Source organism: Astyanax mexicanus, chromosome 14 (assembly GCF_023375975.1).
Source record: "Astyanax mexicanus isolate ESR-SI-001 chromosome 14, AstMex3_surface, whole genome shotgun sequence".
NCBI lineage: Eukaryota > Metazoa > Chordata > Actinopteri > Characiformes > Acestrorhamphidae > Astyanax > Astyanax mexicanus.
In genome coordinates this window covers 36,475,071-36,547,159 of record NC_064421.1, presented here as the reverse complement: position 1 = coordinate 36,547,159, position 72,089 = coordinate 36,475,071, and the positions used below count along the sequence as shown (strand labels likewise).

The 72,089-nt window shown below is 37.5% G+C and overlaps 2 protein-coding genes across 2 annotated transcripts; one reads left to right on the top strand and one right to left on the bottom strand.

Moving 5' to 3' along the window:
- Positions 1-31,700: 31,700 nt before the first annotated feature.
- Positions 31,701-33,259, bottom strand: LOC107197436 (uncharacterized). Its single transcript, XM_015604303.3, has 3 exons — positions 33,022-33,259; positions 32,793-32,938; positions 31,701-32,691 (listed from the first exon to the last, which is right to left on the bottom strand). Exons 1-3 carry the CDS (start codon positions 33,257-33,259, stop codon positions 31,966-31,968), a joined length of 1,110 nt encoding a protein of 369 aa, XP_015459789.2. The 3' UTR covers positions 31,701-31,965.
- Positions 33,260-38,986: 5,727 nt separating this feature from the next.
- Positions 38,987-48,414, top strand: LOC125781000 (uncharacterized). The gene is made up of 3 exons (XM_049463631.1): positions 38,987-39,100; positions 40,047-41,064; positions 42,491-48,414. The coding sequence occupies exons 1-3, from the start codon at positions 39,059-39,061 to the stop codon at positions 48,238-48,240; spliced, it is 6,810 nt and encodes a 2,269-aa protein (XP_049319588.1). The 5' UTR covers positions 38,987-39,058; the 3' UTR covers positions 48,241-48,414.
- Positions 48,415-72,089: the final 23,675 nt, after the last annotated feature.

Sequence of the window (72,089 nt, the reverse complement as noted above, 5' to 3'; positions counted from 1 at the left end):
CACCAAACATGTCATGATTGGTCAAGGAGGCAAAGACAAGATCTCAAAAGTAGGTTTTGCATATTATGCAAATTAAAAAAAAATTAAGTGGGTGGAGCATAAATAAGAATGACCCAGGTGGCTGACTAGCATGACCAAGAAGGATAAATATGTTCAATTAAGCAAGACAAAAATGATTAAATAAGTTCAGCAGAGCTTTAATTTAGAATAATTCAAATGTAGCTGTTTCACCAAATGACCACCAGAGCGCAGCAAGAGACCACATATAACCTGCTGGAAATCTATCACTCTATAAGTAAGACAGAACATTCCCTATCAGTGTGTTTCTATTTATTAAAAAGAGAAGAAAAGTCCGATTGGGCTCCAAATTGGTACTCATGATTAAGTGGTCTGCATATATATGTGTGTAAATTTGTGTGTTGATAGGGTCAAAGGTTCCTGACTTCTGTCCATTTAGGTTTGAAAAAAGCGATAATACAGGCTTATGGCCTACAAAATGGCTGTTGCTCTTTGGCCATATTAGAGGCAAAAAATATCTGTTTTGGCTCAAACTTTGCAATCAAGATCACAATATCAGTCTATATATGTATGTCAATTTCTGTGTCGATAGGGTGAAAGGTTCCTGACTTATGTCCATTTAGGTTTGAAAAAAGCGATAATACAGGCTTGAGGCCTACAAAATCGCTGTAGTTTTCCAGCCGTTGTAGAGGGAAAACATGTCCGATTTGGCTGAAAATTTGCAATCAAGATTATCAGTCTATATATGTGTATAAATTTGTGTGTTGATAGGGTGAAAGGTTCCTGTCTTCTGTCCATTTAGGTTGGAAAATAGCGATAAATAGAATAAATTGAAAATAGTTATTTTTTCACTGTAGAGCCTACTGAAGACTTATTTGGCTCATACTTGGCAAGTGTGCTTCAAATGTCATTGTTAATTAGTAGCTTCAACAGTTTTGGCATGTTTTAAACTTTGACAGAGTTTTGGCCAAATAACTCTGAAAAGGCTTTCACGTACATGTTTGATCAAGGTTTATGGGCCTCAAATAGTTAAAATGTCAAGATTTTTTTGATAATTATTTACCTACAGGGTCTCAAGATTGCATCAAGACCAAAGTTATTTTGATTGATTAAGGACTTAAAGACAAGTTCAAAAAGAGCAATTTTTACTCTTTTGGCCACTGATGAAAATCTTTGCATTTTTGGTAAATACATGTAATTACAAAGTTGTAAAGACTACAGCAAAGTATACAACTAAAAAAGAATAACAAGCCTAGGCCACTTGTACCTTTAGATATAACTGATTTTCTGCTATAGCGCCCCCTTGAGGCCAATCAACGCCATATTTTAAAGGATGATAGAAGGCCCTGAGATACATGTAGGGTATAAGTATCGTCCTGATTGGTCATTGTTTAGCCTGTCAAAAGCTTGCTGGAACCTGATTGGCTAATAACGATTGCAAAAATTTGCATATCAAATTTTCCTTTTGTAAAACATTAGGACATAGGCCATAGATGATACATGCCAAAGGAGAGCTTCATAGCTTGTACGGTTCCTGAGAAACAGATTTTTAGCTTTGGCTCCGCCCCCTGTGGGCGTATGTCTACACAGATTGACGGGCTTCCTCAGAATTATGTTGGCATTAACGGTCTAAAGTGGCATTAGTGTAGGTTTAAGCATTCAAAAGTTACAGCTGTTAGAGTAAATTTGGGTGTGCCACGGTAAGATTAATTTGCATATGGCGGCCATATTGTTTACAAATTTCACAATTTTTTTGATAATTATTGAGTTTGGGACTCTGCTGAGTTGTTTGACACCAAATATCACAGGATTGGTCAATGACCCTAGGACAAGTTCTCAAAAGTAGGTTTTGCATATTATGCTAAATAGCAAAAAATCTAAGTGGGCGGAGCTTAGTGGTTCTATTGACCTTTTTGATTTGCCATTAACCAAGAAATCATATAGTGCAAGAATTTTTGCTCTAGCTATCAGGGCGTAGGAGTTACAGGGCCAAACGCGTTGACCTTCGCCATAGCGCCCCCTTGAGGCCGATCGGGCTCATCTTTTGAATCTGAGTAGCGGTGAGAAGTACTACCATATGACCAAGTCTCAGCCCTGTAGGCCTTACGGTTTCTTCTGCCCAATCACTTCTATGGCAGAAAAAGAATAATAATAATAATAATAATAATAATAATAATAATAATAATAATAATCAGAACAATTACAATAGGGTTTCTAGCACTACGTGCTCGAACCCCTAATAATAATAAATATAGCCGCAAGCGGCGATTTACGGGGTTCGAGCGTTACAGGCAAAGAGACCCCTGGAGGCCAGTTAGGCTTAAAACATGTTGCCGGTTGACCGGCATCGCCAAACTGGATGAGGATGACCAGCATGACCGTGAAGACCAAGCTAGATTACCAGCATGACTAATCTGGATGACAAACTTGTTGACCATATTGACCAAGCTGGAAGACCATAGTGACCAAACTGGATGACCAGCATGGCAAAGGTGGTTGGCCAGTATGACCAAGCTGGAAGACCACCATTACTATGAGGACAAAGCTGAATGACCGGGAGGACCATAATGACCAATGAGAATGGCCAGCATGACCAAGCTGGATGGCCAGCATAACCAAGCTGGGTGACCAGCGTGACCATAAAGACCATAATGGCAATGCTAGATGAGTGGTGTGAGTAAACTAGTTGAAAAGCATTGATAAATTGAGCTGTAGTGTTCATCAGGTTTTATGTGGTGTCTTACTGCACTCTAGTGGGCATTTGGTGAAACAAATTCAGTTCTTAAATTGAAAAAACACAAGGCATAAAAAGGGCATATAAATAACCCGTATATAGTATATAAGTTTTGACCTGATTAACATTCCGCCTGTTAAAAGCTTGCTGGAATGTGATTGGCTAATAGTGACCTTGGCTAGGATGACCTTGATAGCTTGTATGGTTCTAGAGAAACAGCTATTGAGCATTGGCCCCGCCCCCTGGGGGTGTATGTCTACTTAAACTGACAGGGTAAATACATGTAATTACAAAGTTGTAAAGACTACAGCAAAGTATACAACTAAAAAAGAATAACAAGCCTAGGCCACTTGTACCTTTAGATATAACTGATTTTCTGCTATAGCGCCCCCTTGAGGCCAATCAACGCCATATTTTAAAGGATGATAGAAGGCCCTGAGATACATGTAGGGTATAAGTATCGTCCTGATTGGTCATTGTTTAGCCTGTCAAAAGCTTGCTGGAACCTGATTGGCTAATAACGATTGCAAAAATTTGCATATCAAATTTTCCTTTTGTAAAACATTAGGACATAGGCCATAGATGATACATGCCAAAGGAGAGCTTCATAGCTTGTACGGTTCCTGAGAAACAGATTTTTAGCTTTGGCTCCGCCCCCTGTGGGCGTATGTCTACACAGATTGACGGGCTTCCTCAGAATCATGTTGGCATTAACGGTCTAAAGTGGCATTAGTGTAGGTTTAAGCATTCAAAAGTTACAGCTGTTAGAGTAAATTTGGGTGTGCCACGGTAAGATTAATTTGCATATGGCGGCCATATTGTTTACAAATTTCACAATTTTTTTGATAATTATTGAGTTTGGGACTCTGCTGAGTTGTTTGACACCAAATATCACAGGATTGGTCAATGACCCTAGGACAAGTTCTCAAAAGTAGGTTTTGCATATTATGCTAAATAGCAAAAAATCTAAGTGGGCGGAGCTTAGTGGTTCTATTGACCTTTTTGATTTGCCATTAACCAAGAAATCATATAGTGCAAGAATTTTTGCTCTAGCTATCAGGGCGTAGGAGTTACAGGGCCAAACGCGTTGACCTTCGCCATAGCGCCCCCTTGAGGCCGATCGGGCTCATCTTTTGAATCTGAGTAGCGGTGAGAAGTACTACCATATGACCAAGTCTCAGCCCTGTAGGCCTTACGGTTTCTTCTGCCCAATCACTTCTATGGCAGAAAAAGAATAAGAATAATAATAATAATAATAAATATAGCCGCAAGCGGCGATTTACGGGGTTCGAGCGTTACAGGCAAAGAGACCCCTGGAGGCCAGTTAGGCTTAAAACATGTTGCCGGTTGACCGGCATCGCCAAACTGGATGAGGATGACCAGCATGACCGTGAAGACCAAGCTAGATTACCAGCATGACTAATCTGGATGACAAACTTGTTGACCATATTGACCAAGCTGGAAGACCATAATGACCAAACTGGATGACCAGCATGGCAAAGGTGGTTGGCCAGTATGACCAAGCTGGAAGACCACCATTACTATGAGGACATAGCTGAATGACCAGCAGGACCATAATGACCAATGTGAATGGCCAGCATGACCAAGCTGGATGGCCAGCATAACCAAGCTGGGTGACCAGCGTGACCATAAAGACCATAATGGCAATGCTAGATGAGTGGTGTGAGTAAACTAGTTGAAAAGCATTGATAAATTGAGCTGTAGTGTTCATCAGGTTTTATGTGGTGTCTTACTGCACTCTAGTGGGCATTTGGTGAAACAAATTCAGTTCTTAAATTGAAAAAACACAAGGCATAAAAAGGGCATATAAATAACCCGTATATAGTATATAAGTTTTGACCTGATTAACATTCCACCTGTTAAAAGCTTGCTGGAATGTGATTGGCTAATAGTGACCACAAAATTGTCCATATCAAATTTTCATTTGGTGTACCATTAGTGCATGGGCCATAGATGATAATTGGCTAGGATGACCTTGATAGCTTGTATGGTTCTAGAGAAACAGCTATCGAGCATTGGCCCCACCCCGTAGGGGTGTATGTCTACTTAAACTGACAGGGTATCTGAGAATCATGTAATGATCAAAGGACTGAAGTGGTATTAGTGTCAGGTTAAGCATTCAAAAGTTATAAGTGTTAAAGACATTTTACTGCACCATGGTAGAACTCATTTGCATATGGCGGCCATATTGTTTATAAATGTAAAGATTTTTTTAATAAGTATTGAGGAGTAAGCTCTGCTGAACTGTTTGACACCAAACATGTCATGATTGGTCAAGGATCCAAGGACAAGATCTCAAAAGTAGGTTTTGCATATTATGCAAATTTAAAAAAAAATTAAGTGGGTGGAGCATAAACAAGAATGACCCAGGTGGCTGACCATCATGAACAAGAAGGATAAAGATGTTCAATTAAGCAAGACAAGGAAGATTGAATAAGTTCAGCAGAGCTTTAATTTAGAATAATTCACCTGTAGCTGTTTCACCAAATGACCACCAGAGCGCAGCAAGAGACCACATATAACCTGCTGGAAATCTATCACTCTATCAGAAAGACAGAACATTCCCTATCAGTGTGTTTCTATTTATTAAAAAGAGAAGAAAAGTCCGATTGGGCTCCAAATTGGTACTCATGATCAAGTGGTCTGTATATACATGTATGTAAATTTGTGTGTTGATAGGGTCAAAGGTTCCTGACTTCTGACCATTTAGGTTTGAAAAAAGTGATAATACAGGCTTATGGCCTACAAAATGGCTGTTGCTCTTTGGCCATATTAGAGGCAAAAAATATCTGATTTGGCTCAAAATTTGCAATCAAGATCACAATATCAGTCTATATATGTATGTCAATTTCTGTGTCAATAGGGTCAAAGGTTCCTGACTTCTGTCAATTTAGATTTGACAAAAGCGATAATACAGGCTTGAGGCCTACAAAATCGCTGTAGTTTTCCAGCCGTTGTAGAGGCAAAACATGTCCGATTTGGCTGAAAATTTGCAATCAAGATCAGATTATCAGTCTATATACGTGTATAAATTTGTGTGTTGATAGGGTGAAAGGTTCCTGTCTTCTGTCCATTTAGGTTGGAAAATAGCGATAAATAGAATAAATTGAAAATAGTTATTTTTTCACTGTAGAGCCTACTGAAGACTTATTTGGCTCATACTTGGCACATGTACTTCAAATGTCATTGTTAATTAGTAGCTTCAACAGTTTTGGCATGTTTTAAACTTTGACAGAGTTTTGGCCAAATAACTCTGAAAAGGCTTTCACGTACATGTTTGATCAAGGTTTATGGGCCTCAAGTAGTTAAATTGTCAAGATTTTTTTGATAATTATTTACCTACAGGGTCTCAAGATTGCATCAAGACCAAATTTGTTTTGATTGATTAAGGACTTAAAGACAAGTTCGAAAAGAGCAATTTTTACTCTTTTGGCCACTGATGAAAATCTTTGCATTTTTGGTAAAAATATGTAATGACAAAGTTGTAAAGGCTACAGCAAAGTATACAACTAAAAAAGAATAACAAGCCTAGGCCACTTGTACCTTTAGATATAACTGATTTTCTGCTATAGCGCCCCCTTGAGGCCAATCAACGCCATATTTTAATGGATGATAGAAGGCCCTGAGATACATGTAGGGTATAAGTATCGTCCTGATTGGTCATTGTTTAGCATGTCAAAAGCTTGCTGGAAACTGATTGGCTAATAACGATCGCAAAAATTTGCATATCAAATTTTCCTTCTGTAAAACATTAGGACATAGGCCATAGATGATACATGCCAAAGGAGAGCTTCATAGCTTGTACGGTTCCTGAGAAACAGATTTTTAGCTTTGGCTCCGCCCCCTGGGGGCGTATGTCTACACAGATTGACGAGCTACCTCAGAATCATGTTGGCATCAAAGTTGTAAAGTGGCATTAGTGTAGGTTTAAGCATTCAAAAGTTACAGCTGTTAGACTAAATTTGGGTGTGCCACGGTAAGATTAATTTGCATATGGCGGCCATATTGTTTACAAATTTCACAATTTTTTCGATAATTATTGAGGTTGGGACTCTGCTGAGTTGTTTGACACCAAATATGACAGGATTGGTCAATGACCCTAGGACAAGTTCTCAAAAGTAGGTTTTGCATATTATGCTAAATAGCAAAAAATCTAAGTGGGCGGAGCTTAGTGGTTCTATTGACCTTTTTGATTTGCCATTAACCAAGGAATCATATAATGCAAGAATTTTTGCTCTAGCTATCAGGGCGTAGGAGTTACGAGGCCAAACGCGTTGACCTTTGCCATAGCGCCCCCTTGAGGCCGATCGGGCTCATCTTTTGAATCTGAGTAGCGGTGAGAAGTACTACCATATGACCAAGTCTCAGCCCTGTAGGCCTTACGGTTTCTTCTGCCCAATCACTTCTATGGCAGAAAAAGAATAAGAACTATAATAATAATAATCAGAACAATTACAATAGGGTTTCTAGCACTACGTGCTCGAACCCCTAAATATAGCCGCAAGCGGCGATTTACGGGGTTCGAGCGTTACAGGCAAAGAGACCCCTGGAGGCCAGTTAGGCTTAAAACATGTTGCCGGTTGACCGGCATCGCCAAACTGGATGAGGATGACCAGCATGACCGTGAAGACCAAGCTAGATTACCAGCATGACAAATCTGGATGACAAACTTGTTGACCATATTGACCAAGCTGGAAGACCATAATGACCAAACTGGATGACCAGCATGGCAAAGGTGGTTGGCCAGTATGACCAAGCTGGAAGACCACCATTACTATGAGGACAAAGCTGAATGACCAGCAGGACCATAATGACCAATGTGAATGGCCAGCATGACCAAGCTGGATGGCCAGCATAACCAAGCTGGGTGACCAGCGTGACCATAAAGACCATAATGGCAATGCTAGATGAGTGGTGTGAGTAAACTAGTTGAAAAGCATTGAGAAATTGAGCTGTAGTGTTCATCAGGTTTTATGTGGTGTCTTACTGCACTCTAGTGGGCATTTGGTGAAACAAATTCAGTTCTTAAATTGAAAAAACACAAGGCATAAAAAGGGCATATAAATAACCTGTATATAGTATATAAGTTTTGACCTGATTAACATTCCGCCTGTTAAAAGCTTCCTGGAATGTGATTGGCTAATAGTGACCACAAAAGTGTCCATGTCAAATTTTCATTTGGTGTACCATTAGTGCATTAGTACCATTAGTGCATGGATGATAATTGGCTAGGATGACCTTGATAGCTTGTATGGTTCTAGAGAAACAACTATCGAGCATTGGCCCCGCCCCGTAGGGGTGTATGTCTACTTAAACTGACAGGGTATCTGAGAATCATGTAATGATCAAAGGACTGAAGTGGTATTAGTGTCAGGTTAAGCATTCAAAAGTTATAAGTGTTAAAGACATTTTACTGCACCATGGTAGAACTCATTTGCATATGGCGGCCATATTGTTTATAAATGTAAAGATTTTTTAAATAATTATTGAGGAGTAAGCTCTGCTGAACTGTTTGACACCAAACATGTCATGATTGGTCAAGGATCCAAGGACAAGATCTCAAAAGTAGGTTTTGCATATTATGCAAATTAAAAAAAAAATTAAGTGCGTGGAGCATAAACAAGAATGACCCAGGCGGCTGACCAGCATGAACAAGAAGGATAAATATGTTCAATTAAGCAAGACAAGCAAGATTGAATAAGTTCAGCAGAGCTTTAATTTAGAATAATTCACCTGTAGCTGTTTCACCAAATGACCACCAGAGCGCAGCAAGAGACCACATATAACCTGCTGGAAATCTATCACTCTATCAGAAAGACAGAACATTCCCTATCAGTGTGTTTCTATTTATTAAAAAGAGAAGAAAAGTCCGATTGGGCTCCAAATTGGTATTCATGATCAAGTGGTCTGTATATACATGTGTGTAACTTTGTGTGTTGATAGGGTCAAAGGTTCCTGACTTCTGACCATTTAGGTTTGAAAAAAGTGATAATAGGCTTATGGCCTACAAAATGGCTGTTGCTCTTTGGCCATATTAGAGGCAAAAAATATCTGATTTGGCTCAAAATTTGCAATCAGGATCACAATATCAGTCTATATATGTTTGTCAATTTCTGTGTCAATAGGGTCAAAGGTTCCTGACTTCTGTCCATTTAGATTTGAAAAAAGCGATAATACAGGCTTGAGGCCTACAAAATCGCTGTAGTTTTCCAGCCGTTGTAGAGGCAAAACATGTCCGATTTGGCTGAAAATTTGCAATCAAGATCAGATTATCAGTCTATATATGTGTATAAATTTGTGTGTTGATAGGGTGAAAGGTTCCTGTCTTCTGTCCATTTAGGTTGGAAAATAGCGATAAATAGAATAAATTGAAAATAGTTATTTTTTCACTGTAGAGCCTACTGAAGACTTATTTGGCTCATACTTGGCACATGTACTTCAAATGTCATTGTTAATTAGTAGCTTCAACAGTTTTGGCATGTTTTAAACTTTGACAGAGTTTTGGCCAAATAACTCTGAAAAGGCTTTCACGTACATGTTTGATCAAGGTTTATGGGCCTCAAATAGTTAAAATGTCAAGATTTTTTTGATAATTATTTACCTACAGGGTCTCAAGATTGCATCAAGACCAAATTTGTTTTGATTGATTAAGGACTTAAAGACAAGTTCGAAAAGAGCAATTTTTACTCTTTTGGCCACTGATGAAAATCTTTGCATTTTTGGTAAACATATGTAATTACAAAGTTGTAAAGGCTACAGCAAAGTATACAACTAAAAAAGAATAACAAGCCTAGGCCACTTGTACCTTTAGATATAACTGATTTTCTGCTATAGCGCCCCCTTGAGGCCAATCAACACCATATTTTAATGGATGATAGAAGGCCCTGAGATACATGTAGGGTATAAGTATCGTCCTGATTGGTCATTGTTTAGCCTGTCAAAAGCTTGCTGGAATCTGATTGGCTAATAACGATTGCAAAAATTTGCATATCAAATTTTCCTTCTGTAAAACATTAGGACATAGGCCATAGATGATACATGCCAAAGGAGAGCTTCATAGCTTGTACAGTTCCTGAGAAACAGATTTTTAGCTTTGGCTCCGCCCCCTGGGGGCGTATGTCTACACAGATTGACGGGCTACCTCAGAATCATGTAAGTACCAAAGGTCTAAAGCGGCATTAGTGTCAGTTTAAGCATTCAAAAGTTACAGCTGTTAGAGTGAATTTTGGTGTGCCACGGTAAGATTAATTTGCATATGGCGGCCATATTGTTTACAAATTTCAAGATTTTTTCGATAATTATTGAGGATGGGACTCTGCTGAGTTGTTTGACACCAAACTTCTCAGGATTGGTCAAAAATCCACAGACTAGTTCGCAAAAGTAGGTTTTGCATTTTATGCTAAATAGCAAAAAATCTAAGTGGGCGGAGCTTAGTGGTTCTATTGACCTTTTTGATTTGCCATTAACCAAGGAATCATATAATGCAAGAATTTTTGCTCTAGCTATCAGGGCGTAGGAGTTACGAGGCCAAACGCGTTGACCTTCGCCATAGCGCCCCCTTGAGGCCGATCGGGCTCATCTTTTGAATCTGAGTAGCGGTGAGAAGTACTACCATATGACCAAGTCTCAGCCCTGTAGGCCTTACGGTTTCTTCTGCCCAATCACTTCTATGGCAGAAAAAGAATAAGAACTATAATAATAATAAATATAGCCGCAAGCGGCGATTTACGGGGTTCGAGCGTTACAGGCAAAGAGACCCCTGGAGGCCAGTTAGGCTTAAAACATGTTGCCGGTTGACCGGCATCGCCAAACTGGATGAGGATGACCAGCATGACCGTGAAGACCAAGCTAGATTACCAGCATGACTAATCTGGATGACAAACTTGTTGACCATATTGACCAAGCTGGAAGACCATAATGACCAAACTGGATGACCAGCATGGCAAAGGTGGTTGGCCAGTATGACCAAGCTGGAAGACCACCATTACTATGAGGACAAAGCTGAATGACCAGCAGGACCATAATGACCAATGTGAATGGCCAGCATGACCAAGCTGGGTGACCAGCGTGACCATAAAGACCATAATGGCAATGCTAGATGAGTGGTGTGAGTAAACTAGTTGAAAAGCATCGCATTGATAAATTGAGCTGTAGTGTTCATCAGGTTTTATGTGGTGTCTTACTGCACTCTACTGGGCATTTGGTGAAACAAATTCAGTTCTTAAATTGAAAAAACACAAGGCATAAAAAGGGCATATAAATAACCCGTATATAGTATATAAGTTTTGACCTGATTAACATTCCGCCTGTTAAAAGCTTGCTGGAATGTGATTGGCTAATAGTGACCACAAAAGTGTCCATATCAAATTTTCATTTGGTGTACCATTAGTGCATGGGCCATAGATGATAATTGGCTAGGATGACCTTGATAGCTTGTATGGTTCTAGAGAAACAGCTATCGAGCATTGGCCCTGCCCCCTGGGGGGGGTGTATGTCTACTTAAACTGACAGGGTATCTGAGAATCATGTAATGATCAAAGGACTGAAGTGGTATTAGTGTCAGGTTAAGCATTCAAAAGTTATAAGTGTTAAAGACATTTTACTGCACCATGGTAGAACTCATTTGCATATGGCGGCCATATTGTTTATAAATGTAAAGCTTTTTTTAATAATTATTGAGGAGTAAGCTCTGCTGAACTGTTTGACACCAAACATGTCATGATTGGTCAAGGATCCAAGGACAAGATCTCAAAAGTAGGTTTTGCATATTATGCAAATTTTAAAAAAAATGAAGTGGGTGGAGCATAAACAAGAATGACCCTGGCGGCTGACCAGCATGAACAAGAAGGATAAATATGTTCAATTAAGCAAGACAAGCAAGATTGAATAAGTTCAGCAGAGCTTTAATTTAGAATAATTCACCTGTAGCTGTTTCACCAAATGACCACCAGAGCGCAGCAAGAGACCACATATAACCTGCTGGAAATCTATCACTCTATCAGAAAGACAGAACATTCCCTATCAGTGTGTTTCTATTTATTAAAAAGAGAAGAAAAGTCCGATTGGGCTCCAAATTGGTACTCATGATCAAGTGGTCTGTATATACATGTATGTAAATTTGTGTGTTGATAGGGTCAAAGGTTCCTGACTTCTGACCATTTAGGTTTGAAAAAAGTGATAATACAGGCTTATGGCCTACAAAATGGCTGTTGCTCTTTGGCCATATTAGAGGCAAAAAATATCTGATTTGGCTCAAAATTTGCAGTCAGGATCACAATATCAGTCTATATATGTATGTCAATTTCTGTGTCAATAGGGTCAAAGGTTCCTGACTTCTGTCCATTTAGATTTGAAAAAAGCGATAATACAGGCTTGAGGCCTACAAAATCGCTGTAGTTTTCCAGCCGTTGTAGAGGCAAAACATGTCCGATTTGGCTGAAAATTTGCAATCAAGCTCAGATTATCAGTCTATATATGTGTATAAATTTGTCTGTTGATAGGGTGAAAGGTTCCTGTCTTCTGTCCATTTAGGTTGGAAAATAGCGATAAATAGAATAAATTGAAAATAGTTATTTTTTCACTGTAGAGCCTACTGAAGACTTATTTGGCTCATACTTGGCACATGTACTTCAAATGTCATTGTTAATTAGTAGCTTCAACAGTTTTGGCATGTTTTAAACTTTGACAGAGTTTTGGCCAAATAACTCTGAAAAGGCTTTCACGTACATGTTTGATCAAGGTTTATGGGCCTCAAATAGTTAAAATGTCAAGATTTTTTTGATAATTATTTACCTACAGGGTCTCAAGATTGCATCAAGACCAAATTTGTTTTGATTGATTGAGGACTTAAAGACAAGTTCGAAAAGAGCAATTTTTACTCTTTTGGCCACTGATGAAAATCTTTGCATTTTTGGTAAACACATGTAATTACAAAGTTGTAAAGGATACAGCAAAGTATACAATTAAAAAAGACTAACAAGCCTAGGCCACTGGTACCTTTAGATATAACTGATTTTCTGCTATAGCGCCCCCTTGAGGCCAATCAACGCCATATTTTAATGGATGATAGAAGGCCCTGAGATACATGTAGGGTATAAGTATCGTCCTGATTGGTCATTGTTTAGCATGTCAAAAGCTTGCTGGAATCTGATTGGCTAATAACGATCGCAAAAATTTGCATATCAAATTTTCCTTCTGTTAAACATTAGGACATAGGCCATACATGATACATGTCAAAGGAGAGCTTCATAGCTTGTACGGTTCCTGAGAAACAGATTTTTAGCTTTGGCTCCGCCCCCTGGAGGCGTATGTCTACACAGATTGACGGGGTACCTCAGAATCATGTTGGCATCAAAGTTGTAAAGTGGCATTAGTGTAGGTTTAAGCATTCAAAAGTTACAGCTGTTAGAGTAAATTTGGGTGTGCCACGGTAAGATTAATTTGCATATGGCGGCCATATTGTTTACAAATTTCACAATTTTTTCGATAATTATTGAGGTTGGGTCTCTGCTGAGTTGTTTGACACCAAATATGACAGGATTGGTCAATGACCCTAGGACAAGTTCTCAAAAGTAGGTTTTGCATATTATGCTAAATAGCAAAAAATCTAAGTGGGCGGAGCTTAGTGGTTCTATTGACCTTTTTGATTTGCCATTAACCAAGGAATCATATAATGCAAGAATTTTTGCTCTAGCTACCAGGGCATAGGAGTTACGAGGCCAAACGCGTTGACCTTCGCCATAGCGCCCCCTTGAGGCCGATCGGGCTCATGTTTTGAATCTGAGTAGCGGTGAGAAGTACTACCATATGACCAAGTCTCAGCCCTGTAGGCCTTACGGTTTCTTCTGCCCAATCACTTCTATGGCAGAAAAAGAATAAGAATAATAATAATAAATATAGCCGCAAGCGGCGATTTACGGGGTTCGAGCGTCACAGGCAAAGAGGCCCCTGGAGGCCAGTTAGGCTTAAAACCTGTTGCTGGTTGACCGTCATCACCAAACTGGATAACCAAGCTGGGTAACCAGCGTGACCATAAAGACCATAATGACAATGCTAGATGAGTGGTGTGAGTAAACTAGTTGAAAAGCATTGATAAATTGAGCTGTAGTGTTCATCAGGTTTTATGTGGTGTCTTGCTGCACTCTAGTGGGCATTTGGTGAAACAACTTCAGTTCTTAAATTGAAAAAACACAAGGCATAAAAAGGGCATATAAATAACCCATATATAGTGTATAAGTTTTGACCTGATAAGCATTCTGCCTGTCAAAAGCTTGCTGGAATGTGATTGGCTAATAGTGACCACAAAAGTGTCCATATAAAATTTTCATTTGGTGTACCATTAGTGCATGGGCCATAGATGATAATTGGCAAGGATGACCTTGATAGCTTGTATGGTTGTAGAGAAACAGCTATCGAGCATTGGCTCTGCCCCCTGGGGGTGTATGTCTACTTAAACTGACAGGGTATCTGAGAATCATGTAATGATCAAAGGACTGAAGTGGTATTAATGTCAGGTTAAGCATTCAAAAGTTATAAGTGTTAGAAGAAATTTTACTGCACCATGGTAAAACTAATTTGCATATGGCGGCCATATTGTTTATAAATGTAAAGATTTTTTTTAATAATTATTGAGGAGTAAGCTCTGCTGAACTGTTTGACACCAAACATGTCATGATTGGTCAAGGAGGCAAAGACAAGATCTCAAAAGTAGGTTTTGCATATTATGCAAATTTAAAAAAAATTAAGTGGGTGGAGCATAAATAAGAATGACCCAGGTGGCTGAGCAGCATGACCAAGAAGGATAAATATGTTCAATTAAGCAAGACAAAAAAGATTAAATAAGTTCAGCAGAGCTTTAATTTAGAATAATTCAAATGTAGCTGTTTCACCAAATGACCACCAGAGCGCAGCAAGAGACCACATATAACCTGCTGGAAATCTATCACTCTATAAGTAAGACAGAACATTCCCTATCAGTGTGTTTCTATTTATTAAAAAGAGAAGAAAAGTCCGATTGGGCTCCAAATTGGTAATCATGATCAAGTGGTCTGCATATATATGTGTGTAAATTTGTGTGTCGATAGGGTCAAAGGTTCCTGACTTCTGTCCATTTAGATTTGAAAAAAGCGATAATACAGGCTTGAGGCCTACAAAATCGCTGTAGTTTTCCAGCCGTTGTAGAGGCAAAACATGTCCGATTTGGCTGAAAATTTGCAATCAAGATCAAATTATCAGTCTATATATGTGTATAAATTTGTGTGTTGATAGGGTGAAAGGTTCCTGTCTTCTGTCCATTTAGGTTAGAAAATAGCGATAAATAGAATAAATTGAAAATAGTTATTTTTTCACTGTAGAGCCTACTGAAGACTTATTTGGCTCATACTTGGCACATGTACTTCAAATGTCATTGTTAATTAGTAGCTTCAACAGTTTTGGCATGTTTTAAACTTTGACAGAGTTTTGGCCAAATAACTCTGAAAAGGCTTTCACGTACATGTTTGATCAAGGTTTATGGGCCTCAAGTAGTTAAATTGTCAAGATTTTTTTGATAATTATTTACCTACAGGGTCTCAAGATTGCATCAAGACCAAATTTGTTTTGATTGATTAAGGACTTAAAGACAAGTTCGAAAAGAGCCATTTTTACTCTTTTGGCCACTGATGAAAATCTTTGCATTTTTGGTAAATACATGTAATTACAAAGTTGTAAAGGCTACAGCAAAGTATACAAGTAAAAAAGAATAACAAGCCTAGGCCACTTGTACCTTTAGATATAACTGATTTTCTGCTATAGCGCCCCCTTGAGGCCAATCAACGCCATATTTTAATGGATGATAGAAGGCCCTGAGATACATGTAGGGTATAAGTATCGTCCTGATTGGTCATTGTTTAGCATGTCAAAAGCTTGCTGGAAACTGATTGGCTAATAACGATCGCAAAAATTTGCATATCAAATTTTCCTTCTGTAAAACATTAGGACATAGGCCATAGATGATACTTGCCAAAGGAGAGCTTCATAGCTTGTACGGTTCCTGAGAAACAGATTTTTAGCTTTGGCTCCGCCCCCTGGAGGCGTATGTCTACACAGATTGACGGGCTACCTCAGAATCATGTTGGCATCAAAGGTCTAAAGTGGCATTAGTGTAGGTTTAAGCATTCAAAAGTTACAGCTGTTAGAGTAAATTTGGGTGTGCCACGGTAAGATTAATTTGCATATGGCGGCCATATTGTTTACAAATTTCACAATTTTTTTGATAATTATTGAGTATGGGCCTCTGCTGAGTTGTTTGACACCAAATATGACAAGATTGGTCAATGACCCTAGGACAAGTTCTCAAAAGTAGGTTTTGCATATTATGCTAAATAGCAAAAAATCTAAGTGGGCGGAGCTTAGTGGTTCTATTGACCTTTTTGATTTGCCATTAACCAAGGAATCATATAATGCAAGAATTTTTGATCTAGCTATCAGGGCGTAGGAGTTACGAGGCCAAACGCGTTGACCTTCGCCATAGCGCCCCCTTGAGGCCGATCGGGCTCATCTTTTGAATCTGAGTAGCGGTGAGAAGTACTACCATATGACCAAGTCTCAGCCCTGTAGGCCTTACGGTTTCTTCTGCCCAATCACTTCTATGGCAGAAAAAGAATAAGAACTATAATAATAATAATAATAATAATAATAATAATCAGAACAATTACAATAGGGTTTCTAGCACTACGTGCTCGAACCCCTAAATATAGCCGCAAGCGGCGATTTACGGGGTTCGAGCGTCACAGGCAAAGAGGCCCCTGGAGGCCAGTTAGGCTTAAAACCTGTTGCTGGTTGACCGTCATCACCAAACTGGATAACCAAGCTGGGTAACCAGCATGACCATAAAGACCAAAATGACAATGCTAGATGAGTGGTGTGAGTAAACTAGTTGAAAAGCATTGATAAATTGAGCTGTAGTGTTCATCAGGTTTTATGTGGTGTCTTGCTGCACTCTAGTGGGCATTTGGTGAAACAACTTCAGTTCTTAAATTAAAAAAACACAAGGCATAAAAAGGGCATATAAATAACCCATATATAGTGTATAAGTTTTGACCTGATAAACATTCTGCCTGTCAAAAGCTTGCTGGAATGTGATTGGCTAATAGTGACCACAAAAGTACCCATATCAAATTTTCATTTGGTGTACCATTAGTGCATGGGCCATAGATGATAATTGGCAAGGATGACCTTGATAGCTTGTATGGTTGTAGAGAAACAGCTATCGAGCATTGGCCCCGCCCCCTGGGGCGGTGTATGTCTACTTAAACCCACAGGGTATCTGAGAATCATGTAATGATCAAAGGACTGAAGTGGTATTAGTGTCAGGTTAAGCATTCAAAAGTTATAAGTGTTAAAGACATTTTACTGCACCATGGTAAAACTAATTTGCATATGGTGGCCATATTGTTTATAAATGGAAATATTTTTTTTTATAATTATTGAGGAGTAAGCTCTGCTGAACTGTTTGACACCAAACATGTCATGATTGGTCAAGGAGGCAAAGACAAGATCTCAAAAGTAGGTTTTGCATATTATGCAAATTAAAAAAAAATTAAGTGGGTGGAGCATAAATAAGAATGACCCAGGTGGCTGACTAGCATGACCAAGAAGGATAAATATGTTCAATTAAGCAAGACAAAAATGATTAAATAAGTTCAGCAGAGCTTTAATTTAGAATAATTCAAATGTAGCTGTTTCACCAAATGACCACCAGAGCGCAGCAAGAGACCACATATAACCTGCTGGAAATCTATCACTCTATAAGTAAGACAGAACATTCCCTATCAGTGTGTTTCTATTTATTAAAAACAGAAGAAAAGTCCGATTGGGCTCCAAATTGGTACTCATGATCAAGTGGTCTGCATATATATGTGTGTAAATTTGTGTGTTGATAGGGTCAAAGGTTCCTGACTTCTGTCCATTTAGGTTTGAAAAAAGCGATAATACAGGCTTATGGCCTACAAAATGGCTGTTGCTCTTTGGCCATATTAGAGGCAAAAAATATCTGATTTGGCTCAAAATTTGCAATCAAGATCACAATATCAGTCTATATATGTATGTCAATTTCTGTGTCGATAGGGTCAAAGGTTCCTGACTTATGTCCATTTAGGTTTGAAAAAAGCGATAATACAGGCTTGAGGCCTACAAAATCGCTGTAGTTTTCCAGCCGTTGTAGAGGGAAAACATGTCCGATTTGGCTGAAAATGTGCAATCAAGATCAGATTATCAGTCTATATATGTGTATAAATTTGTGTGTTGATAGGGTGAAAGGTTCCTGTCTTCTGTCCATTTAGGTTGGAAAATAGCGATAAATAGAATAAATTGAAAATAGTGATTTTTTCACTGTAGAGCCTACTGAAGACTTATTTGGCTCATACTTGGCAAATGTGCTTCAAATGTCATTGTTAATTAGTATCTTCAACAGTTTTGGCATGTTTTAAACTTTGACAGAGTTTTGGCCAAATAACTCTGAAAAGGCTTTCACGTACATGTTTGATCAAGGTTTATGGGCCTCAAATAGTTAAAATGTCAAGATTTTTTTGATAATTATTTACCTACAGGGTCTCAAGATTGCATCAAGACCAAAGTTATTTTGATTGATTAAGGACTTAAAGACAAGTTCGAAAAGAGCAATTTTTACTCTTTTGGCCACTGATGAAAATCTTTCCATTTTTGGTAAATATATGTAATTACAAAGTTGTAAAGGCTACAGCAAAGTATACAACTAAAAAAGAATAACAAGCCTAGGCCACTTGTACCTTTAGATATAACTGATTTTCTGCTATAGCGCCCCCTTGAGGCCAATCAACGCCATATTTTAATGGATGATAGAAGGCCCTGAGATACCTGTAGGGTATAAGTATCGTCCTGATTGGTCATTGTTTAGCATGTCAAAAGCTTGCTGGAAACTGATTGGCTAATAACGATCGCAAAAATTTGCATATCAAATTTTCCTTCTGTAAAACATTAGGACATAGGCCATAGATGATACATGCCAAAGGAGAGCTTCATAGCTTGTACGGTTCCTGAGAAACAGATTTTTAGCTTTGGCTCCGCCCCCTGGGGGCGTATGTCTACACAGATTGACGGGCTACCTCAGAATCATGTTGGCATCAACGGTCTAAAGTGGCATTAGTGTAGGTTTAAGCATTCAAAAGTTACAGCTGTTAGAGTAAATTTGGGTGTGCCACGGTAAGATTAATTTGCATATGGCGGCCATATTGTTTACAAATTTCACAATTTTTTTGATAATTATTGAGGTTGGGACTCTGCTGAGTTGTTTGACACCAAATATGACAGGATTGGTCAATGACCCTAGGACAAGTTCTCAAAAGTAGGTTTTGCATATTATGCTAAATAGCAAAAAATCTAAGTGGGCGGAGCTTAGTGGTTCTATTGACCTTTTTGATTTGCCATTAACCAAGGAATCATATAATGCAAGAATTTTTGCTCTAGCTATGAGGGCGTGGCAGTTACGAGGCCTAACGCGTTGACCTTCGCCATAGCGCCCCCTTGAGGCCGATCGGGCTCATCTTTTGAATCTGAGTAGCGGTGAGAAGTACTACCATATGACCAAGTCTCAGCCCTGTAGGCCTTACGGTTTCTTCTGCCCGATCACTTCTATGGCAGAAAAAGAATAAGAATAATAATAATAATAATAATAATAATAATAATCAGAACAATTACAATAGGGTTTCTAGCACTACGTGCTCGAACCCCTAATAATAATAATCAGAACAATTACAATAGGGTTTCTAGCACTACGTGCTCGAACCCCTAATAATAATAATAATAATAATAATCAGAACAATTACAATAGGGTTTCTAGCACTACGTGCTCGAACCCCTAATAATAATAAATATAGCCGCAAGCGGCGATTTACGGGGTTCGAGCGTTACAGGCAAAGAGACCCCTGGAGGCCAGTTAGGCTTAAAACATGTTGCCGGTTGACCGGCATCGCCAAACTGGATGAGGATGACCAGCATGACCGTGAAGACCAAGCTAGATTACCAGCATGACTAATCTGGATGACAAACTTGTTGACCATATTGACCAAGCTGGAAGACCATAGTGACCAAACTGGATGACCAGCATGGCAAAGGTGGTTGGCCAGTATGACCAAGCTGGAAGACCACCATTACTATGAGGACAAAGCTGAATGACCGGGAGGACCATAATGACCAATGAGAATGGCCAGCATGACCAAGCTGGATGGCCAGCATAACCAAGCTGGGTGACCAGCGTGACCATAAAGACCATAATGGCAATGCTAGATGAGTGGTGTGAGTAAACTAGTTGAAAAGCATTGATAAATTGAGCTGTAGTGTTCATCAGGTTTTATGTGGTGTCTTACTGCACTCTAGTGGGCATTTGGTGAAACAAATTCAGTTCTTAAATTGAAAAAACACAAGGCATAAAAAGGGCATATAAATAACCCGTATATAGTATATAAGTTTTGACCTGATTAACATTCCGCCTGTTAAAAGCTTGCTGGAATGTGATTGGCTAATAGTGACCTTGGCTAGGATGACCTTGATAGCTTGTATGGTTCTAGAGAAACAGCTATTGAGCATTGGCCCCGCCCCCTGGGGGTGTATGTCTACTTAAACTGACAGGGTATTTGAGAATCATGTAATAATCAAAGGGCTGAAGTGGTATTAGTGTCAGGTTAAGCATTCAAAAGTTATAAGTGTTAAAGACATTTTACTGCACCATGGTAGAACTCATTTGCATATGGCGGCCATATTGTTTATAAATGTAAAGATTTTTTAAATAATTATTGAGGAGTAAGCTCTGCTGAACTGTTTGACACCAAACATGTCATGATTGGTCAAGGATCCAAGGACAAGATCTCAAAAGTAGGTTTTGCATATTATGCAAATTTAAAAAAAAATTAAGTGGGTGGAGCATAAACAAGAATGACCCAGGCGGCTGACCAGCATGAACAAGAAGGATAAATATGTTCAATTAAGCAAGACAAGCAAGATTGAATAAGTTCAGCAGAGCTTTAATTTAGAATAATTCACCTGTAGCTGTTTCACCAAATGACCACCAGAGCGCAGCAAGAGACCACATATAACCTGCTGGAAATCTATCACTCTATCAGAAAGACAGAACATTCCCTATCAGTGTGTTTCTATTTATTAAAAAGAGAAGAAAAGTCCGATTGGGCTCCAAATTGGTACTCATGATCAAGTGGTCTGTATATACATGTATGTAAATTCGTGTGTTGATAGGGTCAAAGGTTCCTGACTTCTGACCATTTAGGTTTGAAAAAAGTGATAATACAGGCTTATGGCCTACAAAATGGCTGTTGCTCTTTGGCCATATTAGATGCAAAAAATATCTGATTTGGCTCAAAATTTGCAATCAAGATCACAATATCAGTCTATATATGTATGTCAATTTCTGTGTCAATAGGGTCAAAGGTTCCTGACTTCTGTCCATTTAGATTTGAAAAAAGCGATAATACAGGCTTGAGGCCTACAAAATCGCTGTAGTTTTCCAGCCGTTGTAGAGGCAAAACATGTCCGATTTGGCTGAAAATTTGCAATCAAGATCAGATTATCAGTCTATATATGTGTATAAATTTGTGTGTTGATAGGGTGAAAGGTTCCTGTCTTCTGTCCATTTAGGTTGGAAAATAGCGATAAATAGAATAAATTGAAAATAGTTATTTTTTCACTGTAGAGCCTACTGAAGACTTATTTGGCTCATACTTGGCACATGTACTTCAAATGTCATTGTTAATTAGTAGCTTCAACAGTTTTGGCACGTTTTAAACTTTAACAGAGTTTTGGCCAAATAACTCTGTAAAGGCTTTCACGTACATGTTTGATCAAGGTTTATGGGCCTCAAGTAGTTAAAATGTCAAGATTTTTTTGATAATTATTTACCTACAGGGTCTCAAGATTGCATCAAGACCAAATTTGTTTTGATTGATTAAGGACTTAAAGACAAGTTCGAAAAGAGCAATTTTTACTCTTTTGGCCACTGATGAAAATCTTTGCATTTTTGGTAAACACATGTAATTACAAAGTTGTAAAGGCTACAGCAAAGTATACAACTAAAAAAGAATAACAAGCCTAGGCCACTTGTACCTTTAGATATAACTGATTTTCTGCTATAGCGCCCCCTTGAGGCCAATCAACGCCATATTTTAATGGATGATAGAAGGCCCTGAGATACATGTAGGGTATATGTATCGTCCTGATTGGTCATTGTTTAGCCTGTCAAAAGCTTGCTGGAATCTGATTGGCTAATAACGATCGCAAAAATTTGCATATCAAATTTTCCTTCTGTAAAACATTAGGACATAGGCCATAGATGATATATGTCAAAGGAGAGCTTCATAGCTTGTACGATTCCTGAGAAACAGATTTTTAGCTTTGGCTCCGCCCCCTGGGGGCGTATGTCTACATAGATTGACGGGCTACCTCAGAATCATGTTGGCATCAAAGTTGTAAAGTGGCATTAGTGTAAGTTTAAGCATTCAAAAGTTACAGCTGTTAGAGTAAATTTGGGTGTGCCACGGTAAGATTAATTTGCATATGGCGGCCATATTGTTTACAAATTTCACAATTTTTTCGATAATTATTGAGGTTGGGACTCTGCTGAGTTGTTTGACACCAAATGTGACAGGATTGGTCAATGACCCTAGGACAAGTTCTCAAAAGTAGGTTTTGCATATTATGCTAAATAGCAAAAAATCTAAGTGGGCGGAGCTTAGTGGTTCTATTGACCTTTTTGATTTGCCATTAACCAAGGAATCATATAATGCAAGAATTTTTGCTCTAGTTATCAGGGCGTAGGAGTTACGAGGCCAAACGCGTTGACCTTCGCCATAGCGCCCCCTTGAGGCCGATCGGGCTCATCTTTTGAATCTGAGTAGCGGTGAGAAGTACTACCATATGACCAAGTCTCAGCCCTGTAGGCCTTACGGTTTCTTCTGCCCAATCACTTCTATGGCAGAAAAAGAATAAGAACTATAATAAATATAGCCGCAAGCGGCGATTTACGGGGTTCGAGCGTCACAGGCAAAGAGGCCCCTGGAGGCCAGTTAGGCTTAAAACCTGTTGCTGGTTGACCGTCATCACCAAACTGGATAACCAAGCTGGGTAACCAGCGTGACCATAAAGACCAAAATGACAATGCTAGATGAGTGGTGTGAGTAAACTAGTTGAAAAGCATTGATAAATTGAGCTGTAGTGTTCATCAGGTTTTATGTGGTGTCTTGCTGCACTCTAGTGGGCATTTGGTGAAACAACTTCAGTTCTTAAATTAAAAAAACACAAGGCATAAAAAGGGCATATAAATAACCCATATATAGTGTATAAGTTTTGACCTGATAAACATTCTGCCTGTCAAAAGCTTGCTGGAATGTGATTGGCTAATAGTGACCACAAAAGTGTCCATATCAAATTTTCATTTGGTGTACCATTAGTGCATGGGCCATAGATGATAATTGGCAAGGATGACCTTGATAGCTTGTATGGTTCTAGAGAAACAGCTATCGAGCATTGGCCCCGCCCCCTGGGGGTGTATGTCTACTTATACTGACAGGGTATCTGAGAATCATGTAATGATCAAAGGACTGAAGTGGTATTAGTGTCAGGTTAAGCATTCAAAAGTTATAAGTGTTAAAGACATTTTACTGCACCATGGTAAAACTAATTTGCATATGGCGGCCATATTGTTTATAAATGTAAAGATTTTTTTTTATAATTATTGAGGAGTAAGCTCTGCTGAACTGTTTGACACCAAACATGTCATGATTGGTCAAGGAGGCAAAGACAAGATCTCAAAAGTAGGTTTTGCATATTATGCAAATTTAAAAAAAAATAAGTGGGTGGAGCATAAATAAGAATGACCCAGGTGGCTGACTAGCATGACCAAGAAGGATAAATATGTTCAATTAAGCAAGACAAAAATGATTAAATAAGTTCAGCAGAGCTTTAATTTAGAATAATTCAAATGTAGCTGTTTCACCAAATGACCACCAGAGCGCAGCAAGAGACCACATATAACCTGCTGGAAATCTATCACTCTATAAGTAAGACAGAACATTCCCTACCAGTGTGTTTCTATTTATTAAAAAGAGAAGAAAAGTCCGATTGGGCTCCAAATTGGTACTCATGATCAAGTGGTCTGCATATATATGTGTGTAAATTTGTGTGTTGATAGGGTCAAAGGTTCCTGACTTCTGTCCATTTAGGTTTGAAAAAAGCGATAATACAGGCTTATGGCCTACAAAATGGCTGTTGCTCTTTGGCCATATTAGAGGCAAAAAATATCTGATTTGGCTTAAAATTTGCAATCAAGATCACAATATCAGTCTATATATGTATGTCAATTTCTGTGTCGATAGGGTCAAAGGTTCCTGACTTATATCCATTTAGGTTTGAAAAAAGCGATAATACAGGCTTGAGGCCTACAAAATCGCTGTAGTTTTCCAGCCGTTGTAGAGGGAAAACATGTCCGATTTGGCTGAAAATTTGCAATCAAGATCAGATTATCAGTCTATATATGTGTATAAATTTGTGTGTTGATAGGGTGAAAGGTTCCTGTCTTCTGTCCATTTAGGTTGGAAAATAGCGATAAATAGAATAAATTGAAAATAGTTATTTTTTCACTGTAGAGCCTACTGAAGACTTATTTGGCTCATACTTGGCACATGTACTTCAAATGTCATTGTTAATTAGTAGCTTCAACAGTTTTGGCATGTTTTAAACTTTGACAGAGTTTTGGCCAAATAAGTCTGAAAAGGCTTTCACGTACATGTTTGATCAAGGTTTATGGGCCTCAAATAGTTAAAATGTCAAGATTTTTTTGATAATTATTTACCTACAGGGTCTCAAGATTGCATCAAGACCAAATTTGTTTTGATTGATTAAGGACTTAAAGACAAGTTCGAAAAGAGCAATTTTTACTCTTTTGGCCACTGATGAAAATCTTTGCATTTTTGGTAAACACATGTAATTACAAAGTTGTAAAGGCTACAGCAAAGTATACAACTAAAAAAGAATAACAAGCCTAGGCCACTTGTACCTTTAGATATAACTGATTTTCTGCTATAGCGCCCCCTTGAGGCCAATCAACGCCATATTTTAAAGGATGATAGAAGGCCCTGAGATACATGTAGGGTATAAGTATCGTCCTGATTGGTCATTGTTTAGCCTGTCAAAAGCTTGCTGGAAACTGATTGGCTAATAACGATCGCAAAAATTTGCATATCAAATTTTCCTTCTGTTAAACATTAGGCCATAGGCCATAGATGATACATGCCAAAGGAGAGCTTCATAGCTTGTACGGTTCCTGAGAAACAGATTTTTAGCTTTGGCTCCGCCCCCTGGGGGCGTATGTCTACACAGATTGACGGGCTACCTCAGAATCATGTTGGCATCAAAGTTTTAAAGTGGCATTAGTGTAGGTTTAAGCATTCAAAAGTTACAGCTGTTAGAGTAAATTTGGGTGTGCCACGGTAAGATTAATTTGCATATGGCGGCCATATTGTTTAAAAATTTCTCATTTTTTTCGATAATTATTGAGGTTGGGACTCTGCTGAGTTGTTTGACACCAAATATGACAGGATTGGTCAATGACCCTAGGACAAGTTCTCAAAAGTAGGTTTTGCATATTATGCTAAATAGCAAAAAATCTAAGTGGGCGGAGCTTAGTGGTTCTATTGACCTTTTTGATTTGTCATTAACCAAGGAATCATATAATGCAAGAATTTTTGCTCTAGCTATCAGGGCGTAGGAGTTACGAGGCCAAACGCGTTGACCTTTGCCATAGCGCCCCCTTGAGGCCGATCGGGCTCATCTTTTGAATCTGAGTAGCGGTGAGAAGTACTACCATATGACCAAGTCTCAGCCCTGTAGGCCTTACGGTTTCTTCTGCCCAATCACTTCTATGGCAGAAAAAGAATAAGAACTATAATAATAATAATAAATATAGCCGCAAGCGGCGATTTACGGGGTCCGAGCAACACGGGAAAAGAGGCCCCCGAAGGTCAGTTAGGCTAAAAACACATTGCTGGTGGACCAGCGTGACCAAACGGGACGAACAGCTTGCTGGTTGCTAAGCTGTTGCTAAGTGGTTGCTAGGTGGTTGCTAAGCAGTGGCTAGGTGGTTGCTAAGGTGTTACTATGGTTTCCGTGGTGGTTGCTATGGTGTTGCTAAGTGGTTGCTAGGTGGTCACTAAGTGGTTGCTAAGGTGTTGCTATGGTATCCTTGGTGGTTGCTATGGTGTTGCTAAGTGGTTGCTAGGTGGTTGCTAAGCAGTTGCTAGGTGGTTGCTAAGGTGTTGCTATGGTATCTGTGGTGGTTGCTATGGTGTTGCTAAGTGGTGGCTAAGCTAGTGCTAAGTGGTTGCTAGGTGGTTGCTAAGGTGTTGCTAAGTGGTTGCTAGGTGGTTGCTAAGGTGTTGCTAAGTGCTTGCTAGGTGGTTGCTAGGGTGTAGATGATAATTGCCAAGGCTGAGCCTGATAGCTTGTATGGTTGTAGAGAAACAGCTATGTAACATTGGCTCCGCCCCCTGTGGTGTATGTCTACATAAACTGATATGGAATCTGAGAATCATGTGATGATCAAAGGACTGAAGTGGTATTAATGTCAGTTTGAGAATTCAAAAGTTATAAGTGTTAAAAGAAACTTCGCTGCACCATGGTAGATCTAATTTGCATGTGGCGGCCATATTGTTTAAGAAATTTCAAGATTTTAAAAATAATTATTGAGGCTTATGCTCTGCTGAGCTGTTTGACACCAAACATGTCATGATTGGTCAATAAGACAAGGGTAAGTTCTCAAAAGTAGGTTTTGCATATTATGCAAATTTACAAAAAAATTAAGTGGGTGGAGCAAGAACAAGAATGAACAATGAGGCTGATCAGCATGATCAAGAAGAATAAAGATGTTCATCCATCAAGACAAGCAAGATCAAATGAGCTATAGAGAACAGCAGAGCTTTAATTTACCATTATTAACCTGTAGCTGTTTCACCAAATGACCACCAGAGTGCAGCAAGAGACTTCATTTAACCTGCTGAAAATTTCTCACTATAACAATGCAGTGCAAAGAAAAGTCTGATTTGGCTCAGAATTGGTAGTCAGGATCATATGGTCTGTCTTTATAAGAATGTAAGTTTTTGTGATGATAGGGTCAAGGGTTCTTGTCTTGTGTCCATTTAGGTTTGAAAAAAGCGATAAAATTGGCTCTAGAACTGCAAAATCTCTTTTTGGCCATTGTAGAAGGAAAAAATATCCAATTTGGAATCAAGATCATATTGTCAGTCTATATATGTATGTACATTTATGTGCTGATAGGGTGAAAGGTTCCTGTCTTCTGTTCATTTAGGTTTGAAAATAGCAATAAATGGTATAAATGCACAATAGTTAATTTATCACTGTAGAGCCTCCTGAAGACTCATTTATATTAGCATATATTTAGCATTTAAGTACTTTCTATATACCTCTAGTGATTACCATGTGTGAAAGGGTAAATGTACTATTTTTATAATAATGAAGGTCTATTCTATTGTGTTTTTTATGTTAAGGTATTCCTTTTTGAGTAACTGCTTTTAAGGTTTGGTAGTCACCCAGAGGGTTTTTTGAACTGTTGATGCCTTATTGGTGGAAATGTATATTTCTGACACATCGCTCTTGTTATCGACTACACATTTACATTAAACCTGAAAAACAAACAGGCGTTATAGGGTCATGAAGTTATACAAATGATAAAGTATACAAATACACTAAAGTTTTGAAGTGTGCAATAATGGAGGTTATAAATGGTCATAAATGTTATGATTGTTTGATGTATGTTGAATGTAATGCTCATGTATTCTTAGGTAAAACACATGTAAGCTAATATAGTACTTTTTTACCTTTAGAAGTTTTGGGCTATTTTGGTTGTTTAATATTTCTGATTTTGTTTATACAACAGTACATAATGTTCAGCCTTGTAGGTTTTTTTTAAGTAAGCTTGCCTATATAGCCTGATAATTATTATTTTTTTTAAGTTAAAATATTTTATAAAGATATATATAAAATCAAACATATAAAACATATTAAAAAAACATATAAAACCCAAAAAATACAAAATGTATAAAATTGCATTTAAATTGGATTAATTTTTACTTTTACAGTTAAAATTCTCAAACATGCAGAATAGACCTTTTTGACAAGTGAACATAATAAAACAGGTTGCAATTATGTCTATGTAAAATTAAGATACAATTAAGCCATATGTAATTTTTATATCCAGAAGCAGGCGTTGTCATATGTTTTTACTTTTAAGCTATAAATATGTTTTGAACAGTTCTGTCAAATCTGACACAGAGGACCAAATAATTAGTCCTGAAGTTTCAGAAAGTGAAGTTCATGTTTTGTAGCATTTCATGGCATTAGGAGGCTGATCAATAACAGAAGATGGCTTTCATTCTCATTGCAAACTGGTATGTTTTGCAGATTCTTCTGGGTGAAGAAACAGGTTCATGTTTGTAATTCTGTGAACTTCTGCATAATACGTCTATGTATGTTAGGGATGCAATGGTATGTTGCACACATGGTTCGGTTTGTATCATGGTTTATAAAGCACACTAAGAGTAAAATGTTTATATATTTATATAATTTAAGCTACAAGATGCAGTAGGCTTTTTGTCTATGTTAAATGTCCAATAGGACGTGTATTGATAAGGTAATAGGTAGATTTAACTTAATCTTGGTTACTTTTAATGAATTTAACCTTTTTTATATTACCCTTTTATCTGTCCTTTTATTTTAAATTCTTATCAAACATTAATTTTTCATCACTTAATAGTATTTTCTTTTAATGTTTATTAGGTTTGCTCTGTTTTGGTTTGTTGAAGGATTATTTTGTTGTTGTTGTTGTTCAATTCCTGTTTGTTGTAAATGCTCAGGCACAGTGAACATAAGGGTCACTCTCAATGTGCCTTGCAGTCAAGGTAAAGTCTGATTGATTTTGCGTCAAATGATGGGGTTGCGTGATTTCTCTTCCCCCAGAGCTCACCACAAACCAATATTTTCATAACCACACCATGTATTTGATTATCTAAAACGCATATGTACATGTTCGAGACAGAGAGCAATTAAAAACAATTCCATAAAGCTGATAACTCACCCCATGTTTTGCTTCAATGACCTTATCTAGAGTCTATTGTCGCTCCCAACTCGTCAACAGCAAAAATCAACTTCTTGTGTGTGGACACGAACATGCGTGGAACAAAAAATCCACCAAAAGATATATTGCAGGTGTTGGAGAAGTTACAAGTTACAGCCATTTCTTGGTGTATTCTGAATGGCATACTACATATTACTTCAGTACTCAATCTGCCTACCCTGATGGTGTACTACTGCGCTCCTATTTCTGGAGTGTGCATGGAGAGCTATCTTCGTGGTGTACTGTATCCCACCATGCATTGCGACTCGCTTCTCCAGCTGCTTCAGAAAAAAGACAAGATGGCGGAGAAATATATATTTTTTTTTATTATTTTTTTTTATTAAGGCATATTCATTATTTACTACACTAAAGAAAGTAATGGCTCACCGCTGCCGAACATCTCTGCAGCCTGCTGACGCAGGCGAGCCCTTCAGCTGTCTGCTGCTACAGCGGATAATGGAGGGGCCTGGCAGGGGTGAGACATTACTTTCCTTAATGTAGTAAATAATTCCCTTTGTTTTAATAAATTGTTTTGATAATTTAATAAATAATTCCCTGAGCTCCGATATATATTTTTATTTAATAAATAATTCCCACAGTTTTTATAATATGGATGGCTATTTGACCATATGACCATAAATGAATAAAGAAATGGTTGATTAAACGTTAAATAAATATAAAAAATTTGATTTAATTAATTAAATAATGTATTTATTTAAATATGAAAACGAAGCATAAATAATTTAATGTAACATTTTTTTTATTAGTTTATTGTGGAATATATATATATATATATATATATATATATATATATATATATATATATATATATATATATATATATATATATATCATTACATGTTTAACTTAAAATGTTTAAAATTATTTAAATATGTATTTAATTATTTCATGGGCCGTTGCACTATGAAATAATTAAATCTGTCAACATCAATCATCAAACTCAGTGGGCGGGCACAACTCCCACCTATTCAAACTAATTGGTTAGATGGTGAGAGCAGCTCTAGCGCTCTTTTACCTTTTCTGACTGCGGGCAAACCAGTCTCCACTTCCAAATGCTTGGTCAAACTAGCCCTAGTTTCCTAGATCGCGCATACAGGAAAGATTACAGCAATAGCGTGTGGAGATACACAGAATAAAAGTCAATAAAGGTCAATTGCACTTAGTCCTGATAGTAGATTCCTTATAGGTGTCACATTATGTCAAGATATCAAAATAAAGGCCCTTTCCATTATAACAATTGTTATTTTACTTTATGTTTAGACATGTATTGAAATGAATCTGTTATCACAGATTAATTGCACTTAGTCCTAGTGTTACTCACTTAATATAAGCACTTTAAATCATAACAAAAATACTATTTTACTCTTGGTTTAAACTGTTTTTGAAATGACTCCAGCTGCTTTCACAGATAAATTCTACCTAAATATCCTTCACTATTAATAAATAGCACTGTTAATTTAATAAATAATTCAGTCAGTTTTTATAAATAGTTCTGTTTTAAGTTTTAAAAATATGTTTTTTTCATAAGTAATTCCAATAAATCGTTCTCTTAATTTAATAAATAATTTCCTCAGTTTCTATAAATAGTCCTCTTAATTTAATAAATAATTCCCTACGTTTTAATAAATTGTTCTCTTAATTTCATAAATAATTCCCTGCGTTTTAATAAATTGTTTTGTTCATTTAATAAATTATTCCCCAAGTTTTAATAAATAATCTGTTAACCTAATAATTTTCTCAGTTTTAATAAACCATTCTTTTAACAATTCTTTTAAAATTGTACACATCTTAAACTTGGTTGTACATGTACATTTACTATGAGATACTTTAATTCTTGAGTAGATAACAAATACACGCAAAATAGCAAGGTAAAATCCAACAAAAACATACAAACACACAGGGTATTTTGGCCACAATAAGAAAACAAATGCAGTATTGTGCAATTGTAGCCATTTACCCTCCTGTTATGTTACGGGTTAAACTGACATGTTTTTTAGTTTGAAGATTTAGGAAAAATTGTTAAAAGTTGTTTTTTTTTTTTACTTCTTCTGCTTGCCTTGGTTAATGAAATGAACATATTATATGAAATGGTTAATCTCACGTATTTGCAACCACCCCTGCAAAAACTAAAACTAAAACAAAATTGCAATGTTATGTTTTAATGTTTAATGTGTTTTAAAAGTAAAAAAAAATAGGGAAACAAATTTGAATATGTATTTTATATGTAAAACTAGTGAATTATCCTAATATCCTAATTACCTGTTTGGGGAACAGCACTGACCTCATTTTTATTGAGTAATTAGCAATGGAGTTAGTAATGAAAGATTCACACTGCTTGTTAGGATTTTTTAAATTATCTTTGGATAATTAAACATGCAATTACATTAAATTAAATTAAATTAAATTAAATTAAATTAAATAAATTCAGTAAGTTTCAAACCCAAACATCATGGAGCGATTTTACCTTTATAATGCTTAGGGCTAAACAATCAGACAAATTAGACAAATAAGTACATGAACGAAGCTTTTATTATTAAAGACAGAATACCATAAAAAAACGGTTTAATCACAAATCAGACATATAAACTTTAAACCAGATCAAAATATTAGAACATATTAGTAATAACGAAAGGCTATCAAATAACTGTAAGTATCGTCAACCGATTAATAGTCAAACTTAACATTTTAACTTAACCAAAAACAACAAAAACAACAACAACAACTAAGTATTAATTATTTATATTATTAATCTTAAAGTACATTTAAAACAAACATTTGCAAACAGAAACTAACTGGTCTAATTAAATAATAAGAAGAATGGAAAATAATAAATACTATAATAAAATTCAAACTGTACTTATAAACACCAACCATAAACTATAAACACTATAAAACTATTTACATGTACTCACATTTCCGTTAGCGAGTTCTGGTCTTGTACTGCACAGCTTTGCTCCGCGCTGCTTTACTCCGCGCTGCTAAACTCACCGGCCGTGGCCTCTTCCTCTGCTGCGCAGAGAGCCTCTGTGTCAGGCTGTAGCAACTCAATCACCCGAAGCTCATTGTCAAACGACACTGAGATCTGAGATTGTTCAAGGAAGTGCTCCTCGATTTCCTCTACGTTTAGCAAGCTCTGGAGGTTGTAGCGCTTGATATAAGCTTCCAGTGCCCGATTGCTGACAGACAGCGTATGCCGCTCCTGCTGCCCTGCGACCTTAATTGTTCCCGAGAGCAGCCTGAGAAACATATTCCCCTTCTGCATCATGCGGCAGTTCTGACACCGGTGGAACTTGGTAGAGTCTTTAAAAGTGTCCTGTCTACTGCCGCACTGTGGGCACTTCATGGTAGCTCTGATTTCCAGTGCTAGAATAGCTCCAGCTACTGACATCAGCTGGGCATCCTCGGAGCTACCGGACGCCTCGGACACCGGAAGGTCTGCCACAACTGTGCACTCAGTGGCTAATGTGGTGGTGAGTTGGACTTTCCCGTTGAAGACCCGCGTAGACAGGCGAGAGAAGGCGTAGGACTTCAAATTCTGTACCTTCTCAATATGCTTCTCCCAGAGCTGCAGCTGAAGTTCCGCTGTGCCGTCCGAAATGCGGCAGCTCCTCACCTCCCGGTCTGTACCTCGTACCTTCACTGTAGAAGAGGATGGGCTGACACTGAACACCTTGCATTCAACTAGGCTGACCTGTAGGCAGAGATAATAAGGGCAACCGAAATGAACTGTCAGTGTGGCAAAAAAAATGTTCAAAGATTACTAGCAATACATGGAGTGTATAGAGTATTTACCGTTTTCCCAGCAGGCATCGCACTAACTTCACGCAGGGTTGTTTTTTCATCCGCGGGGGGATGTCTTGCGGCGAACGGCACAGTGGTCACCGTCACGTCTGTTTTGTAGTTTAGCAGGACGTCGTAGTCCGATGTTCCCTTGAAACCTGGACAACAAATAAACAAACAAATATATTAGGACGTTGCATAGATAAACAGCGATATATTTCTGTATGAGAACATCACTCACTTAGGGTTTTCCTGACGTTTGTTAAGCGCAAAGGGGTCCCGTTCTGTTGCGCTTGCAGAAACCTCTGCCTTTTACCCGGGCTGAATACGACGGCGTCGTGGAATTCCTCCCGGTCGGTCTGGATCACTGCATTAAAGAACTCGGAGCTGGTTGCAGAAAATTTAATCGGGGAAACCTGGTGGATGAATCCAGATAGCGTCTCAGTCTCGATCTTGGGCTGTTTTGTCGGACTTGCCATCTTTTGCTTTGAGGAAAGAAGCGTCCTGGGTCCTTCTATCTAGACAGCGCGTGGCAGTATGGAGTAAGCGCCCTGCAGCTACTTATAACATTCGTTTAGACATGCCCAGACTTATCGTTGTCATGTCCAGACAACGTTTTTTCTTTAGCAAATCTAGACAAGGTACTGTTGATAAGCCTGGGCATGTCCAAACTAAGGTTAAAAGTGTACCTTCATACTGTTATGCGCTGCCTAGATAGAAGGAGCGCACTGTCGTTATCTGAGGATGCTTCTTCCAGGCAAAAGATGGCCCAGCAAACAGCTTAAGACAGAGATTGAGACACTATCTTGGTTTATCCACCAGGTTTATAAAATTACGTTTTCTGCGATTAGCACAGATTTGTTTGATGCAATGTTCCCGACCGACCGGGAGTAGTTCCACCACTCCGTCATATTCAGCCCCGGTAAAAGGCAGTGGTTTCTAAAGGCTGAAAAGAACGGGACCCCTTTGCTCTTAACAAACGTGAAGAAACCCCTAAGTGAGGGTTGTTCTCATACAGAAATGTAGCGATGTTTACGCCGTCCTAATGAGTTTGTTTATTGTTCATGTTTAAAGGGCACATGGGATCTCGGTATTGTTCTAAACAACAGACGTGACCGTGACCATTCTGTCGTTCGCCACAAGACATCCCCCGGCCCATGAAAAAACAAGCCTGAGCTAAGACAGCGCGATGCCTGTTGGCAAAACGGTAAATACTCTACACACTGTATGTATTGCCAAGTTTACTTTAAACAATTTTCTTTGCCACACTGACAATTGATTTCTGTTTGCCATATTCTCTCTGCGTACAGGTGAGCCTAGTTGAAGCCAAGGTGTTTAGTGTCAGCTCATCCACTACTACGGACGCGGAGATGAGCAGCTGCCACATTTCAGAGGGCACAACGGAACTTGAGCTCCAGCTCTGCGAGGAACACATCCAAAAGGTCCAGAGTTAAAGTAGTATGCCTTCTCGGGTCTTCAGTGAAAAAGTGCACCTGACCATCTCCTTAGCCACGGAGTTATTAATAATATTATTATTTTTTGTTTTGTTGTACATTTTTTTTATTTGATAATGTTAAATTTGACTATTAGTCACGATAATTACACTTATTTGTTAGCCTGATGTAGTTTTTAATATGTTATAATATTTTAATCTGGTTTTGAAGTTTTTATGTGTTGTGATTGAGCCCTATTTTGTTGTATTTTGTCTTGAAAAATAAAGGCATTGTTAGTTTGCTGATTTGTGTAATTTGTCAGATTTTGCGCCCTAAGCATTACGAATGAAAATTGTAACGGCTACATGACGTTTGCATCTATGCCTTTTTTTCTATACACTTTTCACATGTAATGCCAGAAATTGTGGTATAGGTTTGATGTCACAATAATAATTTGAAGTAGCCAAAACCATAATTCATTCATTTATTTATTAATTCTTTCATTGTCAAACCCGCTTAACATCAGGTATCTGACATATCAAACTGCAAGCCAAATCTATATATATATATATATATATATATATATATATATATATATATATATATATATATATATATATATATATATCATAATTAAAGCATCAGACCCAAGTGCCATAATTTACTTTAACTATGGGTTTATTTGAAACAATGTACAATTTAGGTAGCAGGCAAAAAACAAACAAAAAAAAAAACATGCCCATGCTTTTAAAACATAATAAGATCCATATCTTGATAGTATCCATATATTGATAGTTAACTAGTCCTTTCCTACTAAAGAGTGTTTCCTGATTTAGTGCTAGTATGGGTTTATGCTATGTACACAATAAATAAAACCTGTCTATCCTCTATTAAGATTAAATAAAGGCGCAAGTGGCAATTGCGGATTCAAGCACTCATGGTACAACTCAGGTCTACTAAGCATTTACAAAAAATGTCTCTGTGTTATTCAGACCCAAAGTTACAGCCAAAAATGGCTGTAAAAAATAGCTTTGCTGATGTCCTTTAGCATCTACTAATTAGGGTAATTAGGATAATTATAGTGGTTGGATTACATAAACTTATCCTCCATTATTAGTCGATTAGTCTAGTCTTATGATTTGGTCTTTGTAGGTGTTAGCATACTTGGCCAATACAGTATTTTGATTCTGTCATTATGGCATATTTTGTTAAATATATTATGGCACACAATAAAAGAATATCTTGGTTGAGTATAAGTAATATTATGTACCTGCAAGGTCCACTATGAATGTTTGCACACGTTTTACAATACTGCCCCCTTGAAGTGAAATCTTTATTAAAATGTTTTATTTAAGGGCGATCACAAATGGTTGTCATATAAATACTATTTAAATTTCATGAAGATTGGTCAATGTTAACCACTTCATATGAATACTGAAATTTGATTGGCAAATGGCAGGTACTCTATTTGCTGTATAGCCTACGTTGTTATTAGAAATTCACTCTTAGAGATAAAGCATGCAAAAAAATCAGCCGCATGGCCTTATAGTCTCTGAGAAACAGTTATTTATATGTCATGAGAACTTTATGAGGCCTTAAGCGTTGATACTTGTACAGCTGTTATATGGCCAAATTGGTTTATGCTCATTATATGGCGTTGGAAAGTCTTACTATAGTTTGGGCTCCATACGATGTTTTGTAATTGTTTTAATGACAGAAATGACTAATTTGAGTTGTATATTTATTGAGTTAATAATATTTATAATATAATATAATAATAACTTTATATTATTAGTAACTTATTTTTTTTTAGAAGAATTCATTTGAATAGTTTGCACATGACATAGCTGCTCCATTGTGTGTAGGTGAACATTTTTGTTCATGACTGAACTTAAAATTCTATGAATTTTAGTGCATGTTTTATGTGATTTTTAGGATAAAGTTTTGTTTGGGAGATATAAGCAAAAAAACATTTCTAATGATTTGTGGCAGCACCTTGGGCTAATTAGTAAGTCATTTCATGCCAAGATTGTTTCTTTTTAATAATTCATTATTATTTTATTGTTGGGAATAAAATTATCAAATGTTTTCCACTGATCATTAATATTTAAGTTTTTTAGGTACGTAGTTAACAGCTTCACTGTCCGGGCTTTTATTTTGAAATAGCGCTGATCAGCAAGTCATTTCCTGTCAGCAGCGGACGTTCGGCCTTTCTAAATTGCGTTTCTGCAGGTAAGACCAATTGTTCTGAGCTCTGATGATAATGTGATAAATTTGTGTATTTTATTGTTGTATAGGGAGGTGAATGTCATGTAATAGCGATTTTTACTTCTCTTAACAGTCCGTGAAGTTGGGTTGTTTGTATTTGGGCGTAGTGAGGTCGTATTATATAGCTAGTTTTGTAACGAGGCTCAAGTTCGCTTCAGCAGCGTCTAGAGTTCAGTTCCACCTTAAATGCTCACATGCGGCCGCCTGTAGATGGAGGATTTTAAAAGTCAAAAGGCATGTTGAGGCAAAACGATGTACAAACGCTTTGAACAAAACGACAAGAAAGATGTTCCAAGTTTAACTTAGATTTGAATAGAGTGTTAATAAAATAAGATAATAAAAGAGAATATAACATAAAATATTTATTCCCTTAGGGGAAAATTGACTGTTTCAAGCATGTTATATACAGACATACACAAGTACACACGTGTCAGGAAAAAAAGAAAAAAAAACAAAAAAATAAAATATAATAAATAGACCTGTAGTTGGTAGTTTAGTTTTTGGTGATGCGGCAAAGTGCAGAAGATAAACGGGTAGCATTCAGAAAGCTGGTAAAATACATTAATATTCTTGCACGATGATTTAAGATGTCAAGTGTTTTGATCATGCACCTTATTATTTTTTAATGTTTGCGTTTATTATATTTATTGAGTCATTTAACTTTTACCCATGTGCGCTCAGGGAAGATAATCTAATGCAGTAATCAAATGTATTTTAAAAATGTGCAAAAATTGCCCATATTCAATGTATGTCTAACATTTAGCTTTATTTGGCGAACATGAATTCAGTGTAGTAAAAAGTGCTCTTTAGCTAAAATGTATTTTGCACTCTTGGAAATATGTATGTCAATTATTTGAACAAAGCATCCCTTGAGTAAAGATAATGTGCTGTGAACACTCATGAATTAGTGTATTTATTTATTTTTATTTAAACCCACTGTGCTATTTGCACCAAAATGCCGAGTGGTACTCTAAATTGACTAACGTAAACACCCACACCATAAGGACCTTTGAGGGCATATTTCCATTGTTTTACCCAGCGAAACAAATGTATCCATAGGTACAGTAAGCAAGAATGTGCCTTTTAATTAATATATTCATTATTTTTGTTTTAAGAGAAGTAAAAATATAGAGACTTATAATAATAAGCAGGTGTTTTGAATCACCTAATTACTCTCCTGGAGGTAACAAGGCCAGGCACTGTGCATAAAGAAAATGTATAATTTACCCTCTACAACTTGTGTTTCTAGGCCTATACAAATGTTGTCAATTAGTATTTGTTAAATAATATCTATCACAGGAAATAAGTAGAATATGTAGGCTACCTTAATAGATATTTTTAAAATGAGAACATTAATTGCTATTATGAAAAAAACTAAGAGAATAAAACCACGACTTGAACGATTTGAACTAGGCTTCCATCTGAGCTTTGCTACCCTGTCAAACTGTGCTACCCTAGTGTATATTTTAACGTAAAACTGCCAGAAAAAGACCCATATTCAAACATGCTTTCGGAAGGATGTTTGGAAAGCCTGAATCAATATATCAGCAAACAGTTTAGAGTTATTAGGGATTATAACCCATTTTTTTTTAATTGCTTACTTATTACTTTTATTATCAATTGTCATTTACGCATTTGTAATACTCAGGCCGATAATGGTAAGGGGTTTCCAATTGTTTAATGCACTCAAGAAGAACAGAAATGCGGCTTAAAGCCCATCCTGGACTGGACTGCTCTAAAGCTTCTGTAAAGCTGTTTAGTTTTGAGAAAGTCATTGGCCTCGAATACGTTACGTAAGCAACACATCTCCACACATTTGTGGAGATGTATTGGCAAACACCACTTTGCAGTGTATATATATATATATATATATATATATATATATATATATATATATATATATATATATATATATATATATATATATATATGTATGTATGTATGTATACACAGACACACACTGCAATGTGGGGTTTGCCAATATTATGCAGCCCTAGATGGTACAGGGTGCATGGGAAATCTGAAGGTTAGCATATGCACATTGTGGTGACTATGCTGAAAATGTAATTTGCAGCATTTATTATTTCAATACAAGTGAGGGGGAATGAACATTGTCAAATATTGCTGTAGTTATCAAAATGCAATATGCCAATAAAAGAGGAAAAACAGCTGCATCATACATGCTTCTGAATTCTTTATTTTATTTAGCCTGTTCTGTAGTTGTATTCGGAAGCAGAATGCATTTTAAAAGTAACTTTCCCAACACTGATTATAGTCAATATTATGGGTGCTTTATTTAATTGTATAAGATATGAATATACTAGAAGATTCAAATTTAGTATTTGTTTTACAAAATTATTTAATCATTCTAGCTTGTACTAAAGGCAAATTGTTAAGATACTTAAACTAAGGATAGTTTGTATATAAATGTTTTCCACTGTTTCAGAAAACGGGTATATGGCATTATAATTCCTATTCAAATGTGAGTGCTTGGTTATTTTAAAAAAATATATTTGTAAATAATCTGACAATAATTAACATTTTTGTCCCCTGTCTTTGTGTATTTGTTTTCTGGGAATGACTTGTGGATCGACACTTCTATTGCTTCCTCAGTTGAAGGTATGTTTTATGTGAAGTGAAGTATTTTACTTTGATGATCTAAATGACTACTGTAGCTGTGTAGCTTTATGCAGAGGATTAATACCTTATCTTCACAGGATGACACTTACAACATCATCTTGTGGAAATTGACAAAGCTTTATTTGTGCAATGCATTTTCAAAACAAATGATTGAGTATTTTTTGCAGTGCTGATTGTTTAAACTCTAGTGTAGTGTAGGGTTTCAGCAGAAATTACACGTAAAACTGATGCTCAAGGGAATAACAAGTAGCTGGTATTGCAAAATCATAAAACACATGATGACTGGCTCATTGACTTCAGCTGCTGTGCTGCAATGGAAGAAGCAAGAAGACTTGGAGAGAAGGCTGCAGAAACAACTCAGAAGACACACACACACACTCAAATAGTTAAGCTAATAAACAGAATGATTCAGCTTATATGCAAAGTTAATATGTACTAACAATATTGTAGTCTGGTAAAACATATGTAAAACTACTGTTTGGTATTTTTTTCTAGGTGACCCCATAAGTGGTACTGCTTTAGATATTCAATATGCATACTGTATGATATGCTTCATGTATTTACCAGATTTTACAATTAATTTATTTGAGGCTGAAGGTGTCATTAATTTACAGCTGACCAGCTTGTAAAATTGTCCTCTCTGTATATGAATATAGACTTTAACATTGCTGAAGTGACTACACTGCAGAATTATTTTGTAATGTTTTGTTTCTAATGGTTTTGAAAACATGCAGATGCATTTTGTAGTAGGTTGATTTGCTGTTGTTTGAAAAAGGTTTAATTGACACAGTTTTTAATGTATTGAGGTCTTGAAATGGAAAAATTACCCTTTTTTTGTGGATATGTTGAATACAAATGAAAGTAACTATTTTTGCATATTGCTATTATTTGACGCTCAGTAAAATACAATGTTTTTCTCCCCTAGATGCCCCGTACCAAGGCTTCACGGCGCTCGTCGGCGGCGAAGGAGAGGATGGCGGTCCAGCGTGGTCGAGCTGCTGGCATGGCTGTGGTTCCGACTGACAGGGTTATGCCTTTACCCCTTGACAAAAAGGTCCTGACTGACTCTGTTCCTGTGAACCACAGCTCACCAGTTTTGGAGGCCACTGTTAAAAGTGACTCATCAGTGACTGACGGGGTTAGGCCTCATCCCCATACCCAAAAGGCTCTGACTGACGGGCTTATGCCTTTTGCCCATGAAAAAAAGGTCCAAAACTTGCCTTCTCCCATTGAGAAGCTGCACCAAATACAATGCAAAAACCCTGTCAAACTGCCTCTGGCTGAAAATGCGTATCAAACTGCCTATCAAACTGCCTCTGGCTCAAAATCTTACAAGCTAACTCTGCCAAAAAACTCTGATAAACCTGCCTCTGGCTCAAAATGTCCTGAAAATGTTGGTATAATCCAGACATCTTCATCTGTGTGTGTTCTGAGTCCCCAGAGATTGACCGTGAGTGGCTCCTTCAACCAGCAGCATCCACAGTTTGGTAGGAACAGTAACAAGCAATGTGTTGCTAATAGTGTTACAGCCATACTGATGTCTAAGTTGAAGAATGTGTTAACCTGGACTGCAACAGATGTGGATAATGTCCTCCTGAATGGCGACAAACTGTATAGCAGCATAAGAGATGCAGGCAGGATTCATGATGATTCAGGTTACTTGTTTATTAGAGACTTGCCCACGGAGTACACACTTAATGGTCACAGGTTTGCACTGAATTGCAGTGATGACATGTTTGTTGGACTGTTTGGTGTTACTGATTATGGAGAAATGGAGAATGTCTACATGTCACATGATGAAGCTATTGTAAGAGTGCTATCTCAGTTTGATGCTTGTCTATTTACAATAAAAGTGAATACATGTGCTATCATCAAACAAGATTCTTGGTATGCCATAATTGACTCGCATGCACGAAACACACACGGTGCACTGGATGGTACAGGTACAAGTTTACTAGCCTGTCATGCTAACTTGGAATCTGTTCTAGATCACATTACAATCCTGGGTTTGTCATTGCAAGCAGAAGGTGAGCCGTTTGAAGTAACTGGTGTTGTAGTGGTTTCAAATTACATGGGGCAGCAGACTTCTGAAGCACAAACGCAGGTAACTGAGGGTGTAAATGTGAGGAATGAACTGAAAGATGCTGCAGATAAAATGAACACTGTGAAAGACAGGGTAAGCAACAGGCTGCTCTATAGTGAAGCAGTAAAAGCTAAACATGATGTGTGCAAAATTCAACGTCTGAAAGCAAATAGTGAACCGCAGGTTACAGCAGAAAGGAAAGCTAAACATGTGACAAGTTCAGCCAATCAGGTTCTCACAAGTGACTCTGATGTCATGTTTATGAGCGAGACTCCAAGCGAAAGCTTTCAGTATGGTCCAATAACAGTGCAGCAACAAAAAAACCTGTGTCTGAAACTCAATGTTGTGTACAATGAATCTAGACAGAAGCAACTGTGTGAATTGACTTCAGTAGGAGAACCTTGTGAAACGCAGAGGATAACAGGGGATGGTAATTGCTTCTTTAGATGTCTGGCTTTTGCAATCACTGGGAGTGAAACAGAGCACTTAAAAATCAGACGTACTGTTGTGAGACACATGGAGAAAAATGAGGCTTGTTATGTTCGGCATCTCAGAGAAGGGTACTGCTCTCTTTCTGATTATATTAGGACCTCCAGAATAAAATATACTGGAACATGGGCCACAGAGGTTGAACTTCAAGCTGCTGCAGATCTACTTGAAGTAGATATTTTCACATACACTAACAGTAAATGGTTGAAGTTCAGTACACACTATGATTCAGGTGCTCGCAACCATCAACAGTCTGGAATTTATCTGAAACACTGTAATGAGTCACATTATGAAGTGGTAATGTGCATGAAAGTAAGTGACAGTGAGTGTTCTGGACTGTGTTCAGCCCGCTGTAGGAACCTACAACCTGAATCTGCATCAAGCCGTCGCAAACTTCAAAGTATGAAAAGACAGTATGAAACAAATGAACAAAACAAAGAGGACAAAGTTAGGAAAATTATGACAAAGTACCATGAAAATGAGGATTTCCGGAATTGTGTTAAAAAAAGAGCAGTTGAGCAATATTCATGCAGTGACCAATACAGGCAAAAAATCTGAAAGTGTCAAAAAATATTCTGAAAATGAAGATTACAGGAATCACCTTAAAAAAACAAGTAAACGTAAATATGCCACAGATCAGGAATACAGAGAGTACAAAAAACATTCAAGTGTAATGAAATACAATACGGACAAGGAACACCGAGAGCATGTCAAACAATTGAGTGTAATTAAGTACAATACAGATGACGAGCACAAAGAGCATGTCAAACAATTGAGTGTAATTAAGTACAATACAGATGATGAGCACAGAGAGCATGTCAAACAATTGAGTGTAATTAAGTACAATACAGATGACGAGCACAGAGAGCATGTCAAACAATTGAGTGTAATAAAGTACAATACAGATGACGAGCACAGAGAGCATGTCAAACAATTGAGTGTAATTAAGTACAATACAGATGACGAGCACAGAGCACATGTCAAACAGTTGAGTGTAATTAAGTACAATACAGATGACGAGCACAGAGCACATGTCAAACAGTTGAGTGTAATTAAGTACAATACAGATGACGAGCACAGAGAGCATGTCAAACAATTGAGTGTACTTAAGTACAATACAGATGACGAGCACAGAGAGCATGTCAAACAATTGAGTGTACTTAAGTACAATACAGATGACGAGCACAGAGAGCATGTAAAGCAGATTTCAATTTCAAAATACAAAACAGACAGCTCATTTGCCCAGGGTGTGAAAAACAGAAACATAGAAAGAAGACAAATTAATAAAAACAAAAGAAAAGAAACTGATTTTGTAATTACACAGTTCAAAAACAAAATAAGCACAGGTCCAGAATACGTGTGTGCAGTTTGTCACAGAGCTCTGTTCAAACACCAAGTCATACGATGTCGAAAACATGAATATTTGAAAAAAGATCCAGCAGTTGCATGTATAGCGGAAAGGTGCATCACTGAGGATTATTTGCATATTTGCAATGAGAGCTGTGATGTAGATTGTGCCATTAAAAGTAGCCCGGCTGGTTCTCTTTGGATTTGTTATACTTGTCACAGAAAGATTTGTAATGCAAAAATGCCAGAACAGAGTGTTGTGAATAATCTGTCACTAGATCCAGTCCCTCATGAATTGCAAACATTAAATTCATTGGAATGTCATTTGATTGCAATGCATATACCATTCATGAAGATTGTGCCGCTGCCAAAAGGATCACAGAGCTCTGTCGTAGGCCCAATAACCTGTGTGCCATCAAATGTAGCTGATGCAGCTGAGCTATTACCAAGATCAGAACATGCTGATCTCATGATCCGTGTGAAATTGAAAAGAAAGTTGACATACAAGGGACATTATAAGTATGAATTTGTTCACCCAGAGAAAATTCAAAATGCACTGATGTACCTCAAAAACCATAACAAATTCTACAGTGATGTTAAATTCAACAATGATTGGATTAATCCACTGAGCAACACTGCAGAAGCAGATGAGTGTGATGACCAAAGTGAACAAGCTGGTAATGAGGAACACACTGACCATACCAATGAGGATGAGAACATTGATGAAACTCTTCTTGACCGACAACAGCATGGCATGTTTATGGATACTTGTTTACAACCTGTTGATGTAGCACAAGAGGTTCTGGATCAGCATTTTGATGGAATCATGTCTGTAGCACCAGCAGAAGGAAATAATCCAGTCAGGCTATTAACTGATGAGTCAAACGAGGCCAAATGCTTCCCAGTTCTGTTCCCTAAAGGCACAGGAACTTTTCATGAGACAAGACCAGAAAGGCTGACATTATGTCAATATTTAAACTCAAGAATACTCAATGCAGATGGAAGATTTGCTAAAAACTTGGACTTTATCTTTTATGGCCAGTATTTGTCAGAACTAAATCAGGTTGTATCAAATGTATCAATCGCATTGAGAAAAGGACATTCCACACAGAAATCTGAAGTTACTTCAGAAATGTTGACAAACCATGAATCCTTACGACGCATTTTACATTTTGATGAAGGCTATAAATTCTTGAAACCTATCAGAGGTACGCCAGTGTTCTGGCAAAGCGTGCAGAAAGATTTGTTTGCAATGGTCAGACAACTAGGAATTCCAACCTGGTTTGCTTCGTTTTCCTCTGCTGACCTCCGGTGGCCAGAACTCATGCAAACAATCCTGAAACAAGAAGGAAAACATGCATCAGCTGATGAGCTTGATTGGTCAGAGAGATGTCACCTGCTGAAAAGTAACCCTGTGACTGCTGCTAGAATGTTTGACCATCGATTTCACTGTTTCCTAAAAGATGTCATCATGTCTGAAGCCAAACCGATTGGAGAGATCACTGATTTTTTCATGAGAGTTGAGTTCCAGAATCGTGGTTCACCTCACACTCATTGTCTTTTCTGGGTAAAAGATGCTCCACAGATAGACAGAGATGATGATGTGCGTGTTTGTCAGTTTATTAATCAGTATGTCACATGTGAATTGCCTTCAGATGAGGACAGAGAAATGCATGACATAGTGTCACAAGTTCAGATGCACAGCAAGAGACACTCAAAAACATGCAAAAAAAAGGGAACAACATGCAGATTTAACTTTCCACGTCCTCCAAGTAACAGAACATTTATTACACGATGTAAGACTGAGGAACATAAAAATGACAATAATGATGAAAATGAAAAAGCTAGCAAATCCACAAAGACGATGGAAGTAGAATTAGCAAGTACAATATTAAAAGGAGTCAGAAATGCTTTATTAAATACTGAGGCCACATTTGACTCTGTTGACTCTTTATTTGCTTCCCTTGATATAAATCAAGAAATCTTTGAAGCAGCATATCAAACAATGACCAAGAAAACCAGTGTTGTGTTGAAGAGGAAACCATGTGATGTTTGGGTGAATCAGTATAACACAGATCTTCTAAAAGCATGGAATGCAAATATGGACATACAGTTTGTAGTCGATGCATATTCCTGTATTGTTTATATAATCTCATACATATCAAAAGCAGAGAGAGAAATGGGGCTGTTGTTGTCACATGCACAAAAAGAAGCGTCAGAGCAAGGCAATCTTGATGCTAAACAAGCTATGCGCAAACTTGGCAGTGTTTTCTTGCATAATCGTGAAGTTTCAGCTCAAGAAAGTGTGTATCGTCTTACGAATATGAAATTAAAACAGGCATCTCGCAAAGTGCAATTTGTTCCAACTGGTGACACAATCAGAATGAGTCTTCCACTAAATGTCATACAGAGGAAAGCTCAGTGCAGCGATGATGACGGTGACAATATTTGGATGTACAGCATTTCTGACAGATATAAGAACAGACCTAAAAGCAAGGAATTTGAAGAAATGTGTTTGGCAAGGTTTGCATCAGAATATAGAATATTGTCTAAATCAGAGCATTCATCCAGTGACAGCATCAAACTTTTGAAAGGATCAGGATTTGCCAAGAAAAGGTCACGAACAGAAGCTGCTGTGATTCGATATGCCCGTTTCTCACCAACAAAAAATCCAGAGAAATATTATGAAAGCATTTTAGAGTTGTTTTTGCCTCACTACCTCAAATCACAACTAAAACCATCCACTTTCCAGACATATCAAGAGTTTTATGAAACTGGGTCTGTGAAATATTCTGATAATGAACTTGTCTCAGTGAAACTCACAGTAGACACAAATATGGCCATGTTTGAAAAAGAGAGTGACTCCATAGACAAAGCTCAGGAAGACCTAGATGCACATGGTCCAATGGAAGATGCATGGGCACAACTTTGTCCAGAGACTGAGCGTGAACGTTTAGAATGCATTGAGCAGAAACAGAAGGAAATTCCAGAAATAACTGAAAACAGTGACATCATACCTGACCTTTTTCCCAAGGAAATCTATTCATTACAGGATAATTCTCATAACATGCCAAAGGAAGAAGCTATGGCTTTACTACGTTCAATGAATGAGACACAGTCCCAGATATTTTATAAAATCCGACACTGGTGTTTACAAAAGGCACGTGGTGACACTCCAGAACCCTTTCATGTGTTTATATCAGGCCCTGGAGGTGTAGGGAAATCTATGCTGATTAAAGCAATACATTATGAAGCACATCGTATCCTATCTCGCTTATCAAATAATCCTGATGACACACGTGTGTTACTGACAGCTCCAACTGGTGTAAGTGCTTATAACATTAATGCTGCAACAATACATACTTCTTTAGCTATTGGTACAGATGTAAAGCTACCATATCAACCACTGGGAGATGAGAAAATTAATTCTCTGAGAACAAAGTTGGGAAACCTGGATATATTAATTATTGATGAAATTTCAATGGTTGATCACAAACTCCTTGCATATGTTCATGGCAGACTGAGGCAGATCAAACAAACTGGAGATTATTCACCTTTTGGAAAGGTTTCTATCATCGCAGTTGGAGACTTTTATCAGCTCAATCCAGTTAAGGGTAAAGCTTTATATGCTGATCATGTGGGAATGAATCTGTGGCAAGACCATTTTGCTTTGGCTGAGTTGAGTCAGATAATGAGACAGAAAGATGTGGAATTTGCACAGTTGCTCAATCGATTAAGGAAACGACAGAAGTCTCATCCATTGTTGGAAAAAGATATAAGTATGCTGAAACAGTGCGAAACTGGTGAAGAACACATGACTTCTAATTTGAATATTTATGCCACAAATAATGAAGTTGATGACCACAATAGAGAAATGCTTCACAAGACATGCAAAGATACCATAGTTATTCGAGCACAAGATTATGAGAGAGACCCGAAAACTGGACACTTTCAAAAAGTAAAGGGCCACCACAGCAATGTTTGCAAGACATGTCTTTCACGATCACTTCACATTGCAGTTAATGCAAGAGTCATGCTCCTTAAAAACATTGATGTTTCAGATGGACTTGTGAATGGTGCTTTTGGTACAGTTAGTGATATACATTTTAATCCTGGCGAAGATTTCCCATCAAAAGTATATGTGACATTTGACAATGAAAGAGCTGGTAGAGCCTTACGAGCAAAACGGCCATCCTTAAAACCAGAACTGGAAAAGGCTACACCAATTGAACCAGAAGAAGAGAGAGTCACAAGAAGTGGTGGCATACGACGACAGTTTCCCCTGAAATTATCTTGGGCTTGCACTATTCACAAAGTACAAGGTCTAACTGTGGATAAAGCTGTTGTGTCACTTAAAAAGATATTTGCACCTGGACAAGCATATGTGGCATTAAGTCGTGTGACTTCTCTGGAAGGTCTCATTATAGAAGATTTCAAGGAAACAGCTATTTATGCAAAACCTGATATAGAAAGTTTCATGCAAACTATGCCCGCATTTGTGGAGCCACTTAGAGAAACACATCTGTCATCATTATCATGTAAAGTACTTCTGCACAATGTTCAAGGGTTGTCATGTCACCTGGAAGACATAAAACAAGACAAAAGGTATATGGAAGCTGATATTATTTGCATGACAGAAACATGGATACAGTCAAGTCATAGTGAAAATGATCTACAAATAAGTGGATTTTCATTCTGCAACAGCCCAAGGTCTGTTTCATATGACAAAAGTGAGGAACTCTTTGCTAAGTTGAAAGAAAAAGAACATGGTGGTGTTGGTGTGTATTACAAAACACAGATCAACTGTAGTTTTGTTGATTTACCCTGTATGAACATAGAGTGCATGCAGTTTACTATTCCCCACCTGAACTCAACAGCTGCAATTGTGTATAGACCACCTTCATACAGTTTAAAAGCATTTGTTAACAAGCTGTCAAATGTAATCAGTGTCATTGACACGTTTGCAGGAGGAAAAATGATTATGGGTGACTTCAATGAAAACCTTTTTGTGTCCAATACAGTGAGTGAAATGATGCAGCATAATGGCTTCACTCAAATTGTAAAAGATGCAACCACTGAAAATGGCACTTTAATTGATCATATCTATATTAAAGACATTGCAATTGAGAGTATATGTGTTTCTGTAATGCCTACTTATTTCAGCTATCATGAATGTGTTGTATTAACTTGCTTGTATTAAAGGTGTATAATGGCAGCTATATGAAGATTCGTCCACCACCCGGGGGGGTGGGGGGTTGGTACAGGGGTATGACAAAATGCCGGACGGCCCCTGTGGGAAGTGGGTATAGGCTAGAGCTGAGGTGCCCTATTAACTGGTTTACAGCATACTGTATTTTTCGCACTATAAGGCGCACTTTCAACAAATATTTTCAGACTTAAGGTGCACCGGATTATAAGGTGCATTATGTGACACTGGTAAGAAACAGTGTCAAAAAAAACATGTTTTCCTTCTAATTCAGAACAGCTAACCTAACCAAACAAAACTAATTACAACAACAAAAAATCTGAAGAGTTAGACATTAAACAAGTGCTGAACGCTATTCTACACACATTTGAAAACTGTTTATGTGGGTGAGTAAAGCACTTCTATTTTGTTTTTACAGTAAGCTTAGATTTCCAGACTTTCCTTAGGAACCCTGAGTGTTCTATTAAACTCATGTAGCTTGTTTTAACATTGTAAAGGCTCTGGCTACAGGCCAATATACTCGCCTCTGAACGGGCAAAAAGCTAAATATTAGCGCAGTTAGCACCTAATGCTAATACTGCTGGATAACTAAACTGAAACTCCTGTATAATGCTGTATTCAGCAGAATGGCTTCACTGCTTCTAAATACTTGAATGGTAAAATTCATACATAAGGAGCACTGGATTTGTAAGTGCGCCTTATAGTGCGAAAAATATGGGACTTAATATTACTTTAATTATGTAGTTTGCCCTAAAACTTGCAGAGGGTTACTTGAACTCATCTGTAAAATCACACAAAATGTGTATATTGTTACAGGTACTGCGTCGATTTCTAAAAATCATTTGCTGCCAATCACTATAGGGCACCTCAGCTCTATTTTTTATTTTTATTCTTTTTTTTGAGACAGAGCTTTGTGCAAGATATATTTAATATTACAAATTATGCATGTCTTAAAATTGTATTTGTTTATAGTATGTAAATGTATGTTATGTAATATATATGCACTTGTTAAAAATCATCCAAGACCTCCAACATTACAGCAACAGTCACAAAGCTGTCCACTGACTCCAAGCACCAAAGATGACATCTATGCAGTTGCAGCCTTCTTTATAAAAGGTAACTAGATATACATAGCCAACTCTCTGCATAGAAAGTCTTTTCTCATGACATTTAATAGTTCTCATACATATTTTCTTGTCCCTTCTCATTCTCACAGACAGCGTTGCCAGTCTGAAAATGACACAACTAAGCCAAGTTGGGGCTCCAGTCAACAGAGAATGCATAAACTGGAAGTGGTCTGGACAAAGATTCATCATACCCAGAGTGTGCAGTATTCACCAAAGTTTCAGTATCTCACACCAAGATATCATCCATGCAGTTGCAGCATTCTTCATATCAGGTAAGTCAAATATATAGACAATTCTCTGTATAGATAATGTTTTCTCATTACATTTAATAGTGCTCACACAGGTCTTCTTGTTCGTTCTCTTTCTTAGAGACAACTTTGCCAGTCTGAAAATGAGACAACTAAGCCAAGTAGAGGCTCCAGTCAACAGAGAATGCATAAACTAGAAGTGGTGCAACAGTATGGGCCATGATTCATCATACCCAGACTGTGCTGTATTCCCAAAAGCTTCAGTATCTTACACCAAGATATCATCCATGCAGTTGCAGCATTCTTCATATCAGGTAAGTCAAATAAATACACAATTTTCTGCATAGAAATTGTTTTCTCATGACATTTAATAGTGCTCACACATGTCTTCTTGTCCCTTCTCATTCTCAGAGACAACGTTGCCAGTGTGTGACAGCTAAGCCAAGTTGAGACTCCAGTCAATAGAAGATGCTTAAACTGGATGTGGTGCAGTAGTCTGGGTGAGGATTCATCATACCCAGAGTGTGCTGTATTCCCCTAAGTCTCTCACACCAATATATCATTCATGCAGCACTCCTCATATAAGGTAACTTTAAATACACAGACAATTCTCTGCATAGCTAATCTTTTCTCAAGACATTTTTTATTTCTCACACATTTCTTCTTGTTTTTTCTCTTTCACAGAGACAACGTTGCCAGTCTGTGAATAAGACAACTAAGCCAGGCTGATGCCACAATGAACAACAGATGTCTAAACCGGAACAGGTGCTCTCATGTGGACAATGACTCATTATAGCCTAAATGAACTGTATTCACAAAGGCTAACTCACACTACAACGACCTATGCATGGACAAGTGTTCCACTTACTTCCTTTTAATTTCCTCTTGGATGCATCCTTTGCACTTGGACTATTGGACTGTTACTCTATGACAACTCCCAACTCTACTACTATATTTAAGCTGGCATGCTAACAATACATCTGTTTTATGTACACTATATAATAATGTTTAATCATACCTGTTAATGTTTTTATGTATTTAATTTTGCTACTGTCCAAACAAAACCACGTCTCCAAAATAGTTAGTTTACAGAAAAAAGGAAAAACAATCCCAATGTGAAACAAAATGTAGTCAAATTGTGTCATATTTTACACAATTAACATAGATTGGTATTTGTCTAATCATAAAGAAATATGTATATAATATAAACAGAAGCAGTGGGGAAAAATAATCACTGCAGGGTGTTACTATGTAGGCAGATGTTTTTGTGTGGACAGCAGTAATATTCATATATATCCTGCACAAAGCTCTATCAATTTATTATTCATATCACAAGTTTTATTGTTTATTTATTTTGTGTGTGTGTGTGTGTATGTGTTGGGGGGGATGGGGTGGGGTGGGGGGTTTATTGAATTATATATGGGATTGTGTATATACAATGAATATATGATTAAATAAAATAAATCCTAAAACAACAGATTTGAAATGGTCTTTAAATAATATTATTTTTAAAAAGCAGATGGATTAAAGTACTGTTCATGTATATATAAATATTACATCTTCATTCAACATCAGAACAGTGTGATCCATTAAATTACCTTTATTTAAAATTGTAATGATCACTAACATAGTTTACCAGGACTTTCTGGACACACAATTATCTTATATATATATAGATATATATATATAATTTATATTTCTTATTTTTATAATAACTTCTAATAAAGAAGAATTTGAGATTATTTAGAATTCCTCTATGGTGTCCATTACAGGCTTGTGTTCACTTCCCTCTAGTGATCAGTGGGTACAAATTTATTAATATCCTAATATATTAATAGCTCTTGCTAAATGTGGACTGCATTTCTCTACTCACTATAGATGTATAGCATATGTTTACATACATTTGTATGATTACATATGTATTAAACACTGTATTTCATATGTCTAAAAAGTTACTATAGCATTTGCTATGGTACCCTCCAGCATTTTGTGTAAATACTAATGCATATAGCATCTCTGGTTAGAAGCTAGCTGTGTTTCATACGCTCTGTACCTGCACACTAAAAGCAACACTAAACTTCAGTCTAATGCAATGTAACCTTATAAATGAGGAAATAATGATACAACATATCGCCTTTATAGAAACATTTTCTATCTGTATTGATATTAAATTATTGTCTAGACCTAATGGTCTTTTTTATGTTTTGTAAATGCTTTCACATACCAACCTGTGGGAATTTAAATAGATCTGTGTCTTTTATTACAATAGAACATATTTGAACTGCCACACAACACATTCCAGCGTAGTATAATTTATTTCATAAAACTGCACTCAGCTCAAACATGCAAGCTATCATTACTCCACAAAGGTATAACTGCTAAATTTGTATTAATTGTATTATTTAAAATTAGGTGCCCCGTAAATTCCAATTCATGCATAGCCAGCAATCAGGAACACTGGTCAACTAAGCAGCTGCATGCACAAAAGGTCTTGTGTGTTTTAGGAGAAAAATTAGTTTCCTTACATTGCCGTTGGTTTTGTAAACCCACACTAAAGCTGCTGATTGCAAATCCATCAACCCTGTTTGGCTTTCTGAAATGGCTGATCTCCCACATGTTTTTTAAAAGAAGTATGATGCTTTCATTAGCCCTAATACCATGATGACATATTCAAACATGACAATTTCTCAAAGCCAGAACCAGTGAAATTGACGTGTTTGTTGACTTATGTTCAATCATGGGGTTAGTGTGTATATAAATTTTAAACTTTTACTAAGTATTAAGGACAGGAAAGCTTTCAGAGCACTGCAACACTATACAAGGGTTTCAGGACACACAATCAGTTTGTTTTTCTGAAGCAGCTATAATGGCAAAGTTGTGCCATTCCTGCACATTTACACATGTCTATGGAAAATACAATCAGGATGAACTCAAAAAGCAGATATGAGAAACTTGGAACAAGCAGGGTTTGAACCCAGGCTGCAGGTGGGAAAACTCAATATGTCCTCCACTACTGCATAGAAGAGCATGAAGGTTTGGAGTAGGTATACTAACACATAGAGTTCATAAAATTAAATAAAATGACTAAACAAAGGCGTGAGACTATAAAGAAAGGCACTGCTGTTGTGAAATAAACACAGAGCAGCAGAAAGGTGTAAAAATATGGGGAAAAACGCTGAGAGCGGAGTTCTCCTGCAATAATCTATTTTAAGACTTACCACATGTTAAAAACACACCGCACCACCAGGAATGCAACAATATCAGTGCCAGACAGAACTAAGAGGGAGTGGACCGGTGAACTAAGGACTGGCAGCATATAAAACAGGATAAACCTGAAAAACATTTATCCATTACCACCCTCTAGTGGACATTCAGCATAAATCTGCTTTTGTGCCACTCTTATTAAATGCAGATATAATGTACTTTTTTGCAATAGCTAACTTTCATGTTACTCCCTATGGTAACATTCTGAATTCCATGTTAACAATTGCACTCATGTTGGCCCAGTGTCTGTACTTTGCACACTAGAAGTTCATTAAAACAATTAGTCTCATGTTATCTTCTAAATAATTAAATGAAAAAAAAAACCTATGAATTTCTATCACACCATGTATTGATATTAAACTATTATCCAGGCCGAACTGTCAGACATTGCAAATCTCTCAGTAACTAATCTCTCAGTAACCAATCATCAAAGCATGACCAAGATGGATGACCAACTTAAACATAAAGACCAAGCTGGTTGACTAGCATGACCATAATAAGCATGCTAGATGAGTGGTGTAACTAAACTAGTTGAAAAGCATTTATAAACTGAGCTGTAGTGTTCATCAGGTTTTATGTGGTCTCTTGCTGCGCTCTAGTGGTCATTTGGTGAAACAACTTCAGTTCTTAAATTGAAAAATACAATCCACATTAATCCTGTTGAGAGCCTAGTAGTGAGAAATAAAAATGCCACATACAAATATTCCACAAATAGTGTGTATGTTTTAACCTGATTAACATTCAGCTTGTAAAAAGCTTGCTGGAAAGTCATAAGTTAATAGTGACCACAAGAATGTATCAAATTTTCCTTTGGTGTACCATTAGTACATGGGGCCATAGATGATAATTGCCAAAGTTGAGCTTGAAACCTATGTAACCTATGTAAACCTATAAGGTTCTAGAGAAACACTTATCTAGCATTGGCCCCGCCCCCTGTGGGTGTATGTCTACTTAAACTGACAGGGAATCATGAGAATCATGTAATGATCAAAGGACTGAAGTGGTATTAGTGTCAGGTTAAGCATTCAAAAATTATAAGTGTTAAAGACATTTTACTGCACCATAGTACAACTAATTTGCATATGGCGGCCATATTGTTTATAAATCTAAAGATTTTCTTTTAATAATTATTGAGGAGTAAGCTCTGCTGAACTGTTTGACACCAAACATCTCATGATTGGTCAAAGAGGCAAAGACAAGATCTCAAAAGTAAGTTTTGTATATTATGGAAATTAAAAAAAAATGTAGTGGGTGGAGCATAAATAAGAATGACCCAGGTGGCTGACCAGCATGACAAAGAAGGATAAAGATGTTCAATTAAGCAAGACAAGCAAGATTAAATAAGTTCAGCAGAGCTTTAATTTAGAATAATTCACCTGTAGCTGTTTCACCAAATGACCACCAGAGCGCAGCAAGAGACCACATATAACCTGCTGAGAATTTATTTGTCTATTAGAAAGAGAGAGGTTCCTATCCGAGCATATCTATTTATTACAGAGAGAAGAAAAGTCCGATTTGGCTCAAAATTGGTAGTCATGATCAAGTGGTCTGTATATATATGTATGTAAATGTGTGTGTTTATAGGGTCAAAGGTTCCTGACTTCTGTCCATTTATAATACAGTAAAGATTTTTTAAATAATTATTAAGGAGTAAGCTCTGCTGAACTGTTTGACACCAAACATGTCATGATTGGTCAAGGAGCCAAGGACAAGATCTCAAAAGTAGGTTTTGCATATTATGCAAATTAAAAAAAAAATTAAGTGGGTGGAACATAAACAAGAATGACCCAGGTGGCTGAGCAGCATGATCAAGAAGGATAAAGATGTTCAATTAAGCAAGACAAGCAAGATTAAATAAGTTCAGCAGTGCTTTAATTTAGAATAATTCAACTGTAGTTGTTTCACCAAATGACCACCAGAGCGCAGCAAGAGACCACATATAACCTGCTGGAAATCTACCACTCTATAAGTAAGACAGAACGTTCCCTATCAGTGTGTTTCTATTTATTACAAAGAGAAGAAAAGTCCGATTGGGCTCCAAATTGGTACTCATGATCAAGTGGTCTGTATATATATGTGTGTAAATTTGTGTGTTGATAGGGTCAAAGGTTCCTGACTTCTGTCCATTTAGGCTTGAAAAAAGCGATAATACAGGCTTATGGCCTACAAAATGGCTGTTGCTCTTTGGCCATATTAGAGGCAAAAAATATCTGATTTGGCTCAAAATTTGCAATCAAGGTCACAATATCAGTCTATATATGTATGTAAATTTCTGTGTTGATAGGGTCAAAGGTTCCTGACTTCTGTCCATTTAGGTTTTAAAAAAAGTGATAATACAGGCTTGAGGCCTACAAAATCGCTGTAGTTTTCCAGCCGTTGTAGAGGGAAAACAGGTCCGATGTGGCTGAAAATTTGCAATCAAGATCAGATTATCAGTCTATATATGTGTATAAATTTGTGTGTCGATAGGGTGAAAGGTTCCTGTCTTCTGTCCATTTAGGTTGGAAAATAGCGATAAATGGAATAAATTGAAAATAGTTAATTTGTCACTGTAGAGCCTACTGAAGACTTATTTTGCTCATACTTGGCACATGTGCTTGAAATGTCATTGTTAATTAGTAGCTTCAACAGTTTTGGCCTGTTTAAAACTTTGACAGAGTTTTGGCCAAATAACTCTGAAAAGGCTTTCACGTACATGTTTCTTCAAGGTTAATGGGCCTCAAATAGTTAAAATGTCAAGATTTTTTCGATAATTATTTATCTACAGGGTCTCAAGATCGCATCAAGACCAAATTTGTTTTGATTGATTGAGGACTTAAAGACAAGTTCGAAAAGAGCCATTTTTACGCTTTTGGCCATTGGTGAAAATCTTTGCATTTTTGGTAAACACATGTAATTACAAAGTTGTAAAGGCTACAGCAAAGTATACAACTAAAAAAGAATAACAAGCCTAGGCCACTTGTACCTTTAGATATAACTGATTTTCTGCTATAGCGCCCCCTAGAGGTCAATCAATGCCATATTTTAATGGATGATAGAAGGCCCTCATATACATATAGGGTATAAGTATCGTCCTGATTGGTCATTGTTTAGCCTGTCAAAAGCTTGCTGGAAACTGATTGGCTAATAGCGATCACAAAAATTTGCATATCAGATTTTCCTTCAGTGAATCATTTGGTAATAGGCCATAGATGATACATGCCAAACGGGAGCTTGATAGCTCGTACAGTTCCTGAGAAACAGATTTTTAGCTTTGGCTCCGCCCCCTGGGGGCGTATGTCTACACAGATTGACATGCTACCTCAGAATCATGTTGCCATCAAAGGTCTAAAGTGGCATTAGTGTCGGTTTAAGCATTCAAAAGTTACAGCTGTCAAAGTAAATTTGGGTGTGCCACGGTAAGACTAATTTGCATATGGCGGCCATATTGTTTACAAATTTCAAGATTTTTTCGATAATTATTGAGGTTGGGACTCTACTGAGTTGTTTGACACCAAACATGTCAGGATTGGTCAATGAGTTTAGAACAAGTTCTCAAAAGTAGGTTTTGCATATTATGCTAAATAGCAAAAAATCTAAGTGGGCGGAGCTTAGTGGTTCTACTGACCTTTTTGATTTGCCATTAACCAAGGAATCATATAATGCAAGAATTTTTGCTCTAGCTATCAGGGCGTGGCAGTTACGAGGCCTAACGCGTTGACCTTTGCCATAGCGCCCCCTTGAGGCCGATCGGGCTCATCTTTTGAATCTGAGTAGCGGTGAGAAGTACTACCATATGACCAAGTCTCAGCCCTGTAGGCCTTACGGTTTCTTCTGCCCAATCACTTCTATGGCAGAAAAAGAATAAGAATAATAATAATAATAATAATAATAATAATAATAATCAGAACAATTACAATAGGGTTTCTAGCACTGCGTGCTCGAACCCCTAATAATAATAATAATAATAATAATAATAATAATAATAATAATAATAATCAGAACAATTACAATAGGGTTTCTAGCACTACGTGCTCGAACCCCTAATAAATATAGCCGCAAGCGGCGATTTACGGGGTTCGAGCGTCACAGGCAAAGAGGCCCCTGGAGGCCAGTTAGGCTTAAAACCTGTTGCTGGTTGACCGTCATCACCAAACTGGATAACCAAGCTGGGTAACCAGCGTGACCATAAAGACCATAATGACAATGCTAGATGAGTGGTGTGAGTAAACTAGTTGAAAAGCATTGATAAATTGAGCTGTAGTGTTCATCAGGTTTTATGTGGTGTCTTGCTGCACTCTAGTGCGCATTTGGTGAAACAAATTCAGTTCTTACATTCAAAAAACACGAGGCATAAAAAGGGCATATAAATAACCCATATATAGTGTATAAGTTTTGACCTGATAAACATTCAGCCTGTTAAAAGCTTGCTGGAATGTGATTGGCTAATAGTGACTACAAAAGTGTCCATATCAAATTTTCATTTGGTGTACCATTAGTGCATGGGCCATAGATGATAATTGGCAAGGACGACCTTAATAGCTTGTATGGTTCTAGAGAAACAGCTATCGAGCATTGGCTCCGCCCCCTGGGGGGGGTGTATGTCTACTTAAACTGACAGGGTATCTGAGAATCATGTAATGATCAAAGGACTGAAGTGGTATTAGTGTCAGGTTAAGCATTCAAAAGTTATAAGTGTTAAAGACATTTTACTGCACTGTGGTAGAACTAATTTGCATATGGCGGCCATATTGTTTACAAATGTAAAGATTTATTAAATAATTATTGAGGAGCAAGCTCTGCTAAATTGTTTGACACCAAACATGTCATGATTGGTCAAGGAGGCAAGGGAAAGATGTCAAAAGTAGGTTTTGCATATTATGCTAATTTAAAAAAAAATTAAGTGGGTGGAGCATAAACAAGAATGACCCAGGTGGCTGAGCAGCATGACCAAGAAGGATAAAGATGTTCAATTAAGCAAGACAAGCAAGATTAATTAAGTTCAGCAGAGCTTTAATTTAGAATAATTCACCTGTAGCTGTTTCACCAAATGACCACCAGAGCGCAGCAAGAGACCACATATAACCTGCTGGAAATCTATCACTCTATAAGCAAGTCAGAACATTCCCTATCAGTGTGTTTCTATTTATTAAAAAGAGAAGAAAAGTCCGATTGGGCTCCAAATTGGTACTCATGATCAAGTGGTCTGTATATACATGTATGTAAATTTGTGTGTTGATAGGGTCAAAGGTTCCTGACTTCTGACCATTTAGGTTTGAAAAAAGTGATAATACAGGCTTATGGCCTACAAAATGGCTGATGCTCTTTGGCCATATTAGAGGCAAAAAATATCTGATTTGGCTCAAAATTTGCAATCAAGATCACAACATCAGTCTATATATGTATGTCAATTTCTGTGTCGATAGGGTTAAAGGTTCCTGACTTCTGTCCATTTAGATTTGAAAAAAGCGATAATACAGGCTTGAGGCCTACAAAATCGCTGTAGTTTTCCAGCCGTTGTAGAGGCAAAACATGTCCGATTTGGCTGAAAATTTGCAATCAAGATCGGATTATCAGTCTATATATGTGTATAAATTTGTGTGTTGATAGGGTGAAAGGTTCCTGTCTTCTGTCCATTTAGGTTGGAAAATAGCGATAAATAGAATAAATTGAAAATAGTTATTTTTTCACTGTAGAGCCTACTGAAGACTTATTTGGCTCATACTTGGCACATGTGCTTCCAATGTCACTCTTAATTAGTAGCTTCAACAGTTTTGGCATGATTTAAACTTTGACAGAGTTTTGGCCAAATAACTCTGAAAAGGCTTTCATGTACATGTTTGATCAAGGTTTATGGGCCTCAAATAGTTAAAATGTCAAGATTTTTTTGATAATTATTTACCTACAGGGTCTCAGGATTGCATCAAGACCAAATTTGTTTTGATTGATTAAGGACTTAAAGACAAGTTCGAAAAGAGCAATTTTTACTCTTTTGGCCACTGATGAAAATCTTTGCATTTTTGGTAAATACATGTTATTACAAAGTTGTAAAGGCTACAGCAAAGTATAAAACTAAAAAAGAATAACAAGCCTAGGCCACTTGTACCTTTAGATATAACTGATTTTCTGCTATAGCGCCCCCTTGAGGCCCATCAACGCCATATTTTAATGGATGATAGAAGGCCCTGAGATACATGTAGGGTATAAGTATCGTCCTGATTGGTCATTGTTTAGCCTGTCAAAAGCTTGCTGGAATCTGATTGGCTAATAACGATCGAAAAAATTTGCATATCAAATTTTCCTTCTGTAAAACATTAGGACATAGGCCATAGATGATACATGCCAAAGGAGAGCTTCATAGCTTGTACGGTTCCTGAGAAACAGATTTTTAGCTTTGGCTCCGCCCCCTGGGGGCGTATGTCTACACAGATTGACGGGCTACCTCAGAATCATGTTGGCATCAAAGTTGTAAAGTGGCATTAGTGTAGGTTTAAGCATTCAAAAGTTACAGCTGTAAGAGTAAATTTGGGTGTGCCACGGTAAGATTAATTTGTATATGGCGGCCATATTGTTTACAAATTTCACAATTTTTTCGATAATTATTGAGGTTGGGACTCTGCTGAGTTGTTTGACACCAAATATGACAGGATTGGTCAATGACCCTAGGACAAGTTCTCAAAAGTAGGTTTTGCATATTATGCTAAATAGCAAAAAATCTAAGTGGGCGGAGCTTAGTGGTTCTATTGACCTTTTTGATTTGCCATTAACCAAGGAATCATATAATGCAAGAATTTTTGCTCTAACTATCAGGGCGTAGGAGTTACGAGGCCAAACGCGTTGACCTTCGCCATAGCGCCCCCTTGAGGCCGATCGGGCTCATCTTTTGAATCTGAGTAGCGGTGAGAAGTACTACCATATGACCAAGTCTCAGCCCTGTAGGCCTTACGGTTTCTTCTGCCCAATCACTTCTATGGCAGAAAAAGAATAAGAACTATAATAATAATAATAAATATAGCCGCAAGCGGCGATTTACGGGGTTCGAGCGTTACAGGCAAAGAGACCCCTGGAGGCCAGTTAGGCTTAAAACATGTTGCCGGTTGACTGGCATCGCCAAACTGGATGAGGATGACCAGCATGACCGTGAAGACCAAGCTAGATTACCAGCATGACTAATCTGGATGACAAACTTGTTGACCATATTGACCAAGCTGGAAGACCATAATGACCAAACTGGATGACCAGCATGGCAAAGGTGGTTGGCCAGTATGAACAAGCTGGAAGACCACCATTACTATGAGGACAAAGCTGAATGACCAGCAGGACCATAATGACCAATGTGAATGGCCAGCATGACCAAGCTGGATGGCCAGCATAACCAAGCTGGGTGACCAGCGTGACCATAAAGACCATAATGGCAATGCTAGATGAGTGGTGTGAGTAAACTAGTTGAAATGCATTGATAAATTGAGCTGTAGTGTTCATCAGGTTTTATGTGGTGTCTTACTGCACTCTAGTGGGCATTTAGTGAAACAAATTCAGTTCTTAAATTGAAAAAACACAAGGCATAAAAAGGGCATATAAATAACCTGTATATAGTATATAAGTTTTGACCTGATTAACATTCCGCCTGTTAAAAGCTTGCTGGAATGTGATTGGCTAATAGTGACCACAAAAGTGTCCATATCAAATTTTCATTTGGTGTACCATTAGTGCATGGGCCATAGATGATAATTGGCTAGGATGACCTTGATAGCTTGTATGGTTCTAGAGAAACAGCTATCGAGCATTGGCCCCGCCCCGTAGGGGTGTATGTCTACTTAAACTGACAGGGTATCTGAGAATCATGTAATGATCAAAGGACTGAAGTGGTATTAGTGTCAGGTTAAGCATTCAAAAGTTATAAGTGTTAAAGAGATTTTACTGCACCATGGTAGAACTCATTTGCATATGGCGGCCATATTGTTTATAAATGTAAAGATTTTTTTAATAATTATTGAGGAGTAAGCTCTGCTGAACTGTTTGATACCAAACATGTCATGATTGGTCAAGGAGCCAAGGACAATATCTCAAAAGTAGGTTTTGCATATTATGCAAATTTAAAAAAAAATTAAGTGGGTGGAGCATAAACAATAATGACCCAGGCGGCTGACCAACATGAACAAGAAGGATAAATATGTTCAATTAAGCAAGACAAGCAAGATTGAATAAGTTCAGCAGAGCTTTAATTTAGAATAATTCACCTGTAGCTGTTTCACCAAATGACCACCAGAGCGCAGCAAGAGACCACATATAACCTTCTGGAAATCTATCACTCTATAAGTAAGACAGAACATTCCCTATCAGTGTGTTTCTATTTATTAAAAAGAGAAGAAAAGTCCGATTGGGCTCCAAATTGGTACTCATGATCAAGTGGTCTGCATATATATGTGTGTAAATTTGTGTGTTGATAGGGTCAAAGGTTCCTGACTTCTGTCCATTTAGGTTTGAAAAAAGCGATAATACAGGCTTATGGCCTACAAAATGGCTGTTGCTCTTTGGCCATATTAGAGGCAAAAAATATCTGATTTGGCTCAAAATTTACAATCAGGATCACAATATCAGTCTATATATGTATGTAAATTTCTGTGTCGATAGGGTCAAAGGTTCCTGACTTCTGTCCATTTAGGTTTGAAAAAAGCGATAATACAGGCTTGAGGCCTACAAAATCGCTGTAGTTTTCCAGCCGTTGTAGAGGGAAAACATGTCCGATTTGGCTGAAAATTTGCAATCAAGATCAGATTATCAGTCTATATATGTGTATAAATTTGTGTGTTGATAGGGTGAAAGGTTCCTGTCTTCTGTCCATTTAGGTTGGAAAATAGCGATAAATAGAATAAATTGAAAATAGTTATTTTTTCACTGTAGAGCCTACTGAAGACTTATTTGGCTTATACTTGGCACATGTGCTTCAAATGTCATTGTTAATTAGTAGCTTCAACAGTTTTGGCATGTTTTAAACTTTGACAGAGTTTTGGCCAAATAACTCTGAAAAGGCTTTCACGTACATGTTTGATCAAGGTTTATGGGCCTCAAATAGTTAAAATGTCAAGATTTTTTTGATAATTATTTACCTACAGGGTCTCAAGATTGCATCAAGACCAAATTTGTTTTGATTGATTAAGGACTTAAAGACAAGTTCGAAAAGAGCAATTTTTACTCTTTTGGCCACTAATGAAAATCTTTGCATTTTTGGTAAATACATGTAATTACAAAGTTGTAAAGGCTACAGCAAAGTATACAACTAAAAAAGAATTACAAGCCTAGGCCACATGTACCTTTAGATATAACTGATTTTCTGCTATAGCGCCCCCTTGAGGCCAATCAACGCCATATTTTAATGGATGATAGAAGGCCCTCATATACATGTAGGGTATAAGTATCGTCCTGATTGGTCATTGTTTAGCCTGTCAAAAGCTGGCTGGAAACTGATTGGCTAATAGCGATCGCAAAAATTTGCATATCAAATTTTCCTTCGGTAAAACATTAGGACATAGGCCATAGATGATACATGCCAAAGGAGAGCTTCGTAGCTTGTACGGTTCCTGAGAAACAGATTTTTAGCTTTGGCTCCGCCCCCTGGGGGCGTATGTCTACACAGATTGACGGGCTACCTCAGAATCATGTTGGCATCATAGGTTTAAAGTGGCATTAGTGTCGGTTTAAGCATTCAAAAGTTACAGCTGTTAGAGTAAATTTGGTTGTGCCACGGTAAGATTAATTTGCATATGGCGGCCATACTGTTTGGAAATTTCACAGTTTTTTTGATAATTATTGAGGTTGGGAATCTGCTGAGTTGTTTGACACCAAATATGACAGGATTGGTCAATGACCCTAGGACAAGTTCTCAAAAGTAGGTTTTGCATATTATGCTAAATAGCAAAAAATCTAAGTGGGCGGAGCTTAGTGGTTCTATTGACCTTTTTGATTTGCCATTAACCAAGGAATCATATAATGCAAGAATTTTTGCTCTAGCTATCAGGGCGTAGGAGTTACGAGGCCAAACGCGTTGACCTTCGCCATAGCGCCCCCTTGAGGCCGATCGGGCTCATCTTTTGAATCTGAGTAGCGGTGAGAAGTACTACCATATGACCAAGTCTCAGCCCTGTAGGCCTTACGGTTTCTTCTGCCCAATCACTTCTATGGCAGAAAAAGAATAAGAACTATAATAATAATAATAATAATAATAATAATAATAATAATAATAATAATAATAATAATAATAATAATCAGAACAATTACAATAGGGTTTCTAGCACTACGTGCTCGAACCCCTAAATATAGCCGCAAGCGGCGATTTACGGGGTTCGAGCGTTACAGACAAAGAGGCCCCTGGAGGCCAGTTAGGCTTAAAACATGTTGCTGGTTGACTGGCATCACCAAACTGGATGACCAGCATGGCAAAGGTGTTTGGCCAGTATGACCAAGCTGGATGACCAGCATTGCTATGATGACAAAGCTGAATGACCAGCAGGACCATAATGACCAATGTGAATGACCAGAATGACCTAGCTGGATGGGCAGCATAACCAAGCTAGGTGACCAGCGTGACCATAAAGACCATAATGACAATGCTAGATGAGTGGTGTGAGTAAACTAGTTGAAATGCATTGATAAATTGAGCTGTAGTGTTCAGCAGGTTTTATGTGGTCTCTTGCTGCACTCTAGTGGGCATTCGGAGAGCCTAGCAGTGAGGCATGACAAGGGCACATATTAATAACCAATAATATCAATAATAGTACATAAGTTTTGACCTGATTGACATTCAGCCTGTCAAAAGCTTGCTGGAATGTGATTGGCTAATAGTGACCACAAAAGTGTCCATATCAAATTTTCATTTGGTGTACCATTAGTGCATGGGCCATAGATGATAATTGGCAAGGACGGCCTTGATAGCTTGTATGGTTCTAGAGAAACAGCTATCGAGCATTGGCCCCGCCCCCTGGGGGGGTGTATGTCTACTTAAACTGACAGGGTATCTGAGAATCATGTAATGATCAAAGGACTGAAGTGGTATTAGTGTCAGGTTAAGCATTCAAAAGTTATAAGTGTTAAAGACATTTTACTGCACCATGGTAGAACTCATTTGCATATGGCGGCCATATTGTTTATAAATGTAAAGATTTTTTTAATAATTATTGAGGAGTAAGCTCTGCTGAACTGTTTGACACCAAACATGTCATGATTGGTCAAGGATCCAAGGACAAGATCTCAAAAGTAGGTTTTGCATATTATGCAAATTAAAAAAAAAATTAAGTGCGTGGAGCATAAACAAGAATGACCCAGGTGGCTGACCATCATGAACAAGAAGGATAAAGATGTTCAATTAAGCAAGACAAGCAAGATTGAATAAGTTCAGCAGAGCTTTAATTTAGAATAATTCACCTGTAGCTGTTTCACCAAATGACCACCAGAGCGCAGCAAGAGACCACATATAACCTGCTGGAAATCTATCACTCTATAAGTAAGACAGAACATTCCCTATCAGTGTGTTTCTATTTATTAAAAAGAGAAGAAAAGTCCGATTGGGCTCCAAATTGGTACTCATGATCAAGTGTATATACATGTATGTAAATTTGTGTGTTGATAGGGTCAAAGGTTCCTGACTTCTGACCATTTAGGTTTGAAAAAAGTGATAATACAGGCTTATGGCCTACAAAATGGCTGTTGCTCTTTGGCCATATTAGAGGCAAAAAATATCTGATTTGGCTCAAAAATTGCAATCAGGATCACAATATCAGTCTATATATGTATGTCAATTTCTGTGTCAATAGGGTCAAAGGTTCCTGACTTCTGTCCATTTAGATTTGAAAAAAGCGATAATACAGGCTTGAGGCCTACAAAATCGCTGTAGTTTTCCAGCCGTTGTAGAGGCAAAACATGTCCGATTTGGCTGAAAATTTGCAATCAAGATCAGATTATCAGTCTATATATGTGTATAAATTTGTGTGTTGATAGGGTGAAAGGTTCCTGTCTTCTGTCCATTTAGGTTGGAAAATAGCGATAAATAGAATAAATTGAAAATAGTTATTTTTTTACTGTAGAGCCTACTGAAGACTTATTTGGCTCATACTTGGCACATGTACTTCAAATGTCATTGTTAATTAGTAGCTTCAACAGTTTTGGCATGTTTTAAACTTTGACAGAGTTTTGGCCAAATAACTCTGAAAAGGCTTTCACGTACATGTTTGATCAAGGTTTATGGGCCTCAAGTAGTTAAAATGTCAAGATTTTTTTGATAATTATTTACCTACAGGGTCTCAAGATTGCATCAAGACCAAATTTGTTTTGATTGATTAAGGACTTAAAGACAAGTTCGAAAAGAGCAATTTTTACTCTTTTGGCCACTGATGAAAATCTTTGCATTTTTGGTAAACATATGTAATTACAAAGTTGTAAAGGCTACAGCAAAGTATACAACTAAAAAAGAATAAGAAGCCTAGGCCACTTGTACCTTTAGATATAACTGATTTTCTGCTATAGCGCCCCCTTGAGGCCAATCAACGCCATATTTTAATGGATGATAGAAGGCCCTGAGATACATGTAGTGTATAAGTATCGTCCTGATTGGTCATTGTTTAGCATGTCAAAAGCTTGCTGGAATCTGATTGGCTAATAACGATCGCAAAAATTTGCATATCAAATTTTCCTTTTGTAAAACATTAGGACATAGGCCATAGATGATACATGCCAAAGGAGAGCTTCATAGCTTGTACGGTTCCTGAGAAACAGATTTTTAGCTTTGGCTCCGCCCCCTGGGGGCGTATGTCTACACAGATTGAAGGGCTACCTCAGAATCATGTTGGCATCAAAGTTGTAAAGTGGCATTAGTGTAGGTTTAAGCATTCAAAAGTTACAGCTGTTAGAGTAAATTTGGGTGTGCCACGATAAGCTTAATTTGCATATGGCGGCCATATTGTTTACAAATTTCAAGATTTTTTCGATAATTATTGAGGTTGGGACTCTGCTGAGTTGTTTGACACCAAATATGACAGGATTGGTCAATGACCCTAGGACAAGTTCTCAAAAGTAGGTTTTGCATATTATGCTAAATAGCAAAAAATCTAAGTGGGCGGAGCTTAGTGGTTCTATTGACCTTTTTGATTTGCCAATAACCAAGGAATTATATAATGCAAGAATTTTTGCTCTAGCTATCAGGGCGTAGGAGTTACGAGGCCAAACGCGTTGACCTTTGCCATAGCGCCCCCTTGAGGCCGATCGGGCTCATCTTTTGAATCTGAGTAGCGGTGAGAAGTACTACCATATGACCAAGTCTCAGCCCTGTAGGCCATACGGTTTCTTCTGCCCAATCACTTCTATGGCAGAAAAAGAATAAGAACTATAATAATAAATATAGCCGCAAGCGGCGATTTACGGGGTTCGAGCGTTACAGGCAAAGAGACCCCTGGAGGCCAGTTAGGCTTAAAACATGTTGCCGGTTGACCGGCATCGCCAAACTGGATGAGGATGACCAGCATGACCGTGAAGACCAAGCTAGATTACCAGCATGACTAATCTGGATGACAAACTTGTTGACCATATTGACCAAGCTGGAAGACCATAATGACCAAACTGGATGACCAGCATGGCAAAGGTGGTTGGCCAGTATGACCAAGCTGGAAGACCACCATTACTATGAGGACAAAGCTGAATGACCAGCAGGACCATAATGACCAATGTGAATGGCCAGCATGACCAAGCTGGATGGCCAGCATAACCAAGCTGGGTGACCAGCGTGACCATAAAGACCATAATGGCAATGCTAGATGAGTGGTGTGAGTAAACTAGTTTGAAAAGTATTTATAAATTGAGCTGTAGTGTTCATCAGGTTTTATGTGGTGTCTTACTGCACTCTAGTGGGCATTTGGTGAAACAAATTCAGTTCTTAAATTGAAAAAACACAAGGCATAAAAAGGGCATATAAATAACCCGTATATAGTATATAAGTTTTGACCTGATTAACATTCCGCCTGTTAAAAGCTTGCTGGAATGTGATTGGCTAATAGTGACCACAAAAGTGTCCATATCAAATTTTCATTTGGTGTACCATTAGTGCATGGGCCATAGATGATAATTGGCTAGGATGACCTTGATAGCTTGTATGGTTCTAGAGAAACAGCTATCGAGCATTGGCTCCGCCCCCTGGGGGGGTGTATGTCTACTTAAACTGACAGGGTATCTGAAAATCATGTAATGATCAAAGGACTGAAGTGGTATTAGTGTCAGGTTAAGCATTCAAAAGTTATAAGTGTTAAAGACATTTTACTGCACCATGGTAGAACTCATTTGCATATGGCGGCCATATTGTTTATAAATGTAAAGATTTTTTAAATAATTATTGAGGAGTAAGCTCTGCTGAACTGTTTGACACCAAACATGTCATGATTGGTCAAGGATCCAAGGACAAGATCTCAAAAGTAGGTTTTGCATATTATGCAAATTTATAATAAAAAAAATAAGTGGGTGGAGCATAAACAAGAATGACCCAGGCGGCTGACCAGCATGAACAAGAAGGATAAATATGTTCAATTAAGCAAGACAAGCAAGATTAAATAAGTTCAGCAGAGCTTTAATTTAGAATAATTCACCTGTAGCTGTTTCACCAAATGACCACCAGAGCGCAGCAAGAGACCACATATAACCTGCTGGAAATCTATCACTCTATAAGTAAGACAGAACATTCCCTATCAGTGTGTTTCTATTTATTAAAAAGAGAAGAAAAGTCCGATTGGGCTCCAAATTGGTACTCATGATCAACTGGTCTGTATATACATGTATGTAAATTTGTGTGTTGATAGGGTCAAATGTTCCTTACTTCTGACCATTTAGGTTTGAAAAAAGTGATAATACAGGCTTATGGCCTACAAAATGGCTGTTGCTCTTTGGCCATATTAGAGGCAAAAAATATCTGATTTGGCTCAAAATTTGCAATCATGATCACAATATCAGTCTATATATGTATGTCAATTTCTGTGTCAATAGGGTCAAAGGTTCCTGACTTCTGTCAATTTAGATTTGAAAAAAGCGATAATACAGGCTTGAGGCCTACAAAATCGCTGTAGTTTTCCAGCCGTTGTAGAGGCAAAACATGTCCGATTTGGCTGAAAATTTGCAATCAAGATCAGATTATCAGTCTATATATGTGTATAAATTTGTGTGTTGATAGGGTGAAAGGTTCATGTCTTCTGTCCATTTAGGTTGGAAAATGGCGATAAATGGAATAAATTGAAAATAGTTATTTTTTCACTGTAGAGCCTACTGAAGACTTATTTGGCTCATACATGGCACATGTGCTTCAAATGTCATTGTTAATTAGTAGCTTCAACAGTTTTGGCATGTTTTAAACTTTGACAGAGTTTTGGCCAAATAACTCTGAAAAGGCTTTCACGTACATGTTTGATCAAGGTGTTGGGGCCATAAAAAGTTAAAATTCTAACATTTTTTTGATAATTATTTACCTACACGGTCTCAAGATTGTGAAAAGACCAAAGTTGATTTAATTGGTTGAATATCCAGGGACTAGTTCAAAAAGTGCAATTTTTACTCTACTGGCCACTGATGCAAAACAATACATTTTTGGTAAAGACATGTAATTACAAAGTTGTAAAGGTTACAGCAAAGCATAAAACTCAAAAAGAATAACAAGCCTAGGCCACTTGTACCTTTAGATATAACTGATTTTCTGCTATAGCGCCCCCTAGAGGCCAATCAACGCCATATTTTAATGGATGATAGAAGGCCCTCATATACATGTACAATATAAGTATCGTCCTGATTGGTGATTGTTTAGCCTGTCAAAAGCTTGCTGTAATCTGATTGGCTAATAGCGACCACAAAAATTCACACATCAAAATATCCTTCAGTAGTCCATTAGGACATAGGCCACAGAGGATACATGCCAAACGAGAGCTTGATAGCTCTTACGGTTCCTGAGAAACAGATTTTTAGCTTTGGCTCCGCCCCCTGGGGGCGTATGTCTACACAGATTGACGGGCTACCTCAGAATCATGTTGGCATCGAAGTTGTAAAGTGGCATTAGTGTAGGTTTAAGCATTCAAAAGTTACAGCTGTTAGAGTAAATTTGGGTGTGCCACGGTAAGATTAATTTGCATATGGCGGCCATATTGTTTACAAATTTCACAATTTTTTCGATAATTATTGAGGTTGGGACTCTGCTGAGTTGTTTGACACCAAATATGACAGGATTGGTCAATGACCCTAGGACAAGTTCTCAAAAGTAGGTTTTGCATATTCTGCTAAATAGCAAAAAATCTAAGTGGGCGGAGCTTAGTGGTTCTATTGACCTTTTTGATTTGCCATTAACCAAGGAATCATATAATGCAAGAATTTTTGCTCTAGCTATCAGGGCGTAGGAGTTACGAGGCCAAACACGTTGACCTTCCCCATAGCGCCCCCTTGAGGCCGATCGGGCTCATCTTTTGAATCTGAGTAGCGGTGAGAAGTACTACCATATGACCAAGTCTCAGCCCTGTAGGCCTTACGGTTTCTTCTGCCCAATCACTTCTATGGCAGAAAAAGAATAAGAACTATAAATATAGCCGCAAGCGGCGATTTACGGGGTTCGAGCGTCACAGGCAAAGAGGCCCCTGGAGGCCAGTTAGGCTTAAAACCTGTTGCTGGTTGACCGTCATCACCAAACTGGATAACCAAGCTGGGTAACCAGCGTGACCATAAAGACCAAAATGACAATGCTAGATGAGTGGTGTGAGTAAACTAGTTGAAAAGCATTGATAAATTGAGCTGTAGTGTTCATCAGGTTTTATGTGGTGTCTTGCTGCACTCTAGTGGGCATTTGGTGAAACAACTTCAGTTCTTAAATTCAAAAAACACAAGGCATAAAAAGGGCATATAAATAGCCCATATATAGTGTATAAGTTTTGACCTCATAAACATTCTGCCTGTCAAAAGCTTGCTGGAATGTGATTGGCTAATAGTGACCACAAAAGTGTCCATATCAAATTTTCATTTGGTGTACCATTAGTGCATGGGCCATAGATGATAATTGGCAAGGATGACCTTGATAGCTTGTATGGTTGTAGAGAAACAGCTATCGAGCATTGGCTCTGCCCCCTGGGGGTGTATGTCTACTTAAACTCACAGGGTATCTGAGAATCATGTAATGATCAAAGGACTGAAGTGGTATTAATGTCAGGTTAAGCATTCAAAAGTTATAAGTGTTAGAAGACATTTTACTGCACCATGGTAAAACTAATTTGCATATGGCGGCCATATTGCTTATAAATGTAAAGATTTTTTTTTATAATTATTGAGGAGTAAGCTCTGCTGAACTGTTTGACACCAAACATGTCATGATTGGTCAAGGAGGCAAAGACAAGATCTCAAAAGTAGGTTTTGCATATTATGCAAATTAAAAAAAAAATTAAGTGGGTGGAGCATAAATAAGAATGACCCAGGTGGCTGACTAGCATGACCAAGAAGGATAAATATGTTCAATTAAGCAAGACAAAAATGATTAAATAAGTTCAGCAGAGCTTTAATTTAGAATAATTCAAATGTAGCTGTTTCACCAAATGACCACCAGAGCGCAGCAAGAGACCACATATAACCTGCTGGAAATCTATCACTCTATAAGTAAGACAGAACATTCCCTATCAGTGTGTTTCTATTTATTAAAAAGAGAAGAAAAGTCCGATTGGGCTCCAAATTGGTACTCATGATCAAGTGGTCTGCATATATATGTGTGTAAATTTGTATGTTGATAGGGTCAAAGGTTCCTGACTTCTGTCCATTTAGGTTTGAAAAAAGTGATAATACAGGCTTATGGCCTACAAAATGGCTGTTGCTCTTTGGCCATATTAGAGGCAAAAAATATCTGATTTGGCTCAAAATTTGCAATCAGGATCACAATATCAGTCTATATATGTATGTCAATTTCTGTGTCGATAGGGTCAAAGGTTCCTGACTTCTGTCCATTTAGGTTTGAAAAAAGCGATAATACAGGCTTGAGGCCTACAAAATCGCTGTAGTTTTCCAGCCGTTGTAGAGGCAAAACATGTCCGATTTGGCTGAAAATTTGCAATCAAGATCAGATTATCAGTCTATATATGTGTATAAATTTGTGTGTTGATAGGGTGAAAGGTTCCTGTCTTCTGTCCATTTAGGTTGGAAAATAGCGATAAATAGAATAAATTGAAAATAGTTATTTTTTCACTGTAGAGCCTACTGAAGACTTATTTGGCTCATACTTGGCAAATGTGCTTCAAATGTCATTGTTAATTAGTAGCTTCAATAGTTTTGGCATGTTTAAAACTTTGACAGAGTTTTGGCCAAATAACTATGAAAAGGCTTTCACGTACATGTTTGATCAAGGTTTATGGGCCTCAAGTAGTTAAATTTTCAAGATTTTTTTGATAATTATTTATCTACAGGGTCTCAAGATTGCATCAAGACCAAATTTGTTTTGATTGATTAAGGACTTAAAGACAAGTTCGAAAAGAGCCATTTTTACTCTTTTGGCCACTGATGAAAATCTTTGCATTTTTGGTAAACACATGTAATTACAAAGTTGTAAAGGCTACAGCAAAGTATACAACTAAAAAAGAATAACAAGCCTAGGCCACTTGTACCTTTAGATATAACTGATTTTCTGCTATAGCGCCCCCTTGAGGCCAATCAACGCCATATTTTAATGGATGATAGAAGGCCCTGAGATACATGTAGGGTATAAGTATCGTCCTGATTGGTCATTGTTTAGCATGTCAAAAGCTTGCTGGAATCTGATTGGCTAATAACGATCGCAAAAATTTGCATATCAAATTTTCCTTCTGTAAAACATTAGGACATAGGCCATAGATGATACATGCCAAAGGAGAGCTTCATAGCTTGTACGGTTCCTGAGAAACAGATTTTTAGCTTTGGCTCCGCCCCCTGGGGGCCTATGTCTACACAGATTGACGGGCTACCTCAAAATCATGTTGGCATCAAAGCTGTAAAGTGGCATTAGTGTAGGTTTAAGCATTCAAAAGTTACAGCTGTTAGAGTAAATTTGGGTGTGCCACGGTAAGATTAATTTGCATATGGCGGCCATATTGTTTATAAATTTCACAATTTTTTTGATAATTATTGAGGTTGGGACTCTGCTGAGTTGTTTGACACCAAAAATGACAGGATTGGTCAATGACCCTAGGACAAGTTCTCAAAAGTAGGT

Excerpts from the sequence above, each read along its gene's own strand:
- LOC107197436 (XM_015604303.3), bottom strand. The coding sequence starts at position 33,259 with ATGGCAAGTCCGACAAAACAGCCCAAGATCGAGACTGAGACGCTATCT. Across the intron at positions 32,939-33,021 it reads AAACGTCAGGAAAACCCTAA|GTTTCAAGGGAACATCGGAC; the intron begins GTGAGTGATGTT and ends TTTGTTGTCCAG. Across the intron at positions 32,692-32,792 it reads CGATGCCTGCTGGGAAAACG|GTCAGCCTAGTTGAATGCAA; the intron begins GTAAATACTCTA and ends CTCTGCCTACAG.
- LOC125781000 (XM_049463631.1), top strand. The coding sequence starts at position 39,059 with ATGACTTGTGGATCGACACTTCTATTGCTTCCTCAGTTGAAG. Across the intron at positions 39,101-40,046 it reads TATTGCTTCCTCAGTTGAAG|ATGCCCCGTACCAAGGCTTC; the intron begins GTATGTTTTATG and ends TTTCTCCCCTAG. Across the intron at positions 41,065-42,490 it reads CGGTGCACTGGATGGTACAG|ATGATGAGCACAGAGAGCAT; the intron begins GTACAAGTTTAC and ends AGTACAATACAG.